The sequence below is a fragment of the Oncorhynchus kisutch genome, linkage group LG8 (assembly GCF_002021735.2).
Source record: "Oncorhynchus kisutch isolate 150728-3 linkage group LG8, Okis_V2, whole genome shotgun sequence".
Classification (NCBI taxonomy): Eukaryota; Metazoa; Chordata; class Actinopteri; order Salmoniformes; family Salmonidae; genus Oncorhynchus; species Oncorhynchus kisutch.
Genome location: NC_034181.2, coordinates 9,065,637 through 9,137,475, shown reverse-complemented (window position 1 = coordinate 9,137,475; position 71,839 = coordinate 9,065,637). Strand labels below are relative to the sequence as shown.

Sequence of the window (71,839 nt, the reverse complement as noted above, 5' to 3'; positions counted from 1 at the left end):
CTGTCCAGGAGGGGGTCAGGCCTTACGACAGACTAGAGTCCTGTCCAGGAGGGGGTCAGGCCTTACGACAGACTAGCGTCCTGTCCAGGAGGGGGTCAGGCCTTACGACAGACTAGAGTCCTGTCCAGGAGGGGGTCAGGCCTTACGACAGACTAGCGTCCTGTCCAGGAGGGGGTCAGGCCTTACGACAGACTAGCGTCCTGTCCAGGAGGGGGTCAGGCCTTACGACAGACTAGAGTCCTGTCCAGGAGGGGGTCAGGCCTTACGACAGACTAGAGTCCTGTCCAGGAGGGGGTCAGGCCTTACGACAGACTAGCGTCCTGTCCAGGAGGGGGTCGGGCCTTACGACAGACTAGAGTCCTGTCCAGGAGGGGGTCAGGCCTTACGACAGACTAGCGTCCTGTCCAGGAGGGGGTCAGGCCTTACGACAGACTAGCGTCCTGTCCAGGAGCTGTACGCCACAGAATCAGGAGATGGGCTCCTGCCCCTTCATTTCCTCGCATTGTACACATTTGTCATATGGCAGAGAGGAAAATGTGAATTTTTATAGTTTACGTCATGCTGTTCTAATCTACAAATCCTGCCATGAGGCTGATTCTTTATTTATTTTTTTTGCAGTTTTCTAGCCAATTTATTTATATTCTACACATTTTGCCACGTGACTAGCAGATGTTATTGTGGTTGTAGCTAAATGTTTGTGTTCCTAACTCAAATCCTGCCATGAGGCTGATTTTTTTTATCTAACAATACACAAATCTAAAAGAAAAAGAACGGAATGAAGAAGTAGTGAAACATTAGGATGAGCCATGTTGGTGTACGTGGTATATATACAGTATATATATATACACATCTCTGGAAAAAAATAAGAGACCACTGCAAAATGATCAGTTTCTCTGGTTTTACCATTTATAGGTATTTGTTTGGGTAAAATGAAAAAAATATATAATACTTCTCCCATATTCCAAATAAAAATATTATCATTTAGAACGTTTATTTGCAGAAAATGACAACTGGTCAAAATAACAAAACAGATGCAGTGTTGTCAGACCTCGAATAATGCAAAGAAAATAAGTTCATATCAATTTTTAAACAACAGAATACTAATGTTATAAAACTTCTTAGGGCTAGGCCCCCTTTTTTTCTCCACTTCCTGTCTGAATGACGCGCCCAAAGTAAACTGCCTGTTGCTCAGGCCCTGAAGCCAGGATATGCATATAATTGGTACCATTGGAAAGAAAACACTTTGAAGTTTGTAGAAATGTTAAAATAATGTCAGAGATTATAACACAAAATATATGGTAGGAGAAAATCCAAAGAAAAACCAACCTGAATTTTTGTTGTTGTTGAGAGAGACCATCTTCTTAGAATGGTAAGTATAAGGTCATGCTGAAAATTAGCTCCCTGGATGCGGTTCCTATGGCTTCCACAGGGTGTCAGAAGTCTATGTTCAAGGTTTCAGGATTGTAACTTCAAAAACAAATAAGAAATATCAGTTTTAGTACAGGGACACATTCTTGGAAATGTGTGTTTGCGCGCACAATGAAGACAGGATGCACCTTATAAAATTGGTTTCCTATTGAACATACTTCTTTCCGTATGAAATGTAATAAATATTATAGTTTGATTACATTTAAGGGTATCTGAGGAGTAAATAGAAATGTATTTAGACTTGTTGTAACAAAGTTTAGGGGTAGATTTTCAGATTCCTTTCCCTGCATGTTGAACGAGTGGATTACTCAAATCGATGGCGCCAACTAAACAGACTTTTGGGATATAAAGATGGATTTTATCTAATAAAACGACACTACATGTAATAGCTGGGACCCATTTGATGACAAATCAGAGGAAGATTTTCAAAAAGTCAGTGAATATTTAATCACTATTTGTGAATTTATGTGCCAGTGGACAAATATTTTGATGTGGGGCGCCGTCCTCAAACAATCACATGGCATGTTTTCGCTGTAATAGCTACTGTAAATCAAACAGTGCAGGTAGATTAACAAGAATTTAACCTTTCAGCCAATATAAAAGAAACTTATATGAACCTCAATGTTTAATATCCATAATGTTAATGATTATTCATTTGAATTGCGCGCCCTCCAGTTTCATCGGGAGTTGTCCCGCTAGCGGGACGCAGAGCCCCTTAATATTTGATGGAATAACCCTGATTTTCAATCACAGCTTTCATGCATCTTGGCATGCCCTCCACCAGTCTTTCACAGTGATATTGGGTGACTTTATGGCACTCCAGGTGCAAAAATTCAAGCAGCTCGGCTTTGTTTGATGGCTTGTGACCATCCATCTTCCTCTTGATCGCATTCCAGAGGTTTTCAATGGGGTTCAGGTCTGGAGATTGGGCTAGCCATGACAGGGTCTTGATCTGGAGGTTCTCCATCCACACCTTGATTGACCTGGCTGAGTGGCATGGAGCATTGTCCTGCTGGAAAATCCAATCCTCAGAGTTGGGGAACATTGTCAGAGCAGAAGGAAGCACGTTTTCTTCCAGGACAACCCTGTACGTGGCTCGATTCATGCGTCCTTCACAGCCTTCCAGCCTTGCTGAAGCACCCCAGATCATCACTGAACGTCCACCAAATTTCACAGTGGGTGTGAGGCCTGGAGAGGCCTACAAGCCACAGTGTCTCAAACCCCAAAATGTGTTAAACAAATCAAAATATATTTCAGATTTTAGATTCTTCCAAGTAGCCACCGTTTTCCTTGATTACAGCTTTGCACACTCTTGGCATTGTCTCAACCAGCTTCATGAGGAATGCTTTTCCTACAGTCTTGAAGGTGTTCCCACATATGCTGAGCACTTGTTGGCTGCTCTTCCTTCACTATGTGGTCCAACTCATCCAAAACCATCTCAATTGGGTTGAGGTCGGGTTATTGTGGAGGCCAGGTCATCTGATGCTGCACTCCATCACTCTCTTTCTTTGTCAAATAGCCCATACACCGCCTGGGTGTGTGTTTTGGGTCATTGTCCTGTTGAAAAACAGTCCCACTAAGTGCAAACCAGAGGGATGGTGTATTGTTGCAGAATGCTGTGGTAGCAATGCTGGTAAAGTGTGCCTCTAAATAAATCACAGATAGTGTCACCAGCAAACCACCATTCACACCTCCTCCTCCATGCTTCACTGTGGGAAACACACATGCGGAGATCATTCGTTCAACTACTCTGCATCTCACAACGACATGGCAGTTGGAACCAAAAATCTAAAATTTGGACTCATCAGACCGATTTCTACCGGTCTAATGTCAATTGCTTGTGTTTCTTGGCACAAGCAAGTCTCTTCTCTTATCGGAGTCCTTTAGTAATGGTTTCTTTGCAGCAATTCAACCATGAAGCCATGATTCACTCAGTCTCCTCTGAACAGTTTAGATGTTTCTGTTACTTGAACTCTGTGAAAAATAAGGAGAGCCACACACCCTAGGAGCTCAGATGATTTTTTTTTCATGTCCAACGTTTTGACAGACAGGCTGTCTTCATCAGGCTATAATGACAAACACTGCGGGATGACTTGGTTATATAGTGTCAAAAGACACACACAGGTGTCTTTAATCATGGCCCGTTGTGGCCTGATATCATTGGTTAATTGTCATATATTAAAATAGCATACAAAAAAACATAAATGGATAGCGTACGATCATAGATACAATTTGGCTACATGAGTCTACAAACATTTACACTAGCAAAATCACAATAATCACAAGATATGCTTCAGACCAAAGTCTACTTGAACTCTGTGAAGCATTTATTTGGGCTGCAATCAGAGGCTGGTAACTCTAATGAACTTATCCTCTGCAGCAGAGGTAACTCTGGGTCTTCCTTTCCTGTGGCGGTCCTCATGAGAACCAGTTAACTTAATGAACTTATCCTCTGCAGCAGAGGTAACTCTGGGTCTTCATTTCCTGTGGCAGTCCTCATGAGAACCAGTTAACTTAATGAACTCATCCTCTGCAGCAGAGGTAACTCTGGGTCTTCCTTTCCTGTGGCGGTCCTCATGAGAACCAGTTTCATCATAGCAGTTGATGGATTTTGCGACTGCACTTGAAGACATGTTCTAAGTTTGTCACAACACAACAGATTGGCTCAAACGCATTAAGAAGGAAAGAAATTCCACAAATGAATTTTTAACAATCTGCTAACATCTGCTAATTGAAATGCACTTCACTTGACTATCTCTTGAAGCTGGTTGAGAGAATTCCAAGAGTGTGAAAAGCTGTCATCAAGGCAAAGCATGGCTAAAACATATTTAGATTTGTTTAACACTTTTTTGGTTACTATGTGATTCCATTTGTGTTATTTCATAGTTTGATGTCTTCACTATTATTCTACATTGTAGAAAATTGTTTTTAAAAATAAAGAAAACCCTTGAATGAGTAGGTGTTCTACATTTTTTGACTGGTACTGTATATGATGTATATTATGTATGTGGCTGGCTGGAATATGTAGAATATCTGTAGTCAATGGCAGAATATCTGTAGTCAATATCTAGTATACCTGTAGTCTTTATGTAGTATATCTGTAGTCAATGACAGTATATCTGTAGTATTTATGTAGTATATCTGTAGTCAATATGTAGTATATCTGTAGTCTTTATGTAGTATATCTGTAGTCAATGGCAGTATATCTGTAGTCAATATGTAGTATATCTGTAGTCAATGGCAGTATATCTGTAGTCAATATGTAGTATATCTGTAGTCAATGGCAGTATATCTGTAGTCAAGATGTAGTATATCTGTAGTCAATGGCAATATATTTGTAGTCAATATGTAGTGTATCTGTAGTCAATATGTAGTATATCTGTAGTCAATTTGTAGTATATCTGAGGTCAGTGGTAGTATATCTGTAGTCAATATGTAGTATATCTGTAGTCAATGGCAGTATACCTGTAGTCAATATGTAGTATCTGTACTCAATATGTAGTATATTTGTAGTCAATGGCAATATATTTGTAGTCAATATGTAGTGTGTCTGTAGTCAATAGGTAGTATATCTGTAGTCAATATGTAGAATATCTGTAGTCAATATGTAGTATATCTGTAGTCAATGGCAGTATACCTGTAGTCAATATGTAGTATCTGTACTCAATATGTAGTATATCTGTGTCTACCAATTTTCTCTGTGGTGGAGCAAAATATCAAATAATGGTTTTGGGGATCAACAACAATCACAGAAAGAGTAAAAATACGTCTACATGTAAAAATTGTTGAACTTCCCCTTTAATGCTCAGTGCCAAGCAGCAGGGCATCAGGTCAAATCTTTCTGAGTCTCTGTTTGGTTTGACTCGACCAGGGATTGAACTCTTCCAATCTCAGGGAGGACATTCTACCACAGGGCCACTGACTTGCTGCTACTGTTATATTGACTGTAATAGTAGCAGTACTGATAGTGTAGAAGGCACAATGACGCTACTGTAGTCGGAGGAAAGGAAGCCGGGAAAGGGAGCTAGGGAAGGAGGAACGGAAAGGTAGTTAGGAAAGATTAGGAGGAAAGGGAGCTAGGAAAGTGAATGAGGAAAGGAGGACAAACATCAAGGGAAGGAAGCTAGGAGAAAAGGAAAGGATCCTAGGAAAGAGGAAGAGTAAAGAAAATTAAGAAAGAAAGCAAGGAAATTAGAATCTGGATAAGGTGAAGCGGAAATTAAGCTAGTATAGGAAAGGAGGGAAGGAAATTAGAAGAAGATAGGAGGAAGAGAGCTAGGAAAGCAAAGGAGTGGAAGAAAGGAAGGAAAGGGATCAAGGAAAGACCATGGACTGTGATTATCCAATGGGCTGTCACGTTATTAATGACCCCACTGTGATTATCCAATGGGCTGTCGTGTTATTAATGACCCCACTGTGATTATCCAATGGGCTATCACATTATTAATGACCCCACTGTGATTATCCAATGGGCTATCACATTATTAATGACCACATTGTGATTATCCACTTGGCTGTCACATTATTAATGACCACATTGTGATTATCCACTTGGCTGTCATGTTATTAATGACCACACTGTGATTATCCAATGGGCTGTCACGTTATTAATGACCGCACTGTGATTATCCAATGGGCTGTCACATTATTAATGACAATACTGTGATTATCCAATGGGTTGTCCTGTTGTTACTGATACCAATGCCAGTCAAACATAATCTTCTCACCATTGGCCAGACTCCATCACCTAATCAGTTTGAGATACTGTAGTAATTTGCCACCAATTTTTACCAATTCTCTATTGTCCGTCAATAAGTACCTTGATTGAATAAAGTCAAACATTTCATAGATGAAATACATTTTATAGATAAGTATATGAATAAGTAGCATGCTTTTCTCCTTCCAGAAAAAGTGCTAGAACCTGAAAGGATACTCTTGTGAATCCTCTGCTGAAGTAGGTCATCAAGGAGGAGAGCAGACTCCTCCTTTACCTACTAATAAATTAACACTCTACTCAACCTCTCAACCACTCATTAGTTTCCCCGTCACTGAGATACATTTTATTCACTGGGAGATTCTCATTTGGCCAGAAGTCTGTCCTCTCCTCGACTCCTCTGTCCTCCTCTGTAAGTCGTTCTGAATAAGAACGTCTGCTGAATGACTAAAATGTAAATGTAATGCTCTGCTCTCAGCTGTTTTCCTGTTCAAGAACATCCGTTAGATAGTTAACAGAAACCACCTGTTGTTGGAAAGCAGTCTCTCACCTCATATTCAAAACTCATCTCAAAGACAGATTAAGAGTGTTGGGCCAATATCCACAAATCATCTCTGAGTAAGAGTGCTGCGATCTACGACCTGTCCATACAATATTATTCATTATGATCATAAGAGTATAACTGATCCTAGATCAGCAACACTATTCTGGGGTGCTTTGTGGATACAGACCCTGATCTAGGCCATATTCATAAAGCATCTATGTCACGACTTCCGCTGAAGTTGGCTCCCCTGCCTGTTCGGGCGGTGCTCGGCGGTCATCGTCACCGTCCTACTAGCCGCTACCGAACCCTTTTTCGTTTGTCTGTTGATTTTGTCTTATTAGTTTCACCTGTGTGTATTTTGGTTTAATTAGCTTCCCTATATGTAGTAGTTTGACCCGCCCTTGTTTTGTGCGGGATGGTCTTTTGTTACGTGTATGCATGTGAGGTAGTGGTGGATTGTCTTTATGTTACGTGTGTACATATTAGGTTGTGGTGTATTTTATTTTCTATACTGGACACCCTGTGGTTTTGGGTTGTCTGGTATAGGGTCCTGCGCCCTGTATTGTATTGTGCTTATCAGTTTGGTGTGCAATAGTAAAGCACTTTACTCCGTTACTCTCTCTCTGCGTCTGATTCCTGCACATACACCTAGTCCCGCGTGACAATCTACATGAAAGCTGATCTAGGATCAGTTTAGCTTTTTAGATCATAATGAATCTAGGGGGTATATGTAAGAATATCGGTGGGCTCCCTGACAATGTTGTGGGTTCACTTGCTGATGGTGTTGCTGCAGCTTCCCAGTATGTCATCCCAGGTTGGATCATAAAGATAACATAACATTAGGACCTAATTATCATCATGGGGAAATGTTCCCCTTCATAAGGACCTTACCCAGGCACCCTGTCATTAACATACCAACCCCCTGTATAAATACTGTACCAACCCCTGTATAAATACTGTACCAACCCCCCGGTATAAATACTGTACCAACCCCTCTGTATAAATACTGTACCAACCCCTGTATAAATACTGTACCAACCCCTGTATAAATACTGTACCAACCCCCGTATAAATACTGTACTAACCCCCCGTATAAATACTGTACCAACCCCCTCTCAGTAATGTCTCTTAACCAAACTGTATAGGGTTCTCAGTAATGTCTCTTAACCAAACTGTATAGGGTTCTCAGTAATGTCTCTTAACCAAACTGTATAGGGTTCTCAGTAATGTCTCTTAACCAAACTGTATAGGGTTCTCAGTAATGTCTCTAAACCAAACTGTATAGGGTTCTCAGTAATGTCTCTTAACCAAACTGTATAGGGTTCTCAGTAATGTCTCTTAACCAAACTGTATAGGGTTCTCAGTAATGTCTCTTAACCAAACTGTATAGGGTTCTCAGTAATGTCTCTAAACCAAACTGTATAGGGTTCTCAGTAATGTCTCTTAAGCAAACTGTATAGGGTTCTCAGTAATGTCTCTAAACCAAACTGTATAGGGTTCTCAGTAATGTCTCTTAACCAAACTGTATAGGGTTCTCAGTAATGTCTCTTAACCAAACTGTATAGGGTTCTCAGTAATGTCTCTTAACCAAACTGTATAGGGTTCTCAGTAATGTCTCTTAACCAAACTGTATAGGATTCTCAGTAATGTCTCTAAACTGTAAAGGGTTTTGTGTCACATACGGTCAAAAGTTTTGATTATAAACGTAGTCCAAAATGTCAAATAGTAAAAATCTTTGAGATAATATCTAAAATTAGTAGAAATATTGATTTATCACTTTTAATATTCTATGGACCAATCTAAGACATTCTGAGAAATCATAAAATAATCTAGAAACATGATAAAGTCTGAGAACATCTTGCCATGAAGCATGTTTTTTTATTGATGCTATAAGGAAGATAATATATGGGTGACAGAGTGAGAGAACCAATCAGACACGAGGTCACAAAGGTCATAGGTTAGAATCTAATCATCATTCTATTGTTCCTGTTCCTTCTTGTAGCTGTAGGTGTAGTAGACGGTGCCTTTCTTCAGGTGGCAGGTCTCAGTGTGTGTTCCTGGGTAGACAGTGGTGGTGCAGGTTCCCAGGCGGTTATCTGGCCCGGCGTCCTGATCCCACACCTAATAATAATTACATTATTATAATAATAACAAAAACAATAGTAATAATTAATAATAATCATAACTATCAAATTCGTAATAATCATAATCATCATCATCCACCTCTTCCTCTTCCTCCTCCTCCATCTCTTTCTCTTCCTGTCCCTCTTCATCATTATCATCACAATAATAATAATTTATGGGATTTACATAGTGATTTTCCAGTGCTCAAAGTGCTTTGCATAGTAAGGTGGGAAACTCACCTCCAGCTTCAGGACAGACTTGCGGATGATGTCTAGGAAGTTGAACTCACCGGGCCAGGTAGGGTTGGCCTGGTTCGTTAAAATGCTGGTCATGCCACCGAAGGCTGGACCGCACCAAACCTAAAGAAGAGAATGTTGTCGTTTTTTAAATTGTTATTGTGCTTCTAATACTAAATGATCTTTAATGGTAAGGGTAGGTAACAACACATCCGCCACAGTGATCCTAAACACAGGGGCACCTCAGGAGTGTTCATCCCCTTCCTGTACTCCCTGTTGCCTGGCCGTGCAATCACTGTAGGCTACTTGATATATATGGATACTTGATATCCAAACAAACGACAGCTGACTGTCTACTGTTTACTGTTTGATTATTGCTGTCTCTGTCCTTCTGTGTTATGATGTCTGTCCTGTCTGTAACATCACTGTACTTCTGTTTTATCTCCCCACCTGACAGTTTGTTGTTGTAAATAACAATGTTTTGTTAACTGACTGTTCAGGTTAAATAAAGAAGAAATAAATGAATCAATTCACCTTGACGTAGGGGTCTGGCTGGGAGAGGAGGTCTCCTTTCAGATTGGAGGCACTAAGACCCCACACCCTGACATGGCTGTCATCCAGGTCACAGTGTACAAGAGCCAGGGTGCAAAGCACCAGCAGTCCCAGGGACAGAGAGAGAGAGGCCATGGTACACTGTCTGGGAGAGAGGGGAGAGACGAGGAGAAGAGGAGAGAGAAGAGGAGAGGAGGGGAAGATATATTCTTATGTCCATAAGAACTTAAAAATAACACTACAGACATTCAAATGTAGTTGAAAGATCAGGACATATTTTCAGAATTAAGAGATCAATGAAGGAAGAGGGAGAGAGAGAAAGAGAGAGAGAGAGTGAGAGGTAGTAGAACAGCACCAGAACAACAGATCATGTCTTACCTCTGGATATTCTTGAGCTGGACGTCTGTCTTCTCTAGTCACCCAACTGCTGATGGTCCTTACTGTGCCATCTAGCTGTTTATAAAGATCTCAGCCCCTCCCTCCCCCCACCCAGGTTTGTATGATGACCCACAGATGGTATGCAGAACTACTTAGTGATGACATAACCAATGAGAACACACCTTATATTACCAAGAGACATATGGAAGCCTATAAGGTGTAACGACAAATTCTGATACTATTTGAAATGCTGATTGAACAAATTGTATTCCAGATAATGTCAAAAGGCCAGCCCAGTGAATCAACAGTTAGGTGAGGGAGAGGACATTGCTAAGGGTGGACATGGTAAATAGTACTGCATAGAATCTGTAATTCATCAGTAATACCATTGATCACTATCTATAGGAAGACAACCGGAGCCACACAGCCCACTGCTTCAGTCAGAGTGGTATTATAAGGACCACTCCTACAGTGACCATGTTTGAGTCCCAAATGGCACCCTATTCCCTATATAGAGCACTACTGGTCAAAAGTAGTTCACTATAGAGTGAATAGGGTGTAATGTGGGACAAAGCCTTTGCACACTACAGTTATATCACTCACTCTGTGGCGCCACATACAAACACTGTCTCTGGCTTCAATAGAAGCTTTATCCCAGGACTCTATCAACCAGATGAGTTATAAAACCTCTTGGTTTTATCCTCAATCACTTTGAATGCAGTGAATCCACTTGTGGTTAATATTCCAAGATCTAATTAATAAACTTTTTGTATGAAAGAAGTACAGAAGACTACAGAGCTAATTAAGGTATTATAATATCAGCCACTCCCACAGTGACAATATACACTGACTACAGAACATACCCCGGACTCCTCTCTCTCTGGCGCTGTCTGTCTGTCTGTCTGTTCTACAGGATCTTAGATCTTGGGGGTTGAGGCTGTGGTGGGGGTTGAGGCTGTGGTGGGAGTTGAGGCTGTGGTGGGAGTTGAGGCTGTGGTGGGGGTTGAGGCTGTGGTGGGGGTTTAGGTTATTGGTGGGGGTTGAGGCTGTGGCTGGGGTTGAGGCTGTGGTGGGGGTTGAGGGTATGGTTGGGGTCGAGGCTGTGGTGGGGGTCGAGGGTATGGTGGGGGTTGAGGCTGTGGTGGGGGTTGAGGCTGTGGTGGGAGTTGAGGGTATGGTGGGGGTTGAGGCTGTGGTTTTGGGTTGAGGCTGTGGTGGGGGTTGTGGCTGTGTAGGGGGAGCTGAGGAAGGGGTCAGTTTATCTGCTCCTTGTGGTTTTTTCCTAGCTTGATTTAATAATTGACGAAGTTGATGATTAACGTGGCGATGATATTTGTCTGAGACGTTGTTTCCCAGACCCTTTAAACAGACATAATGTGCTTTAACCTTACCTTTATCAAATGATCCTCAAAGGGACCACTAAACAGTTGATATGAATACTTTTAACTCCTCTTACGTATGTTTACGTGTGGGTGAGTAAGTTGTATTTTTCCCCGCTGGATCAGCATCTTCTAAATGAACCCATAATACACACATACAATTCAGTCTATTTACCCAACTTACGTTTCCCAACCGACACAAGTCTACTCAACCACTGGTCTGTCACTTCACCTCTATAGTCAACCCGTCCTATTACCAACCACAGTCAGGAACAGTCTGGAATTACCTTCAACTGTCTCCTCTCATGTAGGCAAACCAATTCCTACTCCCTTTTAGTCAAAACTATGTATAATCAATTGTAGGCAAACCAATTCCTACCAATATATATATATAACAACTATATTTCCATTATTTTAGGCTATCCAATTCCTGCTAATGTAACAGTATAACTTTAAACCGTCCCCTCGCCCATACCTGGGCGCAAACCAGGGACCCTCTGCACACATCAACAACAGTCACCCACGAAGCATCGTTACCCATCGCTCCACAAAAGCCACGGCCCTTGCAGAGCAAGGGGAACTACTACTTCAGGGTCTCAGAGCAAGTGACTTCACCAATTGAAATGCTATTTAGCGCGCACCGCTAACTAAGCTAGCCGTTTCACATCCGTTACACTCACCCCCCTTTTGACCTCCTCCTTTTCCGCAGCAACCAGTAATCCGGGTCACGGCACCAATGTAACAGTATAACTTTAGACCGTCCCCTCGCCCATACCTGGGCGCGAACCAGGGACCCTCTGCACACATCAACAACAGTCACCCACGAAGCATCGTTACCCATCGCTGCACAAGGTCTCAGAGCAAGTGATGTCACCGATTGAAACGCTATTTAGCGCGCACCGCTAACTAAGCTAGCCGTTTCACATTCGTTACACTAATATACAAATATAAAGTAAAAACTGTATATTTTACCAACTTGTAACATACATTACAGTAATAAAGGAACAAATGCACTTTTATCATAGACAAATATTAGGAGGAAACCTTAACACTTCATGGTGATAAAGGAAAGAACCAAATTGAGAGCATTATACTGAAATACAGTTGTTTTATTGATGTCTAAACTGTGACCATTATGCTGAAATACAGTTGTTTTATTGATGTCTAAACTGTGACCATTATGCTGAAATACAGTTGTTTTATTGATGTCTAAACTGTGACCATTATGCTGAAATGGCGCGGCAGGGTAGCCTAGTGGTTAGAGCGTTGGACTAGTAACCAGAAGGTTGTGAGTTCAAACCCCCGAGCTGACAAGGTACAAATCTGTCGTTCTGCCCCTGAACAGGCAGTTAACCCACTGTTCCCAGGCAGTCATTGAAAATAAGAATTTGTTATTAACTGACTTGCCTAGTTAAATAAAGGTAAAAAAAATAAAAATACAGTTGTTTTATTGATGTCTAAACTGAGACCATTATACTGAAATACAGTTGTTTTATTGATGTCTAAACTGAGACCATTATGCTGAAATACGGTTGTTTTATTGATGTCTAAACTGAGACCATTATACTGAAATACAGCTGTTTTATTGATGTCTAAACTGAGACCATTATACTGAAATACAGTTGTTTTATTGATGTCTAAACTGAGACCATTATACTGAAATACAGTTGTTTTATTGATGTCTAAAGAGAGACCATTATACTGAAATACAGTTGTTTTATTGATGTCTAAAGAGAGACCATTATACTGAAATACAGTTGTTTTATTGATGTCTAAAGAGAGACCATTATACTGAAATACAGTTGTTTTATTGATGTCTAAACTGAGACCATTATACTGAAATACAGTTGTTTTATTAATGTCTAAAGAGAGACCATTATACTGAAATACAGTTGTTTTATTGATGTCTAAACTGAGACCATTATACTGAAATACAGTTGTTTTATTGATGTCTAAACTGAGACCATTATACTGAAATACAGTTGTTTTATTAATGTCTAAAGAGAGACCATTATACTGAAATACAGCTGTTTTATTGATGTCTAAACTGAGACCATTATACTGAAATACAGTTGTTTTATTAATGTCTAAAGAGAGACCATTATACTGAAATACAGTTGTTTTATTAATGTCTAAACTGAGACCATTATACTGAAATACAGTTGTTTTATTGATGTCTAAACTGAGACCATTATACTGAAATACAGTTGTTTTATTAATGTCTAAAGAGAGACCATTATACTGAAATACAGCTGTTTTATTGATGTCTAAACTGAGACCATTATACTGAAATACAGCTGTTTTATTGATGTCTAAACTGAGACCATTATACTGAAATACAGTTGTTTTATTGATGTCTAAACTGAGACCATTATGCTGAAATACGGTTGTTTTATTGATGTCTAAACTGAGACCATTATACTGAAATACAGCTGTTTTATTGATGTCTAAACTGAGACCATTATACTGAAATACAGTTGTTTTATTGATGTCTAAACTGAGACCATTATGCTGAAATACGGTTGTTTTATTGATGTCTAAACTGAGACCATTATACTGAAATACAGTTGTTTTATTGATGTCTAAACTGAGACCATTATGCTGAAATACGGTTGTTTTATTGATGTCTAAAGGGAGGACCATGAGAGCAGAGTGAGGACTATGCATATTCATGAGGCTAGCATCTCACTCTCCATTGAGAGACCATGGCCTATGGTCTATGGTACTATGGTTGACGCCAACGCCCCTCATCAAATATTCAAAAAAGTATTCAAATAATGAAAGAAAGGAATAGGCGGGAGCTTGACAGGCCACCATTCCGCTCTGTGGACAACGGAGTGTGTAGGAGTAGTACAGGGTCTACTGTAGAGTCTCAAGGGTGTAGGAGTAGTACAGGGTCTACTGTAGAGGCTCTAGGGTGTAGGAGTAGTACAGGGTCTACTGTAGAGGCTATAGGGTGTAGGAGTAGTACAGGGTCTACTGTAGAGGCTATAGGGTGTAGGAGTAGTACAGGGTCTACTGTAGAGGCTCAAGGGTGTAGGAGTAGTACAGGGTCTACTGTAGAGGCTCTAGGGTGTAGGAGTAGTACAGGGTCTACTGTAGAGGCTATAGGGTGTAGGAGTAGTACAGGGTCTACTGTAGAGGCTATAGGGTGTAGGAGTAGTACAGGGTCTACTGTAGAGGCTCAAGGGTGTAGGAGTAGTACAGGGTCTACTGTAGAGGCTATAGGGTGTAGGAGTAGTACAGGGTCTACTGTAGAGGCTATAGGGTGTAGGAGTAGTACAGGGTCTACTGTAGAGGCTCAAGGGTGTAGGAGTAGTACAGGGTCTACTGTAGAGGCTATAGGGTGTAGGAGTAGTACAGGGTCTACTGTAGAGTCTCTAGGGTGTAGGAGTAGTACAGGGTCTACTGTAGAGGCTCTAGGGTGTAGGAGTAGGACAGGGTCTACTGTAGAGGCTCTAGGGTGTAGGAGTAGTACAGGGTCTACTGTAGAGTCTCTAGGGTGTAGGAGTAGTACAGGGTCTACTGTAGAGGCTCAAGGGTGTAGGAGTAGTACAGGGTCTACTGTAGAGGCTCTAGGGTGTAGGAGTAGTACAGGGTCTACTGTAGAGTCTCAAGGGTGTAGGAGTAGTACAGGGTCTACTGTAGAGGCTCTAGGGTGTAGGAGTAGTACAGGGTCTACTGTAGAGGCTATAGGGTGTAGGAGTAGTACAGGGTCTACTGTAGAGGCTATAGGGTGTAGGAGTAGTACAGGGTCTACTGTAGAGGCTATAGGGTGTAGGAGTAGTACAGGGTCTACTGTAGAGGCTCTAGGGTGTAGGAGTAGTACAGGGTCTACTGTAGAGGCTATAGGGTGTAGGAGTAGTACAGGGTCTACTGAGGGTCTCTAGGGTGTAGGAGTAGTACAGGGTCTACTGTAGGGACTCTAGGGTGTAGGAGTAGTATAGGGTCTACTGTAGAGTATCTAGGGTGTAGGAGTAGTACAGGGTCTACTGTAGAGGATCTATAGTGTAGGAGTAGTACAGGGTCAACTGTAGGGGCTCTAGGGTGTAGAAGTAGTATAGGGTCTACTGTAGAGGATCTAAGATGTAGGAGTAGTACAGTGTCCCGCCCTTCTTCAGGAAGCATGCTGCCAAGTTCCGTTCTTGATGGAGCAATCATAGGTCCCCAGCAGGTCGTAGAGTTGCTGTCGTACACCTCCAACTTCACAGGGTTGTTCTCATAGGCGTTGAAAAAGCTGAAGTCCTCCATCCACCAGGGGTCAGATCGGTCATTCTTCACCACTGTCCTCCCCGCAAAGCTGCACCTACACCTTAAAGGGATAGTTCACCAAAATCACAAAATGACTTAGAGAACCATAGATTCTTTTATCATTTGGACTGGCCTTTAGCTGAGCTACAACCACCAGTCGAAGGTTCAGGAGAATCAGGGAGCTAAGTCCTGCTTTAAAAAAAAAGTTGGAGACTTACCGATTGCTGCATCTGTACACAGCCCATCGGTAAATAGCCCATCCAACCTACCTCATCCCCACATTGTTTTTATATCCTTTTTTTTGCTCTTTTGCACACCAGTATTTCTAATTGCATCATCTTCTGCACATCTATCACTCCAGTGTTAATATGCTAAATTGTAATTACTTCGCTACTACGGCCTATTTATTGCCTTACCTCCTTATGCCATTTGCACACACAGTATATAGACTTTTCCATTGTGTTATTAACTGTACGTTTGTTTATTCCATGTGTAACTATGTGTGTTGTTTGTGTCCCACTGCTTTGCTTTATCTTGGCCAGGCTGTTGTAAATGAGAACTTGTTCTCAACTGGCCTACCTATTCATGGTGACCCCTAACCTCAGAGGGTCACCCAGAGACCACATAATATATTTAATGGTCAACAACCATTTTTATCTTGACTGTTTCCTTGCCCTGTAAGCAGTCTATTGACAAGGTAAGCCAGCAATCAATGCATTTGGGGGAACTATCCCTTTAATAACTAAAATAAAATAATGATAGATTTATATAAAGTTCAGCCAGAACACATACCACCAGCAGGCACCACAGAAGAGAGGAGGAGAACATGCCTCTCAGTCAGATAGGGCTTGATCTGTGGAGGGAAGATAACTAGGAGAGAGAAGGGGGGGGGGCAGAGAGAGAGTGTGAGAGAGAAACCGGGAGGGGTAGAAAGAGAGAAGAGAGGCAGAGAGAAAAAGAGGGAGGGGGAGAAAGAGAGAAGAGAGGCAGAGAGAGAGAGGGGAAGAAAGAGATGAGAGGCAGAGAGAGAGAGGGGAAGAAAGAGAGAAGAGAGGCAGAGAGAGAGAGGGGAAGAAAGAGAGACGAGAGGCAGAAAGAGAAAGGGGAAGAAAGAGAGAAGAGAGGCAGAGAGAGAGAGGGGAGAAAGAGAGAAGAGAGGCAGAGAGAGAGAGAGAGAGAGAGGGGAGAAAGAGATAAGAGAGGCAGAGAGAGAGAGGGGAAGAAAGAGAGAAGAGAGGCAGAGAGAGAGAGGGGAGAAAGAGAGAAGAGAGGCAGAGAGAGAGAGAGAGAGAGAGGGGAGAAAGAGATAAGAGAGGCAGAGAGAGAGAGGGGAAGAAAGAGAGAAGAGAGGCAGAGAGAGAGAGAGAGAGGGGGAGATGAAAGAAAGTAGAAAATATAAACCTGAAAACACTAACCATCTTCACAGAGAAGAGGAACAAATGAAAAGATAGAAAAAGTCAGAAGAAGAAAGGAAAGACTTGATATATCAGGACATGACGTGGAAACAACGTTGATTCAACCAGGACATGACGTGGAAATAACGTTGATTCAACCAGGACATGACGTGGAAACAACGTTGATTCAACCAGTTTTTGCCCAGTGAGTTCTTTACATTATGTTCATTTTCAAATATAATACATTATAAAATAAACTCTCGTTACATGACTCCTAAATGGTCATAATATCTGTGCTCTGTAGAGTCTGGAGACGAGCGTCTGTCTGTCTCGTAACCAACCACTGATGGTTGTTCCTATCTCACTGTTTGTAAACACCTCACCCGTGTATCCACAATACACCCTCAACATACACCCCCTCTCCCCCCGCACAGAAATGCAATGACACTCCACAGGTGGCTTGTTCTCAGTAATGCCTCAACCAATGAGATAACAGTCTGCGTTGCCAAATAACAGCAACACCTACAAATAGTATAAACCTCTAATGGTGATGAAATGAAGGCCAGGCTTTTGAATAAAATCTTTGGCTAGATTCACAGCCTTCAAAGAGCGAGGAAAACTTTGCCAGCTGTCAAATCATTGCTTCCCTGTTTTTTTATCAATTCCTCTCAAAGCTCATTGGAGGATGACAACCAAGGGAGGGACCTTGGATCCACTCATCTCCTCCGAAGCGATTTGAGATGGATTGAGGAAACAAGGAGGGAGGAAGCAAGGATTTTGACAGCCAGTAATGTTTTCATACACAGCCAGTCCAATGTGTCCATAAAGGGGAGGTTACTAGTTCTTTACAAGGCCTTCATCCCAAATGGCACCCTATTCCCTATATAGTGCACTACTTTTGACCAGGGCCCATAGAGTGGGTAGTGCCCTACATAGGGAATAGGGTGCCATTTGGAACACAAACAGGGACTAATAGCTGAGTGACGTATCATGTGTCATCATGACGTATTCCCACGGCAACACGTTGTTCCACACCTGTGATTGTTCAAGCTGGCCTGAAATGTGTTTGGTACGCCTCGTTCCAACGTTGTTTCGTTTATTTAAAACATGTTTCCTCACAGCACAAGAAGAGTCTGGTATCTGTACATTTGGTCTGGTTCCTTAATTAAATACCTAAATTAGCTCTACACTGTTACTGTTTTCTTACTTTGTCCTAACCCCTAATAAACATTCTTTGCAGGGGACATGCTATTTATTTTCTTTGTTTTCAAACTTTTCAACTGCCCTAAAATAGAACCAATAGTGAATCAGGAAGACCCGGGTATTTGTGTCCTAACTGTAAAAACACACATGTATAGCTTTAAATCACTTCCTTTTATTTGTGTTACTCTCTAAGAATTGTGTTCCTTTTCTAACAGACCTTCATGTAAGTGAGCCTCATTTCAACACAACTAAAAAAAATATGAGAGAGACTGAAAGCCATGTGCAGTGAATCTACTTTTTATTAATTGATGCCATGGTAGAGTGAGCACGGAAGTGACAGTTGGACAGAGCCAATCAGACACAGAGCTAGAAGGAGCATAACAGTACAATCAATGCATGGACAGTCTTACATCTGGTGCATGGACAGTCTTAAATCTGGTGCATGGACAGTCTTAAATCTGGTGCATGGACAGTCTTAAATCTGGTGCATGGACAGTCTTAAATCTGGTGCATGGACAGTCTTACATCTGGTGCATGGACAGTCTTAAATCTGGTGCATGGACAGTCTTAAATCTGGTGCATGGACAGTCTTAAATCTGGTGCATGGACAGTCTTAAATCTGGTGCATGGACAGTCTTAAATCTGGTGCATGGACAGTCTTAAATCTGGTGCATGGACAGTCTTAAATCTGGTGCATGGACAGTCTTAAATCTGGTGCATGGACAGTCTTAAATCTGGTGCACTGTTTGTCATGCATGGTCCCTGATCCCCCTGAGATCCGATTTATACCCAAATCAGTTAAATACACAAAGTGGGAGACTGAGAGAGAGACATCAGTGTAGACATTAATTACAATACACTAACTGTAGGGTGGAGGTGGAGTTTTGTACTGCTCAATGTTCTAGAATCTATTCTCTTATGATGAGCCTGAGGATGAGGTCAGGGGGAGGACGGTTTTTCAGCTCAGTTTGAGGAGAATTAAAAATCCATGTGACAGATGAGGGGTCCGAAATGGGACGTTGTTGTAAATATAGATAAGAGGAGAGAGACCATGTGACCAGATGTTGCTGTAGATAACAAGAGGCCTCTACTGGATATAGGACTATCAGTAGTACATTTTGTTTTAACTATGTGGAAGGGGTCTAATGAGCTCTAGGGTGTACTGTAGGCTTTTAGGGTGTAGGGGTAGTACACGGTCTACTGGGCTCTATGGTCTAGGGTGTAGGAGTAGTACAGGGTTTACTGTAGAGGCTCTAGAATGTAGGAGTAGTATGGAGTCAACTGTAGAGGCTCTAGGGTGTAGGAGTAGTACAGGGTTTACTAAAGAGGGTGTAAGAGTAGTACAGGGTCTACTGAAGAGGCTCTAAGGTGTAGGAGTAGTACAGGGTCTACTGTAGGGACTCTAGGGTGTAGGAGTAGTACAGGGTCTACTGTAGGGGCTCTTGGGTATAGGAGTAGTACAGGGTCTACTGTAGGGGCTCTAGGGTGTAGGAGTAGTACAGGGTCTACTGTAGGGGCTCTTGAGTATAGGAGTAGTACAGGGTTTACTGTAGGGGCTCTAGGGTATAGGAGTAGTACAGTGTCTACTGTAGGGGCTCTAGGGTGTAGGAGTAGTACAGGCTCCCTCCCTTCTTCAGGAAACATTGATGTTGCCAAGTTCCAATCTTGATGGAGCGCTCGCAGGTCCCCAGCAGGTCGTCGAAGAGCAGGTCGGAGTCGTACACCTCCAGCCTCATGGGGTCGTTCTCAATGGCGTTGAAGAAGTTGAAGTCCTCCTTCCACCAGGGGTCATGGTTGTTGTTCTTTACCTCTGTCTTCCCGCCGTAGCCGGAGCCCATAAACACCTAAATCACAATGATACTTGTGATGATAATGACAATAATGATGATGATGATGATGATGATGAGAATAATGATACTGATAATAATGATAATAATAATATTTAACACCATAGTACCCTACAAACTCGTCATTAAGCTGGAGACCCTGGGTCTCGACCCCGCTCTGTGCAACTGGGTCCTGGACTTTCTGACAGGCCGCCCCAAGGTGGTGAGGGTAGGAAACAACATATCCACCCTGCTGATCCTCAACACTGGGGCCCCACAAGGGTGCGTTCTGAGCCCTCTCCTGTACTCTCTGTTCACCCACGACTGTGTGGCCATACACGCCTCCAACTCAATCATCAAGTTTGCAGACGACACTACAGTGGTAGGCTTGATTACCAACAACGACGAGACGGCCTACAGGGAGGAGGTGAGGGCCCTCGGAGTGTGGTGTCAGGAAAATAACCTCACACTCAACATCCACAAAACCAAGGAGATGATCGTGGACTTCAGGAAACAGCAGAGGGAGCACCCCCCTATCCACATCGAAGGGACAGCAGTGAAGAAGGTGGAAAGTTTTAAGTTCCTCGGCGTACACATCACGGACAAACTGAAATGTTTCACCCACACAGACAGCGTGGTGAAGAAGCCGCAACAGTGCCTCTTCAACCTCAGGAGGGTGAAGAAATTTGGCTTGTCACCGAAAACACTCACAAACTTTTACAGATGCACAATCGAGAGCATCCTGTCGGGCTGTTTCACCGCCTGGTACGGCAACTGCTCCGCCCACAACCGTAAGACTCTCCAGAGGGTAGTGAGGTCTGCACAACGCATCACCGGGAGCAAACTACCTGCCCTCCAGGACACCTACACCACCCGATGTCACAGGAAGGCCAAAAATATCATCAAGGACAACCACACGAGCCACTGCCTGTTCACCCCGCTTTCATCCAGAAGGGATGTACAGGTGCATCAAAGCTGGGACCGAGAGACTGAAAAACAGCTTCTATCTCAAGGCCATCAGACTGTTAAACAGCCACCACTAACATTGAGTGGCTGCTTCCAACATACTGACTCATCTCCAGCCACTTTAATAATTAATAATTGGATGTAATAAATATATCACTAGCCACTTTAAACAATGCCACTTTATATAATGTTTACATACCCTACATTACTCATCACATGTATATTCTGTACTCTATACCTTCTACTGCATCTTGCCTATACTGCACGACCATCGCTCATCCATATATTTATATGTACATATTCTTATGAATTCCCTTACACTTGTGTTTGTATAAGGCAGTTGTGAAATTGTTTGATTACTTGTTAGTTATTACTGCACGGTCGGAAACTAGAAGCACAAGCATTTCGCTACACTCGCATTAAAATCTGCTAACCATGTGTATGTGACCAATAAAATTTGAATTGATTTGATTTATCATCATTCTTATCATTATCATCATCATTATTACAATGATTTTCATTATCATCATTAGATTAGATGTATAAGCCCCCCCCCCCCCCCCCCCCACAGATGTTCATAGTATAAAGGGAGAAGGATATTTCACCTCTTCTAATCTACTAATTTATCGCACTAGCACCTGGCTATTTTGCACTACATCAGCTATCATGGTGGACAGGTGACTCAGGTGAGGAGAGATTTACCTTGACGTAGGCATCAGGGGTCTGGAACAAGCCGCTGTTCAGGTCGCTGGCTCTGAGGTTGAACACCTTGAGGACCTTACGTTCCTCTGCTGCATAGATCTGGGCCACAGCCAGAACACACACCACCAGCAGGCACCACAGAAGAGAGGAGGAGGACATGGCTATCAGTCAGATAGGGCTTGATCTGTGGAGGGAAGACAACTAGGAGAGGGGGGGGAGCAGAGAGGGAGGGAGGGAGAAAGAGAGAAGAGAAGCAGAGTGAGAGAGATAGAGAGGGAGGGAGGAAGAAAGAGAGAGAGAGAGAGGGAGAAATAGAGAGAGAGGGAGAAAGAGAGAGAGAGAGAGAGGGAGAAATAGAGAGAGAGAGACAGGGAGAGAGAGAGAGAGAGAGAGAGAGAGAGAGAGAGAGAGAGAGAGAGAGAGATACAACAGGATTGGACCCTTTTTTTCCCATTTTGCCTAAAATGACATACCCAAATCTAACTGCCTGTAGCTCTGGACCTGAAGCAAGGATATGCATATTCTTGATACCATTTGAAAGGAAACATTTTGAAGTTTGTGGAAGTGTGAAATTAATTTAGGAGAAAATAACACATTAGATCTGGTAAAAGATAATACATCCAAAAAAACTTGCATTTTCAAACTGTAGAACCCAGTTCCTACATTTGAATATAAAAATAGATTTTATCAAACAAAACCATGCTACATTTTATCTCTGGGACCCTCAGGATGACAAATCAGAGCCAGATTACTGAATGTAAGTACATGATTTACCTTCAGAGATTAATGTATTAAACCAGTTGCCGTGCTTAGAAGTTTCCTGTTCTTGTGGACTCAAACAATAGCATGGTATTCTTTCACTGTAATAGCTACTGTAAATTGGAGAGTGCAGTTAGATTAACAATGATTTAAGCTTTCTGAAATGATGTCTATGACATGTCTATGTCCTGGAAAGGTCCTCATGCTAATCACATTAGAGCACGTTAGCTCAACCGTCCCGCGCGCGGGGGGGGGGGGGTCCGTAGAGGTTAAAGAGAGTGTATGAGCTTGTCACAGAGCAGAAACTGTCTTTAAGCCGTAAACATACACACATAACAATGTAATAACAATGTACATCCATTTCAAGGTCTCGTTCAGTTTAGGGATATCAACTAGGAGAGAGAAGAAGAAAATACACATGCCACATACAGAGAGAACGAGAGAGGGGGAAAGCCAAGATACTTCTGAGAAAAACAAACCCAGTATAGATGAAGAAAACTACAGAGAGAAAGAGAAGCCAAGATACTTCTGAGAAAAACAAACCCAGTAGAGACAAAGAAAACTACAGAGAGAAAGAGAAGCCAAGATACTTCTGAGAAAAACAAACCCAGTAGAGACAAAGAAAACTACAGAGAGAAAGAGAAGCCAAGATACTTCTGAGAAAAACAAACCCAGTAGAGACAAAGAAAACTACAGTGAGAAAGAGAAGCCAAGATACTTCTGAGAAAAACAAACCCAGTAGAGACAAAGAAATGACTACAGAGAGAGTGTGAGATAGAAATATGGATTGGCTGTCCTTTACCTCAGCCTTGTAGCCTCTGAATGTTGTGCATTCTAACCAGTAAATATAACATACTGTACAGTCCCTTCAGCCCCCTCCACTCTAAAGGTGATAGCAACATACATATGGTCAGTTCTCAAGCATCGTCTCAGCCAATGAGTCTCCACGGTGCTGGCTATGAGACGGCACTCCCTATACTACGTGGCAAACAGGGATTTGAACTGAAATCCTATGTTGCGTCCCAGAAAGGACCCTATTCTCTATACAGCACTATGGGCCCTGGTCAAAAATAGAGCACTATATAGGGAATATGGTGAAATTTGGGATGAAGCACGGGTTAACAGAGATGGTCTCATTACATAATGACTGTGAGAAAAGGGCTTTCCTCCAACAGGTGGGTGACAACAGGGGCCAACGTTCTTGTCATGGTTAACAGAGGTAGAAATGGTTTCATTACATAATGAAAGGTAGGTTACGGTATGCCTGAGAGAAAAGGGCTTTCCTCCAACAGCTGGGTGACAACAGGGGCCAACGTTGTTGTCATGGTTAACAGAGGTAGAAATGGTTTCATTACATAATGAAAGGTAGGTTACGGTATGCCTGAGAGAAAAGGCTTTCCTCCAACAGGTGGGTGACAACAGGGGCCAACGTTCTTGTCATGGTTAACAGAGGTAGAAATGGTTTCATTACATAATGAAAGGTAGGTTACGGTATGCCTGAGAGAAAAGGCTTTCCTCCAACAGGTGGGTGACAACAGGGGCCAACGTTGTTGTCATGGTTAACAGAGGTAGAAATGGTTTCATTACATAATGAAAGGTAGGTTACGGTATGCCTGAGAGAAAAGGGCTTTCCTCCAACAGCTGGGTGACAACAGGGGCCAACGTTGTTGTCATGGTTAACAGAGGTAGAAATGGTTTCATTACATAATGAAAGGTAGGTTACGGTATGCCTGAGAGAAAAGGGCTTTCCTCCAACAGCTGGGTGACAACAGGGGCCAACGTTGTTGTCATGGTTAACAGAGGTAGAAATGGTTTCATTACATAATGAAAGGTAGGTTACGGTATGCCTGAGAGAAAAGGCTTTCCTCCAACAGCTGGGTGACAACAGGGGCCAACGTTGTTGTCATGGTTAACAGAGGTAGAAATGGTTTCATTACATAATGAAAGGTAGGTTACGGTATGCCTGAGAGAAAAGGCTTTCCTCCAACAGGTGGGTTAATTTGACCAAAAACTATAAACCTGTAGCTAATATCGACCAAGTCTTCACAACCTAATTACACTATCTAACTAAGATATCTTTAGCTATCGAGCTAGCTTGTCTGCTGGAGGAAATGCTTTTCCTTAGGGTGCTTTATAGTCATTCAGTTTTTGTTCTTTTTTTATTTTTAACCCTCTTATGTTTGTGGTAAATATTTCAGATTTTATTTTCATTGTTGTTGTTTTTTCCTGTGAATCACAATGCGTTGCATTCCGTGTCTGTAAAGTGGTGTATAAATAAAGCTTGATTTGATTTGAATGCACAGAGACACCGTGATGAGATAGATCCTGTGGCCCATTGTCGTGCCATTCATCCGCCGCCATCACCTCATGTTTCAGAATGATAATGCACCATGTCCTGCATAAGACCAGCCCTTAAGCCGTTGTATATTGGCCATATACCATACCCCTTCGTGCCTTATTGCTTAAGTATACAATTCCTGGAAGCTGAAAATGTCCCAGTTCTTCCACGGCCTGCTTACTCACCAGACATGTCACCCATTGAGCATGTTTGGGATGCTCTGCATCGACGTGTACAACAGAGTGTTCCAGTTCCCGCCAATATCCAGCAACTTTGAACAGCCATTGAAGAGGAGTGGGTCAACATTCCACAGGCCACAATCAACAGCCTGATCAACTCTATGTGAAGGAGATGTGTCATGCTGCATGAGACAAATGGTCACACCAGATACTGACTGGTTTTCTGATCCACTCCCCTAACTTTTTAAAAGTATCTGTGACCAACAGATGCATATCTGTATTCCCAGTCATGTGAAATCCATAGATTGATGAATTTATTTCAATTGACTGATTTTCATTATATGAAATGTAACTCAGTAAAATCTTTGAAATTGTTCCGAGTTGTGTTTATATTTTTGTTCAGTGTATCACTCAAATATCAAATAAATGGTGGCCAATATTGAGAGGTATCGTGAGGCTACCTTCACATATCTGAAATGATATGATCAATCGATGTTTACAGAACATGAAAGGCATCCAGTGACTCGCTGTACAACTCTGATGACCTAAATGTTTTGCATGGAATAATCTGAAATGTGTTGTTCTGACTATTCTCTTCAAGAGGTGATGATATTACAACCAAATAGTTCATATTTAACAATCCATTGAAAAACGCCACTCAGTTGTCAAAGATTTTAGCGGAGCTGGGGGGTCTCCTTGCCCCCCGGGCAGGAAAATCAAACGCTCTGCACCTTACCTTGTGACGTTTTCTTGATAACAACCTATTACAGTGTCACAAACATTTGTACTTACTATCTATCAGAACCTTTGTCACCCAATATACTTTGTGGCTGAGAGACTGGGGTGATGGGTACGGCAGTTTAACCACAGTGGAGGCTGCTGAAGGGAGATCGGACGGAACGGAGCGAATGGAATGGCATCAAACACCTGGAAACAATGTGTTGGATGTATTTGTGTCATACCCTGACTAGGGTGGGCAATCTATGTTTTCTATTTCTTTGTTGGCCGGGTATGGTTCCCAATCAGACGCAGCTGTCTATCGTTGTCTCTGATTGGGGATCATACTTAGGCAGCCTTTTCCCCACCTGTAGTTTGTGGGATCTTCGTTTTCTTCTGTATTGTTTTTGTTGAGTTTCATATTTATTAAACATGTGGAACTCTAAGTACGCTGCGTCTTGGTCCATTCATTCAGACGATCATGACAATTTGATACCATTCCACTGATTCAGCTCCAGTCATTACCACAAACCAGTCTTCCCCAATTAAGGTGCCTGTGTTTAACCCTCTGCACTCCTGCTGTTTTATTTCACAACAGTCACACCTACATGTATAAATTACCTCAACTAACCTGTACCCCTGCACACTGACTCGGTACAGTCTGTATATAGCCTTGTTATTCTTATTCTTATTGCGTTACTTTTTATTTGTACTTTTTATTTTAGTCTACTTGGTAAATATTTTCTCAACTCTTCTTGAACTGCACTGTTGGTTTAAGGGCTTGTAAAGTCAACATTTCACGGTAAGGTCTACACCTGTTCCATTCGGCGCATGTGACAAATACATTTTGATTTGATTGGTACTGTGGTGAAGCTGTGATTGGTTCCTGTGGTGAAGCTGTGATTGGTTCCTGTGGTGAAGCTGTGATTGGTTCCTGTGGTGAAGCTGTGATTGGTACTGTGGTGAAGCTGTGATTGGTTCCTGTGGTGAAGCTGTGATTAGTACTGTGATGAAGCTGTGACTGGTACTGTGGTGAAGCTGTGATTGGTTCCTGTGGTGAAGCTGTGATTGGTACTGTGGTGAAGCTGTGACTGGTACTGTGGTGAAGCTGTGATTGGTTCCTGTGGTGAAGCTGTGATTGGTTCCTGTGGTGAAGCTGTGATTGCTACTGTGGTGAAGCTGTGATTGGTACTGTGGTGAAGCTGTGATTGGTTCCTGTGGTGAAGCTGTGATTGGTACTGTGGTGAAGCTGTGATTGGTACTGTGGTGAAGCTGTGATTGGTTCCTGTGGTGAAGCTGTGATTAGTACTGTGGTGAAGCTGTGACTGGTACTGTGGTGAAGCTGTGATTGGTTCCTGTGGTGAAGCTGTGATTAGTTCCTGTGGTGAAGCTGTGATTGGTTCCTGTGGTGAAGCTGTGATTGGTTCCTGTGGTGAAGCTGTGATTGGTTCCTGTGGTGAAGCTGTGATTAGTACTGTGGTGAAACTGTGACTGGTACTGTGGTGAAGCTGTGACTGGTTCCTGTGGTGAAGCTGTGATTGGTACTGTGGTGAAGCTGTGACTGGTTCCTGCGGTGAAGCTGTGACTGGTACTGTGGTGAAGCTGTGATTGGTACTGTGGTGAAGCTGTGATTGGTTCCTGTGGTGAAGCTGTGATTGGTTCCTGTGGTGAAGCTGTGGTTGGTTCCTGTGGTGAAGCTGTGATTGGTTCCTGTGGTGAAGCTGTGATTGGTACTGTGGTGACGCTGTGATTGGTTCCTGTGGTGAAGCTGTGATTGGTTCCTGTGGTGAAGCTGTGACTGGTACTGTGGTGAAGCTGTGATTGGTTCCTGTGGTGAAGCTGTGATTGGTACTGTGGTGAAGCTGTGACTGGTACTGTGGTGAAGCTGTGATTGGTTCCTGTGGTGAAGCTGTGATTGGTACTGTGGTGAAGCTGTGATTGGTTCCTGTGGTGAAGCTGTGATTGGTACTGTGGTAAAGCTGTGATTGGTACTGTGGTGAAGCTGTGATTGGTACTGTGGTGAAGCTGTGATTGGTTCCTGTGGTGAAGCTGTGATTGGTACTGTGGTGAAGCTGTGATTGGTACTGTGGTGAAGCTGTGATTGGTACTGTGGTGAAGCTGTAATTGGTACTGTGGTGAAGCTGTGATTGGTTCCTGTGGTGAAGCTGTGATTGGTACTGTGGTGAAGCTGTGATTGGTTCCTGTGGTGAAGCTGTGATTGGTTCCTGTGGTGAAGCTGTGATTGGTTCCTGTGGTGAAGCTGTGATTGGTACTGTGATGAAGCTGTGATTGGTTCCTGTGGTGAAGCTGTGACTGGTACTGTGGTGAAGCTGTGATTGGTTCCTGTGATGAAGCTGTGACTGGTACTGTGGTGAAGCTGTGATTGGTTCCTGTGATGAAGCTGTGATTGGTTCCTGTGGTGAAGCTGTGATTGGAGCTTGTAGGTGAAATCTTGTTACTTATACTGACCCCACGGGGAAATGTTGTTGCAGTGTCATGTACACATTTAAAGTGGCCTTTAAATAAATAAGAAATAAAAAATAAAACAATTTAAAGACTAGCCTGCTGGCCTTACGGAGTCGATAGGAACATTAGCCCAAGCTATTTAGGAGAGATATCACACCTGGCACAAATGATTGTCTCGTTCTGTTTTTCCTGCTGAGGGGTGCCCTATACCTGCGCCCAGAGGGGAGTAGTTACGGAGCCTTACGGAGGGCCCTGACCTTAAAGACCTCATCCAGGCCTGTCTGTTTGACTCCAAGTACCTTGTGGAGGGCCCTGACCTTAAAGATCTCCTCCAGGCCTGTCTGCTTGACTCCAAGTACCTTGTGGAGGGCCCTGACCTTAAAGATCTCATCCAGGCCTGTCTGTTTGACTCCAAGTACCTTGTGGAGGGCCCTGACCTTAAAGATCTCATCCATTTATATTCCTCTACAATTTCTATATTCTGGCCTCTGATAGATGTTGCAGAGGTCGGTGTTGTACGCTTCCTGAAGTCTTTGCACATCTCTTTGGTCTTGTTGGTATAGAGGACCAAGTGTGATTCCTCACACCACTCTACAAAGTCATCTAGGACCGGGCCATGATGTTCCTCGTCATCATGCAACAGGCTGATCAAGGCAGTGTCTAATCATGAACTAATTGCTCACACCTGTGGCTACTTGGCAACTCTGCGCAAGACTGGAAATTCCTTTATAGGGCAGAGCCGGGAGAGCCGAGAGAGCCGATGAATGATGAGCTCCGTAGCCCTTGCAAGTATCACTTACATTCCCGGGGGAGGTTGTCGGTCGCTGCTGGGTACTGCAGTTGGCAACGAAGACAGGTAGTGAGGGGGAATTTGTTGCACCAGATAAGATAGTGGGTTTTCTAGGAGTGCTACCCTTCCCTCCTGATTGCATAAACAGAGTACACTGCACGTTACATTTGTTCTTTGACATGCAAATTAATTAGCTTGACGCTATATCAGTTTTTGTAGTGTGTGACTGTATTTGACATGATTAATCAGGCTAAACGCAGTTATAGGTTGTGGCATTTGTCTTCCCTATAGTGTATAGCCTAGCTGTTGTCCTTGTCCAGTTTATTGTAGCTTATTCAGTAGATGGGTATCTACTGCAAGTCTGCAATTAACCCGCAAGTCCAACAATGGTACACACACACACCCAGACCCCATTAGCGGGTCCCATCAGCAGGACGACCATGGCATATGGTTTACATAATTGTCATGCTCAGCAAACCATTCAGTGACCGCTTGTGCGCTGTGGATGAGGGCATTGTCACCCTATGGGGGGCATAGCCATTATAGCCAAAATAATGGCCTGCTCAGCATTTTTATGCATGACCCTAAGCATAATAGGATGTTAATTGCTCCACACTCGTGTAAACCCTCTGAATCATGTCTTTGGAGAGCAGACGGGATCAGATCTGACTGACATTTACTAAATCCCTGCAGAACTCCCAGTGTGCAGATTGACTCCATCCAAGCAGACAGCAGATTACTGGACAGGAAACCCGCAACAGCCACAAACTGAACACTCCGATGACACGTGCAGGTCGCTGTCAGAACTCTAACATCCCATTCTTCACTACACTGATCATGCATACACTATATAGCCCAGAGCAAATGTCTTCCTAAGAACTCTAAAGATGTGTTTTCTGAAAAGTACCAGGGTAGCCTAGGGGTTAGAGCGTTGGACTAGTAACCGGAAGGTTGCAAGTTCAAATCCCCGAGCTGACAAGGTACAAATCTGTCGTTCCACTGTTCTTAGGCCCTCATTGGAAATAAGAATTTGTTCTTAACTTACTTTAAATAAAGGTTAAATAAAGCTGCCACCATTAAACTTGTTGTTTTGTTTACATATATTGCATATTTTAACATTGTATTATATTAACTGTTTTGCTAGTTTAGGATCTGATAATTATATTTGATTGATGTTATGACTGTAAATTGGTGTACATTTCAGTCTATGACTGTGAGAAACCAATTAAACCTACTACTACTACCATCCCCATTTAGTTAAATGTTTCCATTATCTTGGCAGTTACCTGTATGTGTCTATATTAGAATAAATCTGCCAGAGAATATAGTGTACTGTCCAAGACAAGTACACACTGCAGGTAATATATTGTACTTGCTTTGAACACCATACTGTATGGTGGTTCTTTAGAGTTCATAAGGGGTTTTAATTGAGATACAACTTAACGATGAAATGCACAGTAAACTTGCTGTGTCAAATAAAATATGTATTAAAGCATTTACAAGTATCATGCATAACTATTGAAGCATAACTATTGAAGCATAACTATTGAAGCATAACTATTGAAGCATAACTATTGAAGCATAACTATTGAAGCATAACTATTGAAGCATAACTATTGAAGAATCAAGTTAATGACAGTATCATTCAGGTTTTAAGTATCCAGGTAAGGTGACTCTTTCGGTTAAAAGCATTCGATTTTGCTATCGCACACATAATGTGGGATTTGTGTGCCCCATGAAAACTATTTTCACCCCCCAGACATAAGGAGAAACAAAATGACATGTTCGTAGTTACACTGCATTCCTGAGATCTATTTCCTTTGTTTTGTATTTATTTAGTATGGTCAGGGCATGAGTTGGGTGGGCAGTCTATGTTTGATTTTCTATGATTTGGGATTTCTATGTTTCGGCCTAGTATGGTTCTCAATCAGAGGCAGGTGTCATTAGTTGTCTCTGATTGAGAATCATACTTAGGTAGCCTGGGTTGCACTGTTTGTTTGTGGGTGATTGTATATGTTGATGGCTTGTTTCAGCGCAGCTCGCATTAGCTTCACGGTTGTTATTTGGTTTACTGTTTTTGTATAGTGTTCAGTGTTTTCTTTATTAAAATTCGTGATGAACACATATCACGCCGCATTTTGGTCCTCCGATCCTTCTCACCTCTCCTCTTCAGATGAAGAGACCGTGACACAGAGTTCCAGGTCAATGTCTAATTTAACTGATTCATTCTTAATATATGATATAACGACAACAACACACTGCAATAAACGCAAGGAGAAAAAAAAAACTGTTTTATGTTTTATGTCATACAATTTTGAACAAATTCAGTCAAGACACCAACCATGATAAAGGACTAAATAAACACTTAAATCAACACATCAGTTTGATTGAATATAACTATGATCCCCTGTTATATCTTATGTAATGTAATGACATGTATTGACATGAAACAGCCGTAACAAGTTGTTGAGTGTAGGAAATTGTCACTGGTACCCTAGTTTATAGAAAGACAAATAAGTGACGCATCTGACTGTGGAGGAATTTAGGTGGACAGCCTTCACAGCGGACCAGTGGCAGGTCTGGGATAGTGGTAGCTCAGCAGGTCGGTGGAATAGCATGTCTCACTGAACGGATACCCCATCCACAGGCCCAGCTGGTACAAGGCATTTGCGTACCAGTGCATACCTTCCTGGTCTTCCTGCCCCTGCCTCGGGGGAGCCAGAAGCCGGTCCCCAAGGAGAGAGAGGGAAGAGCGCAGGATGTGGAGGAGCCTGTAGGGGATGAAGGTGAGGTGAGCAAGCTGCTGCCGGCACTGCAGGGTGTAGCAGGAAACTAGGCGTCCGTCCACCACCAGGTTCCCCTCCACAGTCAGGGGAGCGTAGGCCCCTAGGCTCTCTGCCTCGCTCACTTCGGTCACACGTTTGGCCTCCAGTGATCCGGTGCTGGGGTCATGCAGGTAGATTAGGTGGCCCGGGAGGACATCCTTGGCGAACACCGGGACTCTGCGTGCGTCGCTGGCCAAGTCAATGGTTGTTGCGTTGTCGGGGGCGATGAAGAGAACATGGTCAGGTGTGATGTACAGGGGCTCCTCTGACCCCTCCGTGTCCAGCAGGAGGTAACGCTCCCTTGAGCCGCTCCGCCGGTCAAGCCACAGGAGGACCTCGCTGAAGGTGGGCCGGCCAGCAGCGTCGACCGCCAGCACCCTGTCCCCCACGCTCAGCTCTGCCATGGTTCTCCTGCATCCGTCACTGGTGAGCACCGTGGCATGGGCGGGGAAGCACTCCTCATCTTCCTCGCACACTGTGTTTATAGTGAATGCGTTTTTACTGGGGAATTCGGCCATGTTTCTCCTCACCTCACTCACAGTCATTGTGTTCCAGTATCTTACAAATTTCGGGTTCCTTGTAGGAGAACCTTCGGTCTGGAGGCTACAACCTGCCTCGACCCAAAGCTTGCTCAAGCACTTCATGAAATGGGGTCCACTCTCGTTGTCATAGCCACAATCCCCACTCTCTGGGGGCAGAAGAGAGAAAGAATGCAGGTTAGTCAAATAAATATTTACCTTTCAAATAGATTAATAGAAATGGATTTCCCTGAGTGGCTCAGTGGAATATTCTGAATGTGGCAGCTGGGAGAAACACTGATGATAGCAATATTTGCACTTTAGGCAGGAGTTAGTCACTAATGCAACTTTATTTAACCATGTCAAGTGGTTTTTCTTTTGTGTGTGCTGTTTCCATGTGTTGCCACAACTGTTTAAATAAGGTGTGTGTTTTGTATTTATTCTTGAATTGTTTTGACATCCTGTCCACACTATTAAATTGCAATCTCTACACAGTGCTCGGTTTCCAAGATGGCTTTCCTAATGTACTCTTTCAGATAAAGAACTTTAGAACTACACTTCCCATCAACCCCTCCATCATAGACTACACTTCCCATCAACCCCTCCATCATAGACACATGAGCAAAACAATCTGATGGAAAAGGTTCTCAGGTTCTTCTTAAGGGTATATGTGAAGTCATCTTGGACATTGTGTACACTGAAATGTGCTTCTACACCTGCATTGCTTGCTGTTTGGGGTTTTAGGCTGGGTTTCTGTACAGCACTTTGAGATATCAGCTGATGTACGAAGGGCTATATAAATAAATTTGATTTGAATAGCGTAAAACACATGTTCAGAATGTACACACCTTACTTAACAGTTGCAGCAACATATGAGAACATATAAAACACGCACAAAAAAAACATTTGAGTTCCCCTTTTTAAGCCCAGAATGACTGCCATTGTTCCGTGTATTTTTTTCAAGCGCTGCGGTAATCATTTTCAACATAGTCAAATGATACTTCTGCACAGCCAGCTAGATACAGGAGGAGTCTCGTGTGACCCGGAAGTAGAAACCGCATGCGTCCACAAAACAGCCTGGTTTCAGAAGGGACATATTTAGAGCACAAATTGTGGTTGCAGTGCAATTTCACTACTATAGTGTGAGAGCTATTTGAAAAGACCGCCTGACATTTCAGCCTGTTTTGGTGCATAGAGTTTTGGCCAGTGGATTAGTTAATAGACCAATACAATAAGAAAGATAGTTCCAAACCTTTCTACAAATCACAGCTAGTTTTCATTTTCCCCTCCCCACTCAGACTACTCCCAGACAGACCTAGCAAAATTCTTGCTTGAGAAATTGTTCTTTGCTAAGAAGCATTTAAAAAATTAAAAAATACATATTAATTGAAAAACAATCACACTATGGTACTTCAATGTTACCCATAAATTATTTGAAATTGAGATTTTTCTTTTAAAACAAGTTGATTTGACCTTTAACATGCACATTTCATCAAATAATACAGTTATCACAGACTGTTCAGGTTTTTATCATGTTTTTTGAACCAGTAAGTTGACTGAGAACACATTCTCATTTTCGCAACAACCTGGGTAATGGTTACAGGGAAGAGGGATGAATCAGCCAATTGGGAGCAGGGGATGATTAGATGGCCATGGATGTTTAGATTGGGAAATTTAACCAGGACACCAGGGTTAACACCCCTACTATTACAATAAGTGCTATGGGATCTTTAGTGACCACAGACAGTCAGGTCTGTAACGGCGTTCGTCTGTTGAAGGAGAGTCGGACCGAAATGCAGCGTGGTGGTTACTCATGTCTTTTAATGAAGAAAAGCGATACATGAAATAACTATATATATATATAGAAACAAAACAACAAACGGAACGCGAAAACCTATTACAGCCTATCTGGTGAAACTACACAGAGACAGGAACAATCACCCACAAAATACACAGTGAAACCCCGGCTACCTAAATATGGTTCCCAATCAGAGACAACGAGAATCACCTGACTCTGATTGAGAACCGCCTCAGGCAGCCAAACCTATGCTTGACACACCCCTAATCAGCCACAATCCCAATGCCTACAAAAAACCCAATACGACAACACACTAAGCCCATGTCACACCCTGGCCTGAACAAATAATTAAAGTAAACACAAAATACTAAGACCAAGGCGTGACAGAACCCCCAAACCCCCAAACGGAACGCGAAAACCTATTACAGCCTATCTGGTGAAACTACACAGAGACAGGAACAATCACCCACAAAATACACAGTGAAACCCCGGCTACCTAAATATGGTTCCCAATCAGAGACAACGAGAATCACCTGACTCTGATTGAGAACCGCCTCAGGCAGCCAAACCTATGCTTGACACACCCCTAATCAGCCACAATCCCAATGCCTACAAAAAAAAACAATACGACAACACACTAAGCCCATGTCACACCCTGGCCTGAACAAATAATTAAAGTAAACACAAAATACTAAGACCAAGGCGTGACAGAACCCCCCCCCCCCCCCCCATAAAGCAGATCTGGCTGCTCCATGCAAACTGGCAGCTCTGGCTGCTCCATGCAGACTGGCAGCTCTATGCAGACTGACATCTCTGGCTGCTCCATGCAAACTGACAGCTCAGGCTGCTCCATGCAGACTGACAGCTCAGGCTGCTCCATGCAGTCTGGCAGCTCTATGCAGATTGACAGCTCAGGCTGCTCCATGCAGACTGACAGCTCTGGCTGCTCCATGCAGGCTGACAGCTCTGGCTGCTCCATGCAGGCTGACAGCTCTGGCTGCTCCATGCAGGCTGACAGCTCTGGCTGCTCCATGCAGGCTGACAGCTCTGGCTGCTCCATGCAGGCTGACAGCTCTGGCTGCGCTGAACAGGCAGGAGGCTCCGGCAGCGCAGGAGAGGAGAAATGCTCTGGCTGCGCTAAACAGGCGGGAGACTCCAGCAGCGCTGTAGAGGAGGAAGGCTCTGGCTGCGCTAAACAGGCGGGAGGCTCCGGCAGCGCAGGAGAGGAGAAAGGCTCTGGCTGCGCTAAACAGGCGGGAGACTCCAGCAGCGCAGGAGAGGAGGAAAGCGCTGGCTGCGCTGAACAGGCGAGGCGCACTGAAGGCCTGGTGCGTGGTGCTGGAACTGGTGGTACTGAACCGAGGACACGCACAGGAAGCCTGGTGCGGGGAGCTGCTACCGGAGGACTGGTGTATGGAGGTGGCACTGGATAGACCGGACCGTGCAGGCGCACTGGAGCTCTTGAGCACAGAGCCTGCCCAACCTTACTTGGCTCGATGCCCACTCTAGCCCGGCTAATACGAAGAGCTGGTATGTACCGTACCGGGCTATACACCCGCACTGGAGACACCGTGCGCTCACTAGCATAACACGGTGCCTGCCCGGTCTCTTTAGCCCCCCGGTAAGCACAGGGAGTTTGCGCAGGTCTCCTACCTGGCATAGCCATACTCCCTGTAAGCCCCCCCCCCCAATACATTTTTGGGGCCGACTCTCAGGCTTCCTTCCGCGTCGCCGTGCTGCCTCTTCATACCAGCGCCTCTCCGCTTTAGCCGCCTCCAGTTCTTCTTTGGGGCGTCGATATTCACCAGGCTGTGCCCAGGGTCCTTTTCCGTCCAATATCTCCTCCCAAGTCCAGAAGTCCTTTGATCGCTGCTCCTCATGATTAACAGGGAGAGTTGGCTCAGGTCTGACTCCTGACTCTGCCACTCTCTCCCTGAGCCCCCTCCCAATACATTTTTGGGGCTGCTTTTCGGGTTTCCTTACCAACCGTGTTCCCTCATATCGTCGGCTCTTATCTCCGGCTGCCTCTGCTCTCCTAAGTGCCTCCACCTGTTCCCATGGGAGGCGATCTCTTCCGGCCAGTATCTCCTCCCAAGTGTAACAACCTTTGCCATCCAATACGTCTTCCCATGTCCATTCCTCCTTTCGCTTTTCCTGCTGGCCCTGCCTGTTACCACGACGCTCGGTCCGTGTGTGGTGGGTGATTCTGTAACGGCGTTCGTCTGTTGAAGCACATGTCTTTTAATGAAGAAAAGCGATACATGAAATAACTATATATATATATAGAAACAAAACAACAAACAGAACGCGAAAACCTATTACAGCCTATCTGGTGAAACTACACAGAGACAGGAACAATCACCCACAAAATACACAGTGAAACCCCGGCTACCTAAATATGGTTCCCAATCAGAGACAACGAGAATCACCTGACTCTGATTGAGAACCGCCTCAGGCAGCCAAACCTATGCTTGACACACCCCTAATCAGCCACAATCCCAATGCCTACAAAAAAAACAATACGACAACACAATAACCCATGTCACACCCTGGCCTGAACAAATAATTAAAGAAAACACAAAATACTAAGACCAAGGCGTGACAAGGTCACCCGTTTAACATCCCATCCAAAAGACAGCACCCTACACAGGGCAATGTCCCCAATCACTGCCCTGGAGTATTGGAACACTTTTTAGACCAGAGGAAAGAGTGACTCCTACTGGCCCTCCAACACCATCTGGTCTCCCATTCAGGGACCAACCAGGACCAACCGTGCCTAGTTTCAGACGTGAGACAGCAGTGGGATGCAGGGTGGTATGCATCTGGTCTCCCATTCAGGGACCAACCAGGACCAACCCTGCCTAGTTTCAGACGTGAGACAGCAGTGGGATGCAGGGTGGTATGCATCTGGTCTCCCATTCAGGGACCAACCAGGACCAACCCTGCCTAGTTTCAGACGTGAGACAGCAGTGGGATGCAGGGTGGTATGCTTCTGTTTTTTTTTAAGGATCATTCAAAACATTGCATTGCCCCCAGTTAAGCACAAGTATTTTACTGGAGTAAGTTCAATTCAACCATTTTTAGTCGCAGAAATTTTAAGGTCATGTTTTATTTAGTAAAACAATTCAGCGGGTATATTTTGGATCACATTTCTATTTACATACAATTATTTAAAACACTGTAATACGGCTGTATTTTCAGATTGTATTGTATGGTCAATTGCATACGACTTTGGAAAAATACATTTTAAAACCTTTCTGGTGTATCAACGGTGTTATTATGCAACCTGTTGCCCCTTCTGAAAAATCAGGCTGAAAATGTCGGAAGATGTTTATAAATGTAGTGTAGGCTACCCTTGTCTTATGCTGACCTGTGTTTTACTATGAAATCTGTTGTTGTTGTTGTTGTTGTGATTATTACACTTAGACATCCCATGTACTGGTCGCATAATTTACTGCTCTCAATTTTTTTAAATAAATATATCAATATCTGACTATTCCAAATTGGGGAGAAAATGGAAGTAAGATAATTGGCATTCTTTGTATAGAATGGATTGTATTTCGTAGCCTTTGTTGGTAGCCAAATAAAAAAAGAACAATAACCATGTTGTCGTCCACTCACCGATGCAGTAGGGAAAGCTTGACCATCCAGAACTGGTACACTGGATCTGAGAGGAGACTTCAAGATTATAGAGTCGGTTACACGTTATATCGCATTTTTCTCCTTCAAAATTGGAGGCACAAAGTGCTTGGCCATTGGGAACTTCATAGGGATCACAGCGCTGTCTGCATTGGATCTGTTTGCTGCAGGTCAATGTTTCTGGTATGAACCTACATCCCATGACATCGCAGATGTGTGTCTGTTGAGAAACAAACCTTCCACTGTTGATCACTGATGCTGTCCATTCTGTATACACAACAGCAACAAAATACAAGAGCACATGAAAACAGCAATGTAACACATCTGTCATGGAAACAGAAATATAAACACAATATCTGTCATGGAAACAGAAATATAAACACAATATCTGTCATGGAAACAGAAATATAAAGACAATGAACCTGATGGTCATTCTGACAGAGCTCTAGACTTCCTCTGTGGAGATGGGAGAACCTTCCAGAAGGACAACCATCTCTGCAGCACTCCACCTATTTGGCATTTATATTAGAGTGGCCAGATGGAAGCCACTCCTCAGTAAAAGACACATGACAGCGCGCTTGGAGTTTGCCGAAATGCACCTAAAGACAAGATTCTCTGGTCTGATGAAACCAAGATTGAACTCTTTGGCCTGAATGCCAAGCATCACTTCTGGAGGAAACCTGGCACCATCCCTACAGGGAAGCATGGTGGTGGCAGCATCATGCTGTAGGGATGTTTTTCAGCAATAGGGACTAGTCCAGATTGAGGGAAAGATGAACGGAGCAAAGTACAGAGAGATACTTGATGAAAACCTGCTCCAGAGCGCTCAGGACCTCAGACTGGGGCGAAGGTTCACCTTCCAACAGGACAATGGCCCTAAGCACACAGCCAAGACAACACAGGAGTGGCTTTGGGACTAGTCTCGGAATGTCCCTGAGTGGCCCAGCCAGAGCCCGGACCAGACCCGATCTAACATCTCTGGAGAGAACAGAAAATAGCTATGCAGCAACTCTACCCATCCAACCTGACAGACCTTGAGAGGATCTGCAGAGAAGAATGGGAGAAACTCCCCAAATACAGATGTGCCAAGCTTGCGGCATCATACCCAGAAGACTCAAGGCTGTAATAATCACTGCTAAAGAAAGATGCTTCAACAAAGTACTGAGTAAAGGGTCTGAATACTTATGTAAATGTCATATTTCAGTTTAAATTTTTTTATAAATTAGCAAACATTTCTAAAATCTTGTTTTTGCTTTGTCATTAAGGGGGTTTGTGTGTAAATTGATATATATATTTAATCCATTTTAGAATAAGCCCCAACAAAATGTGGAAAAAGTCAAGGGGTCTGAATACTTTCCGAAGGCACTGTCTATGTGTGTGTCTGTATGTCTGTCTGTCTATAAGTGTCTGTCTGTCTGTCTGTCTGTCTCTGTGTGTGTGTGTGTGTGTGTGTGTGTGTGTGTGTGTGTGTGTGTGTGTGTGTGTGTGTGTGTGTGTGTGTGTGTGTGTGTGTGTGTGTGTGTGTGTGTGTGTGTGTGTGTATGAGTGTGTGTGTCTGTGTGTCAATATGAGTCTGTGTCTGCCTATCTGAACAACAAACCTATCTGAACAACTGCATTAGTATAAAATTGTATAATTTCAAAAATAATTGGAGCATACAGTATACTGAAGCTCAGTATTGGTATTATTCATTTCATACAGTCATATTTATGAAGGGTGTCAATCATGTTGGACCACCAACTGTACATAAGTGCTGACTCACCATGACCAGGAAACAGGTGTCCACAGACAGCTTTAGCTGCAGCTGAGTCTTCAACACAGATTTTGCTCCAACCAGCCCCGTCCACGTTCCCCTCAACGATCCCTGTGTAATCCGAGCCACTTGTCTGCAGCTTTATTTTTCTACATTTCACCTGTGGACTCCTGAGAGTCCCTGTCAGTGTTACAAACTCCAACTGTCTATCTGCACAGGCAAACCTGGCGTAGGGATCAATATTATGGAAGGAAACTCTCCATGCCACGATATCGCCAACTAAGTCATAAAGGCCATCTTGAATGTTGACAAGATGGAAGTCAGGCTCACAGAGTGAGGTTATCCATCCCCAGTCGCCACCATGGCAGGTGATGGTGCTGTCCTCAGAGGAAATGTGGTGGAAATGATCACATCTCAAGTACAGAGAGTCGCCTTCTTTGAAATTCGTTGTGCTACCTGAAGGTGAATAGAATTTACCATGAGGAACCTGGGGAGGGGCAAGGCAGGGGCTTGGTTTGCATTGCAGTATTCCAGCTCTAGGGGGTGGGAACCACTCTCCTGATTCTACCTGGCATGTAAAGCTGGACACCCCAAAAAGATCGTACCCTGAGTCACAGCTGTAGACGATTGTAATGGAGTTTGAGTGTTGCAAGGATTGGTGAAACCCGTTGTTGATCTCCGGTGGGGTACTGCAGCAAAACGGAGGGGTGGGTCGAAAAGTACCGTAGTGACATCTGCTTTTGAAGTCGACACCAAGACAGATAACAGAGATAATTCTGCCATGAGGAACATAATTGTGCCAATGGATGCAGCCTCTGGGGACACAGGGCCTATTCAAGGGTAGTAATAGGTCTGTTGGTGTGCATTGAATTTCAGAGCTAGAGGTCAGCTGGTAGCCCTCCAGGCACTCAATCACCGCCACCGGTCCATCCGCTGTCATTTTCTCCTCAACGATAGTGCTTCCACTGGGGGCGATGAAGCCAAAGCATATGCTTAGAGTTTCTATTGGTGGGAAGACAGCCTTCTGACTTTCCATCTCTTCTATTACCGATGACACAAAGACCCTGAATGAACATTTGGGTTTTAAGTCGCGGATTTCCGCTCTAGCGTCGCTGGTGTTGAAGTGCGAGACCAGGTCACCAGTGTCTTCTTCCACAAGCACCACGTAAGTGTACCTCTCGCTGTCGGGGTCAGACCCCACAGGGGGTGCCGCCCAGTTTATCATCACGCTGCTGTGGGTGACGTGCAGCACTTTCAGAGACGCTGGCGGATTGGGTTTCGTTCTCTGTGCTGCCTCCCATAAATCCAACACTGGAACTTCACATCTCGTCAGGTAGAGCTGAAAGGTGTAAAGGACTCCAGAAAGGAGGCCAGTGATTTCCAATGAGGGGCTGTTACCCCAAGGTAAAGTGTCGGTGTGGAAAATCTGGTCTGACACTTTTAAATGATAGCGGAACATTGACTCTGCCACACTTCCTACTCTCCCCAGAGCCATGTCTTCGACTTCAATGGCCGTCTCATTCGCACGTGTCACGCTGAAGGGTGGAAGGGATGAGTTAAAAGCCTTGAGGGAGGGGCTAATCTCAACAGCTGAGTTGAAGTAGGATGAGTCGGTCAGGGTGTTGTTTGCAAAGGCAAAGCTGATGTGTTGGTAAAGCGAGCGGTTGCTGCTCCAGTTGTCAAGAATCACAGTGAGCGAGTTTCTGCCAATCAGGTTTAGAAGAGGGTCTCGGTAGTGCAGAGAAACAACAAGGTTTCCTTCTAAAGTAAAGAAGCAGGCGTCCTGGGGGGCGAAGTTACGAATTAGAACGCTATCTTCGATCCCATCTGAGGCGAAGTTGTCGATGTGTTTTACTCCGCTGCTGTCGTCCAGAATGTAAAGGTCTCTTCCTGGCCCCCCACACAGCAGGTCTGACCCGTGTTCCGGCACCAGACTGTCATTTCCGAATTTCCCAATCAGCTGGTTATCCTCGTTGTCGCCAATCAGCAGGTCGTTGAACTCTGTCCCAATCACCCTCTCCACACCAGTGAAGGTGTCATTTTCCGCGTCTGCTCCCCACCCCCTGCCTGAGTGTAGGTCCACCGTGACCCCACTGCCTGTCCGCACGTCTCCACTGAAGAATACTGTATCTATCCCAGGACCCCCGTCAATCCTGTCGGCCCCACCTCCCCCGTAGATTAAGTCGTCTCCCTCGCCACCCTGGATTTCATCCTCCCCTTCTCCCCCCTCCAGGACGTCATTCCCGCCATCTCCGATGATGATGTCATTTCCTCCAAAGCCCTCGATCATCTCGCTTCCCTGGTTGCCATGGATATAGTCATTCATGTTGCCCCCGGTAATAAGGAAACTGCCGTTGCTCCCCGTGATGTAGTTACTGAAGGCAGTGGCGCCACGTATTCTAGAAACATTGCTGAATTCACTTCCTGATGAGGCACAGCTGATGTTGCAGCTCTTGGTGGAGGATGCCATGTCAATGCTGAGAACGGACTTGTAGGGGTAAGAATCACCATTGATTTTGAACAGAAATCCATCCAAGGAACGAACCAGGAGGTGCTGAAACTTCGGCCCCTTCAAGTACTTCAGCAAGCGTACACGGACCGAGTCGTTCTTAGAGCGGGAGAACATGATAATGTGGGGTCCCTCCAGGAGAACTTCTACGTCTTCATAGAGGACCTGGAGAAAGAGGTTGTCCATTTTCATGTCTCCTGCCTCGTTGTCAATTTCGTTCTCATAGCCGTATGCATGGCCAAGGACATAGGTGTCTGACCCATTGCCTCCCCGCAGGTACTGGTACTTGTAAATGTTTCCAATGCCAGGGTCAATGAAGTTGTCCAACGAGTTTCCAATCACAGTGTATGAACACTTGCTAGATTTGGCTTGGAACCTTTCCACTTTCCTCCAGGGCTCTTTGCTCAAGTCAAATATTTGTTTCTGGTCTATACACTCCTCCTTGCTGAGGTTAATTTCCATGGGACTCATGACGTCCTGGTCGGACTCATTGAGCGGCAAGGTGGAGATGATGCCGTCAGAAGTCTGCACAACCAGGTGTTGGAAGTTCTCACCCTGGAACCACTTCCACAGGACGACTTCAATGTTAACAACTGCCACCTTCAAAACAAGGTGTGGCAATCGAAGCTCTGTTTTGATTTCCCCCCAGGCATACTGGATAAACAAAACGTCGCTAGTTTTGTCTTCTGCGAGATTGTTGATATGAGCTCCTCTGCAGCCAGACTTGATGACGTATTTATCACTGCCACCTCCTCCCTGCAGGTGGTCCCTGCCCCCGCTGCAGCTGAGGAAATTGCCCAGCACATTCCCGACAACGATGTCATCATAGGGGGAGTCGAAGACAGTCACCACAGTGTGGAAGTGTTGGTCAGTTTTGTTGAGGTTGACGGTGCTGCCATGTTGCTCTGTGCTGAGGTCGACAATCAGTGGCGTCTTTACCAGCCCACTGTCTTCACTTTTTGAGATGTAAAAAGTCACATGATCAGAAGACAGAAACGCCAAGTGTTGATATTGTCTGTCAGTGTTCCACTTTTGCAAATGGAAGCACGTTGACTTCGGCTCTTTTTCGTCTGTCACCTGAATACCATCATCCAGCAGTTCTGCACGAATCCTCTGGAAGGGCACGTGAAACACCACCAAGTCTACTTTCTGGTCTGTGGCGTAGTTGTTGATGATATCACAGCCTTCTGCTGGAAAGATCTCATAGGTGTCGGCTCCCTCTCCTCCTTCAAGTACATCTGCTCCCGGACCACCATTGAGAACGTTGTCCCTCTTGTTGCCTAAAATGCTGTCACTAAAATTGCTGCCCAAAACCCTGATTACACTTTGGTAAAGCCCCTCCAGTCTGAGAGATATCGGACTTTGGGATTTGGTGTTGTCCAGAGTTTCCGGGACACAGTTAGTATGGAACTTGTGCCCCATAAGTCCTCTGTCTGCTATTTTAAACATGACGCCATCAGAAGACTGAAATGTCATGTGCTGATAGTAGTCAACGTTACTGTGGGTAAACCAGTTCCTAATGGTGATCTGGTGCTTCTTCTGTTGTCCGTAAACGAGGAGAAGATCGTTTTGATTCCGGATACAATCAATGCGGCTGAAAGGTGCTTTTATCAACAGGTGATCCTCAAACAAATCGTGGGAGAAATTGTCAATCTCGGAAATGCTTCCGTCTGTGGGAAAGACGTAAAGGTCCCTCCCTTCTCCGCCAGAGAGCACCGAAGCCTGCGACCCGAGAAAGAAAATGTCATCCCCCCCATGACCGTGGATGGTGTAGCGGTAGTTCCGGATCACGTAGTCCAAATCCAGGCCTCCATAAGCGCAAGGGTCTGAGGGAGCTGGTGGAGGCTGCTCTGCTGACGGTTGATGGAGGGCAAAGAATGAGTTGTCCTTGTCATTCCCATAATAGGTGCCGAACAGGGAGGAGCGGAGCAGGAGTTCTCCACAGATTACCTTTTTGGAGTGCACTGGGATGACCCACCACAGGTTTGCAGTCTTCTGGGTGTACAGGAACTGGCGAGACTCCCCCACCCCAAGAATGATGCTCTGAATGGCGGGGTTGTGGAATGTTTTCACAATGGTTTTGACCCCGCCTCGCCCATCATCAATGCCTCCAACATGAATGGTAACATTGCCGTGGTTCGACAGTCGGACCGTTATCAAACCCCCGTACTGTGAGAGCTCCCCTTCCGTCAGGTCGATGGTGCTTACGTTACCGTCATTGGCCACTATTCTGTAATAGGCACCGGGGGAAGACAATTTCCGCAGAAGCTCTTGGTTTTTTCTGTATTCTTCATCCACCTCTTTCATCTGTCTCAGCAGCCCTCCAGTCCCAAAATCCAAAGCACCTTCCCCTAACCCTTTTAAAACAGCAGTCAGTTTCTGTATGTCATTAGCCCCCTTGGGCAGCCGGTCCAGCTCACTCACAACATCGCAGTAAAAATCACTGAGAGACATCCTAACTATGGTCAGGCCAATGATTATGGGCTCCAGAATGAGTGCGGCCGGAGGGAAGGCCACTTCAGCGATGGACAACACAGTGGTTGACACGTCCAAGACTAAGTTTGAAACTTTTAAGCCATAATATTTATTCTGTTCTGGGTCAGAGTTGTTGCTTGTCTGAATCGCTACAGAATCTTCAGCTATGAAATAGAATTGGAAACCCAAGCCAACGAAGGGAATGTCCTTCAGAAACTGTCCAGCGGCACTCTCCTGAACTCTTTCCAGTGAGCCGCTTACTCTCTCCAATGTCTTCTCTAGACCCAATCTCTCTGCCCCTTTACGGATGGTGCTTTTTAATATTTTCTGGGACATTTTGGAGAGCTGTTGATTCACGCCAGTCAGCCCCCCAAGCCCGTGTAGAGACTGGGTGAGAGTGAAGGCACCTCTGGCTGTATCATTCTCTGCAAAAAACTTCCCCGCCCCAATGAAGCCAGCCACAATGCCATACACCGCCATGCCTCTGTTGATCTTGTCCAAGGCACCCCCACCTGCCGCTTTCATCCGACTGCCCTGATGCATGGCATTCTCTTCGATCTGCCGGGTGTAGAAGGTTCTGGACTCATCTAGAGGGAAGGAGACCAGGTGGGTGTCCTCTGGATTCCTCCTGCTTGCCACTTCCACCTCCACTTGACCGTCTTTAATGCGCAGTGACTTGTCCTTCACCACATACTCTTCTGAATTGCACACATTTCTGCGTCGTCGCCTCTTCTTATAACAACCATGTAAGTTCATATCTAGCTGCTCCCCAAAGCTGTTTTGGTCATTAAGCTGGTTTATGTTTGTTTCCAAATCGACCTCCATTTGGTTATTATTATTAGTAATTTTTCGCAAGGGGCTGCGAAACACATTTCCATTTTCATAAGTAAACAAACATCTTCTTTGATCTTTTATGATCATTTCATACCTCATTTGCCCATGGTTCAAGACAGAAGGAAAAGGTTCCATACCCGTTTGCTCATAAATCCAGAATAGGTTTTCAGGAACATCGCCCATTTGGGTTTGGTAAACATTAAATGTGTCGGTTGTTGACAGGAAGGTGTCGTACGCCACAATCTTATGGAGTTGGAACCCTAGATGATTATTATTCACCTCCTTCATGAATCCAGTCATGTAATTGCTTGCGGCATCCGTTCCAGCATTGCACACAATGAATCGCATTTCAACTTGGGGTTTTTTCATATTGCTGACCAATACCTTCACCACATTAGCCAGTTCATGGTAATTCATGTTGTTGATGTTGTAGTCCACGCCAAAATGTTTCTGACCATAGTTTGTTAACTCTACAAGTTTTCTGTAACCATGAGAAATCAAGGTAATCTTGACTCTATCAGCGTTCTCAATAAGTGCATTGCTCATCCCATCTGGCATGCTAAGCACATTAAATGTTGTTTGACCGTTTTGGTCTATGTTTGCTTTCATAACACACACCTTAGCTGCTTTCCCTTTGATGTAAGAAGATGCGTAACTAATATAAGCTTGGTCATTGATGAAGACATCGGATGGCCCAAGCACTAAGTGAATTTCCACTTCATTTGGCCGATCAATGTTAACCTGTTGCCACTCCGGTCTGGAGTAAGGCCACATGGAGCCGCACCCCAGGACACAGGCTGAGAGGATGGCAATGAAAATGGAAAGACCAGCGGGCCTCATGGTGGCTATTCAACATTCACAAAAACTGCTTTCTCCTGAGAAAAGATCAAACACAGTAAGGAAAGATATTAAGGATTAAAGAAATTAAGAATAGATTCATGATATTACTGATTAATGATATTAATGATATTTTAATGTCTGCTTCCAACTCATGCTCTCAAACACATAGATCCCCTGAACGCAGCCCACTTTCCAGCTCAGACTCTCAAAAACATAGATCCCTTGAAGGCAGCTCACTCTCCAGATCCCAATCACCTGAATTCTGATCACCTGTTCACACACCTGTATGTCATTAACACACACTATTTCATTCAGTTCTTTGCATCCCATCTTTGTGAGGTATTGTTTGTATTGATACGTTTTTCCTGTTAATCCTCCTGTGTTTCATAGTTTTGGCCATTCTCACTAACAATGCCTTTAACAATTCCCTGCCTGTACTTTAGCCTATCAGATTCCCTGTCATCAACCTCTTGCCTGATCTTCCGGACTACTTTACTAGCCTTTTCACTGCCTGTACTGTTGCCTTTTTGACCCCCTGTGTATGACCTACTGCCTGCCCCTGGACCCAGCTACCTGACTCCTCCTGTGGTCCTTTACAAATAAACACCTGCTGCACCCTGCGCTTGAAACCAGCTCTCTGTCTCCCATTGTATTCATTACAGATATATTAATGATATTAAAGATAGATTAATGATATTAAGGATAGATTAATGATATTAAGGATAGATTAATGATATTAAGGATAGATTAATGATATTACAGATATATTAATGATATTAAAGATAGATTAATGATATTACAGATATATTAATGATATTACAGATAGATTAATGATATTAAGGATAGATTAATGATATTACAGATATATTAATGATATTACAGATAGATTAATGATATTAAGGATAGATTAATGATATTAAGGATAGATTAATGATATTAAGGATAGATTAATGATATTAAGGATAGATTAATGATATTAAGGATAGATTAATGATATTAAGGATAGATTAATGATATTAAGGATAGATTAATGATATTAAGGATAGATTAATGATATTAAGGATAGATTAATGATATTAAGGATAGATTAATGATATTAAGGATAGATTAATGATATTAAGGATAGATTAATGATATTAAAGATAGATTAATTAATTTAAGGATAGATTAATGATATTTATTTCACCTTTATTTTATCAGTGAGTCATACTGAGACCAGGATCTCTTTCTATAAAAGGGATTTATAAATGAAAACATTGCAATGTATCAACCTACGTGACATCAAAGAGGGCCAACCAACTTTCTGGTAGAGAATGCAGTAATGACATCACAGAGGGCCAACCAACTTTCTGGTAGAGAATGCAGTAATGACATCACAGAGAGCCAACCAACTTTCTGGTAGAGAATGCAGTAATGACATCACAGAGGGCCAACCAACTTTCTGGTAGAGAATGCAGTAATGAATACTAAAATTGTTAGCCGTAATAAAGAGCAGTGTGCTATGATAAACTGCATCCAATGGCTTTAATGAAATGCTAGCTGCATTCATATACAGTACAAACGTTTGGACACACCTCCTCATTCAAGGCTTTTTTTTTCTTTCTTTTTACTATTTTCTACTTTGTAGAATAATTTAAAGACATCAAAACTATCTAAATAACACATATGGAATCGTGTAGTAACCAAAAAAATCTAAATCCCTTTCCCTACATGCTACCTGGTCTAGGCCAATTTAAGAAAGCCTCAAAATTAGCCGTGAGTGATCAACAGTATGGAAAGCCTTTGACAGGTCAATGAAGAGGGCAGCACAATGCCCTTTTAGGAATTTGTATACCTCAGTGCATTTACTGTTTTCCAAAACTTAGAAGGATCACCAGCAGAGTCAGAGATAGAGCTCAACAAGTAGCTTGGTTTTTATTTTTTAGCAGCTTTCTTTTCTCAATCGTCTTAAAGATTGCCAGTCCTCCACAGAGTCAGTTTTCCTTGCTTTGGTTTCTCATCTGAATGAGCTCAGATAGCTCAGAAGAAAATCAAGGGTTAGATCTATCTTTGACTCTGAATTGTTTAAAAGGGGTGTGTTTATCTGCCATAGGAATAAATATGGAGGAGAAATGTTCTAGAACCTTTGAGGGTTTTTACTGAGTTGCGCAGAGGTCTAAGGCACTGGTGTCACTAAGTCCCATAGGGCGATGTCCCATAGGGCGATGCACAATTGGCCCAGTGTCGTCCGAATTAGGGGAGGGTTTGGCCGGGGTAGGCCGTCATTGTAAACATGAATTTGTTTTTAACTAAATTGCCTAGTTAAATTTAAAAAAGAGGACTAGTATTTTGCTGTTTCTTATCTCTGATACATACTATGGGACAGTGATCACTGAGAGCATATGCAAATACTACACTAGACAAATATTTATGGGGGTTATTAGTAAGAATGAAATCAATCAATAAGGGTTTTGAGATCAATGGAATCAGATTAAAATCAATGCATATACTCTTAAATTGATCTGATGCCAGGAATATCCCCTAAAATGACCAACTCAGAGGACAAAAAAAAGGTGTTAAATACTCGGATATAGCACCAAAAGCATCCACCATGGCAGCAGAGGGTCGGTAAATCCCGGCAACAAATACACGTGTGTTCTGGTTTATCTACAACCAGGAGATTTTAAAGATTGGGACGCCATGAAACTAGATTTGACATATATGGCCCCTCCTCCCCCTTTCTGTATTCGGTCACATCTAAATACATTATAATAATTTACTTCAATGTCTTTATCAGAGACAGAACCATTTAACCATGTTTCCGAGGTAACCAGAATGTCAGGACACGGATCCTGTAACCTGTAACCATTGCCTCCATTTTTAAATCATACTTCGCACATTTAGGTGCATTATCCGAAGCCCCTTGGGAGATTTAAAGTCAGAGGGGGTATTCAGCTCTTGTCCCATAGGAGCTAACAAGCATAGGGTCATCTGCAGCTATTTGTTGATTTAGCTGAGATTTTGCCAAGGTCCCTGGCCAAACACATGACAGCAGAGCAGACTGAGCATTTGACAGACCTCCCTCAAGTCGCTGGATGCAGGGACTGGGGGGTAACTGGGAGAGCAGTGTTGGCAGAGCTCAGTCCACCCTGATGAAGCTACCGCCAAAGGAGTGGAGATGCTGCAGGGGATCGGAGTGGCTGCCAATGCTCCATTCTAGGTGTGCAAAGGAGGCTTTGGTGTGGCTTCTGTTGCATAGTTGGGGCTGCCACGGGGGGCAGGAGTGTCCCAGGCCTGGTAGCAGAATTGAGGAGGGTGGTGTGGAGGGCAAAGCTCTAGACTCTCATCATTTTTTAAAACATTTATTTAACTACGCAAGTCAGTTAAGAACACATTCTTATTTACAATGACAGCCTAGGAACAGTGGGTTAACTTCCTTGTTCAGAGGCAGAATGACAGATGTTTACCTTGTCAGCTTGGGGATTTTAATGATGTGAATGATACCTGGTGTGGACTGCATCATGTTGTCCACTACCCTCAACAGTGTTCTGCCAGACCCTAGGGTAGTGGTCGCTGCTGTGTGGAAGGTTGAGGTGGGCCTGGTCTGGTAGAGCTGTGCTGTGATGGGCCGGGTTTGGTTGTGCTGTGCTGTGACGGGCTGGGTCTGGTAGAGCTGTGCTGAGGCGGGCTGGGTCTGGTTGAGCTGTGCTGTGACGGGCTGGGTCTGGTAGAGCTGTGCTGAGGCGGGCTGGGTCTGGTAGAGCTGTGCTGTGATGGGCCGGGTTTGGTTGTGCTGTGCTGTGACGGGCTGGGTCTGGTAGAGCTGTGCTGAGGCGGGCTGGGTCTGGTAGAACTGTGCTGAGGTCTGGTAGCATGGGAGGGAGGTAAGGTCGGGCACTGATGTTGGGTGATTAGGCCTGGCTCGTAATCGGCGTTCCACTTCATCCCTAAGGTGTTCGATGGAGTAGAGGTCAGGGCTCTCTGCAGGCCAGTCAAGTTCTTCCACACCGATCTCGACAAACGATTTCTGTATTCGCTTTGCGAATGGGAGCATTGTCATGCTGAAACAGAAAAGACCTTCCCCAAACTAGCCCGAACCATGAAAAACAGCCCCAGACCATTATTCCTCCTCCAACAAACTTTACATTTTACACTATGCATTCAGGCAGGTAGCACTCTCCTGGCATTCGACAAACCCAGATTAGTCCGTCGGAATGCCAGATGGTTTCCACTGCTCCAAAATCCAATGCCGAGAAAATTTACACCACTCCAGGCAACACATGGCATTGCACATGGTTATCTTAGGCTTGTGAGCAGCTGCTCAGCCATGGAAATCCGACGAACAGTTGGCAGTTTGGAACTCAGTAGTGAGTGTTGTAACTGAGGACTGACAATTTTCACGAGCTACACGCTTCAGCACTCAGGACAGAGGTTTGTCAAACTCACTTGTTGGAAAGGTGGCCTCCTATGACGGTGCCACGTTGAAAGTCACTGAGCTCTTCAGTAAGGTCATTCTGCTGCCAATGTTTGTCTATGGAGATTGCATGGCTGTGTACTCGATTTTATACACCTGTCAATACGGGTGTGGCTGAAATAGACAAATTCACTCATTTGAAGGGGTGTGCACATACTTTTGTATATATAGTGTGTCACACCCTGATCTGTTTCACCTGTAACCGAAAGGTTGCAAAATCAAATCCCCGAGCTGACAAGGTAAAAATATGTTGTTCTGCCCCTGAACAAGGCAGTTAACCCACTTCCTAGGCTGTCATTGAAAATAAGAATTTGTTTATAACTGACTTGCCTAGTAAAATTTTAATTGTCTCCACGCCACTCCAGGTGTCGCCTATTATCCCCTGTGTATTTATACCTGTGTTCTCTGTTTGTCTGTTGCCAATTCATCTTGTTTGTCAAGTCAACCAGCGTTTTTGTGTCTCAGCTCCTGCTTTTCCCAGTCTCTCTTTTTCTCGCCCTCCTGATTTTGACTCTTGCCTGTCCTGACTCTGAGCCCGCCTGCCTGACCACTCTGCCTGCCCCTGACGCTGAGCCTGCATACCGACCTGTACCTTTGCCCCACCTCTGGTTTACTGACCCCTGCATGTCTTGACCTGGATTACTAAACCAATGTTAATTCGACGATGTCTGCATCTTGGTCATACCTTCAAACCTGATATAGTGTATTAAATGTGTTTTTCAATTAAACAACACATTCTACATAAATTAAGTTACTCTCTCAATGAACTATCCTCCAGAAAAACTTCCTCTTCCTATCAAGGCCTGAGCTATCCTCAAAAACACTTCCTCTCCCTATCAAGGCCTGAACTACCTCCAGAAATCCTTCCTCTCCCTATCAAGGCCTGAGCTATACCGTTAGGTGAATTCGGCGCATGTGACAAATACAATTTGATTTAGTATGATTTAAAGTGCTGCTGCTCATGGAATTGGTTGCTTGGACATGTTAATATTATTATAGATATTAATCATAGATTACTTATATTAAGGATAGATTAATGACATTAAGGATTAAGGATAATAAAGATATATTAATGATATTAAGGATAGATTAACTTAATGATGTTGGAGTCGTGCCTGGCCATGCAGTCGTGGGTGAACAGGGAGTACAGGAGGGGACTGAGCACGCACCCCTGGGGAGCTCCAGTGTTGAGGATCAGTGTGGCAGATGTGTTGCTACCTACCCTTACCACCTGGGGGCATCCCATCAGGAAGTCCAGGATCCAGTTGCAGAGGGAGATGTTTAGTCCCAGGTTCCTTAGCTTAGTGATGAGCTTTGAGGGTACTATGTTGAATGCTGAGCTGTAGTCAATGAATAGCTTTCTCACATAGGTGTTCCTTTTGTCCAGGTGGGAAAGGGCAGTGTGGAGTGCAATAGAGATTGCATCATCTGTGGATATGTTTGGGCGGTATGCAAATTGGAGTGGGTCTAGGGTTTCTGGGATAATGGTGCTGATGTGAGCCATTACCAGCCTTTCAAAGCACTTCATCGCTATGGCCGTGAGTGCTAAGGGTCTGTAGTCATTTAGGCAGGTTGCTTTTGTGTTCTTGGGCACAGGGACTATGGTGGTCTGCTTGAAGCATGTTGGTATTACAGACTCAATCAGGAACATGTTGAAAATGTCAGTGAAGACTCCTGCCAGTTGGGCAGCACCTGCCCGGAACATTCGTCCAGGTAATCCGTTTGGCTCCGCAGCCTTGTGTATGTTGACCTGTTTAAAGGTCTTACGTCGGCTATGGAGAGCGTGATCACACAGTCGTCCGGAACAGCTGGTGCTCTCATGCATGCATCAGTGTTGCTTGCCTCGAAGAGCGTAAAAAAATGATTTAGCTCTTCTGGTAGGCTTGTGTCACTGGGCAGCTCTTGGCTGTGCTTCCCTTTGTAGTCTGTAATAGTTTGCAAGCCCTGCCACATCCGACGAGCGTCAGAGCCAGTGTAGTATGATTCAATCTTAGCCCTGTATTGACGCTTTGCCTGTTTGATGGTTTGTCACAGGGCATAGCGGGATTCTTGTAAGTTTCCGGGTTAGAGTTCCGCACCTTAAAAGCGGCAGCTCTACCATTTAGCTCAGTGCGAATGTTGCCTGTAATCCATTGCTTCTGGTTGGGGTATGTACGTACAGTCACTATGGAGATGACTTCCTCAATGCACTTATTGATAAAGCCAGTGACTGATGTGGTGTATTCCTCAATGTCATCGGAAGAATCCCGAAACATGTTCCAGTCTGTGATAGCAAAACAGTCCTGTAGTTTAGCATCTGCTTCATCTGACCATTTTTTTATAGACCGAGTCACTGGTGCTTCCTGCTTTAATTTTTGCTTGTAAGCAGGAATCAGGAGGATAGAGTTGTTGTCGGATTTACCAAATGGAGGGCGAGGGAGAGCTTTGTATGCGTCTCTGTGTGTGGAGTAAAGGTGATCTTTAATTTTTTTCCCTCTGGTTGCACATTTCACATGTTGATAGAGATTTGGTAGAACTGATTTAAGTTTCCCTGCATTAAAGTCTCCGGCCACTAGGAGCGCCGCCTCTGGGTGAGTGGTTTCCTGTTTGCTTATTTCCTTATACAGCTGATTGAGTGCGGTCTTAGTGCCAGCCTCTGTCTGTGGAGGTAAATAAACAGCCATGAAAAGTATTGCTGAGAATTCTCTAGGCAAGTAATGTGGCCTGAAATTTATCACAATAACCTCTACTTCAGGCGAGCAAAATCTAGAGACTTCCTTAGATTTCGTGCAAAAGCTGTTGTTAACAAATATGCACAGACTCCCCCCGTCTTACCGGAGTGTGCTGTTCTATCCTGCCGGTGTAGCGTGTATCCCGCTAGCTGAATATCCATGTCATCATTCAGCCACGATTCCATGAAACATAGATATTATAGTTTTTGATGTCCCGTTGGTAGGATATTCGTGATCGTATCTCATCTAGTTTATTGTCCAATGATTGCACGTTGGCGAGTAATATTGACTGTAACGGCAGCTTTCCTACTCGCCTTCTGCTAGTCCTGGCGAGGATTCCAGCCCTTCGTCCTCCGTGTCGTTTCCTTTTGCGAATAATTGGGATGTCAGCCTTTTGGGATGTTTGGAGAGTATCGTGTGTGCCCTGCATGTTGTTGCTGTTGTTGTTGTTGAAGAAATCTTAATCGTTGAAGAAATCTTTGCCTAATCCGAGGTGAGTGATCACTGTCCTGGTATCCAGAAGCTCCTTTCTGCCGTAAGATACGGTTGCAGAAACATTATGTACAAAATAATTTACAAATAACGCGAAGATAAACACATAAGAAAACACATAATAGTTAGGTTAGGAGACCGTAAAACGGTCTATATTAAAGATAGATGAATGATATTATGGATTAATTATATTAAAGATTGATGAATGATATTAAAGATTGATGAATGATATTAAAGATATATTAATGATATTAAGGGTTAATGATATTAGATATATATCAATGATATTAAGGGTTACATAATTTACATAAGTTTTCACACGCCTGAGTCAATACATGAATCACCTTTTGCAGCAATTACAGCTGTCCCTCTGAAAAGCGAAAAGGTGAATTTGTCTCCAAGTGTCTGTTGGAAAGCAGCCTGAACCAGGATTTTGGATTTTGCCTGATCTAAAATATCTTCTGGGTTTTTTTATCCTAAAAAACTCCCTAGTCCTTGCCAATGACAAACATATACATAACATGATGCAGCCACCACCATGCTTGAAAATATGAAGTGGTACTCAGTTATGTGTTGGATTTGCCATAAAGCTTTGTATTTAGGACATAAAGTTAATTTCTTTGCCACATGTTTTGTAGTTTTACTTTAGTGCCTTCTTGCAAACAGGATGCATGTTTTGGAATATTTGTATTCTGTACAGGCTTCCTCCTTTTCACTCTGTCATTTAGGTTAGTTTTGTGGAATAACTACAATGTTGTTGATCCATCCTCAGTTTTCTCCTATCACAGCCATTAAACTGTGTAACTGTGTAACTGTTTTAAAGTCACCATTGGCCTCATTGTGTAATCCCTGAGCTGTTTCCTTCCTCTCCGTCAAACTGAGTTAGGAAGGACGGCTGTATCTTTGTAGTGACTGGATATATTGCTACACCATCCAAAGTGTAATTGTTTTAAGTCGGTAATTTAGGATAATTTAGCTATTTGATTTTTAATGTTTTACTCCTCTCGAATGGGCACACAACCAATAAAATGAGGTTGCATTTTTTGAGCCAAGAACCAAATACTGGTGCAGGGATTTTCAAGGCAATAGATGTTTTTAGATGAAATCTAACAGAAATTAAGCTACTCTTACCTTTATGAAGGTAAACAAGTTGATATGTGTTCCTGTATTGAAGGTTCTGCACTGTGTTCTCTCTCTCTCTCTCGCTCTGAGTGTGTCAGTTTGCAGGAGTTAATGATAAAGTGTTTCGAATCACATTGGTTTTTATATGAAGCTTGCTGTTTGGCTGTGTGTTGGTCTAAAACCCTCTGGAGTCAAAACGGGGGTGGAAGATTGAAAAACATGTTTTTTCAAGGGGGAGGGGTTGAGGGGAGAAGATCTTTGACTTGCCAGGAGAACAAATTGAGCCCCCCCCCCCCCCCCCCCGTTTCAGTGGACCAAAGGTATTGGGACAAATTCACTTACGTGTGTTTTAGTAGTGAAAAGTAATTCGTCCAAAAGTAATTAGTCCAACAATGACTACATCAAGCTTGTGGCTCTACAAATTTGTTCCATGCATTTGCTGTTGGTTTTGGTTGTGTTTCAGATTATTTAAATTAATGGTAATGGTAAATAATGTAGTGTGTCACTTTTATTGTAAATAAGAATAGAATATATTTCAAAACACTTCTACATTAAAGTGGATGCTAGTATGATTATGGATAGCCCTGAATGAATTGTGAATAATGATGAGTGAGAAGGTTAGATGTATAAAGACCATAGCCCCAAGACATGCTAACTTCTCACCGATACAATAACATTTTTTTTGGGGGGGGTGATTTTTGTGCGCCTAACTTTCTCACTCATCATTATTCACGATTCATTCAGGATGATCTGTAATCGTGGTTAGAAACATTCTTCACTGTCCCAATAATTGAACATACCAGCTGCTTAGCTAGCTACCCATCCAGCTCAGGCTAGAAAGCTGTGTTTAGCTAGCTAACTATAAAGGTCTGCTAACTTAGCTGCAGTTAGGCCTATATTAGTTGACAGTGTCTGTACAAGGTAATTTACATAATACATACATATCAGCTGTTGTTTACATATATGCATAGTTCCACCCCAGCCAGCTGTATGTTGATAATGTCGTCATTCAGCCATGACTCTGTGAAGCATAAGATATTACCGTTTTTAATGTCCCATTGGGGTAGTTTAATCTTCTTCGTAGGTCGTCGATTTTATTTTCCAATGATTGCACGTTAGCTAGTAGGACGGAAGGCAGTGGGGGTTTATTAGATCACCTACGAATTCTCAGAAGGCAGCCCAACCTCCGTCCTCTTTTTCTCCGTCGTCTCTTCACGCAAATAACGTGGATTTGGGCCTGTTCCCGGGAAAGCAGTATGTCATTCACATCAGGCTTGTCGGATTCGTTAATGGAAAAAAAAGCTTCTGCCAGTTCGTGGTGAGTAATCGTTGTTCTGATGTCCAGAAGTTTTTTTCAGTCATAAGAGACGGTAGCAACAACATTATGTACAAAATAAGTTTAAAAAATAAGTTACAAACGATGCAAAAAAACAAACATAAAAGCACAATCGGTTAGGAGCACGTAAAACGTCAGCCATCTTCTCCATCACCGTCTTCTCAAATTGAATGCAGGGACAGTGCACACAGGCTGTGCAACTTTTGTTTTAGAAGTGGGATAAACACTCCAAACAGCAGCGTCCGCAAGGAGGCATCCACATGGTCCTAAAGCACACCGCTGCCTCGTTTTGTATCACATTCCAATTATAATCATAAACATTTTTTATATCAGAATGTGGGGGGGTCATATGAAAGTTGTGCCCCTTTCAAATATTCATAGTCTAATATAGTTTATATAGTTTCAACTTAAAGAAATGCTAATTATTTTTAAACAAAAATTTATTTATTTGATGGCGGCCAAATATTTGATCAAAAACTACAACAGTTAGTTGAATTAGTCTAAATATATGATCATTAGCACATGGTCTGGAGGGCTCTCAGATGTGAATCTTAAGTAGAATATATAGCCTAGAATGAAACACATGAGGGACATGGAATCACATCAACATTAGAGTAGACCACTTTTGCAGCTTCAAAATGACTCACAAATATATGTTCATAATGAGTGAAACACAAGATAATACAGTAACACAGTAACACATCATGTTCTTATATATGTGTTGTTGCGTAGTACTTTGTAAATTGCTTCATAATTACATAAAAATGGAGTTATTACATGGAATAAGTAACAGTCACTATTCCTCGTGTCCCGTCTCGGCTCGGCTCATTGCTATGCGATTAAAATGCGTTAAAAATGCGATTAAAATGCAATTACCAAAGTATTATGTCACAACATGCTAATTGAATTTAGTTTTAATACACAGGCACAAGGGCAGTTTAATGTTAAGTGCTAACAATAACAAAATACAGCTATTAAGTGGAAACTAAATATCCAAAACTGCCTTCTTGAATCAACTACAGCCAAGGTACAGTAGGTAAAAAATTACGTTAGTTTGTATTCTGAATAAACTATCAATTTAAATGTGGTAGAGTGTGTTTGAAACAAGAACACTTCCCCCTCAGATGGACAAGAAGGTCCGAAGTAGTTTTTGCTAAGCATCCAACTTGCTGTTTGCAAATGGCTTTGAATCAAAAAACTGTATTGCAGCTTTCAACATTTTCAGTGGTATGTTGAAAGAGTCATACAGTATTTGAGCATCACAACTTATTTATACTTCTCTGTACAGACTATCATTGGTTAGTTGGTTTGACTTGATTATGTACACCTGGGGCAATGGACAGTCAGGAGAATGGACATTTACAGAATGTTCAGATAGACTGATTTTCAACATGAAGTTCCAGATATAACCCTGCTGATCTATTTTTTTTAAAATCTGATTCTACTGCTTGCATTAATTACTTGATGTGGAATAGAGTTCCATGTAGTCGTGGCTCTATGTCATACTGTGTGTTTCCCATAGTCTGTTCTGGACTTGGGGACAGTGGAGAGACCTCTGGTGGCATGTCTTCTGGGGGGGTATGCATTTATTTATTTTATTTTATTTTACCTTTATTTAACCAGGTAGGCAAGTTGAGAACAAGTTCTCATTTACAATTGCGACCTGGCCAAGATAAAGCAAAGCAGTTCGACAGATAAAACGACACAGAGTTACACATGGAGTAAAAACAAACATACAGTCAATAATGCAGTATAAACAAGTCTATATACAATGTGAGCAAATGAGGTGAGAAGGGAGGTAAAGGCAAAAAAGGCCATGATGGCAAAGTAAATACAATATAGCAAGTAAAATACTGGAATGGTAGTTTTGCAATGGAAGAATGTGCAAAGTAGAAATAAAAAAATAATGGGGTGCAAAGGAGCAAAATAAATAAATAAATAAAAATTAAATACAGTTGGGAAAGAGGTAGTTGTTTGGGCTAAATTTTAGGTGGGCTATGTACAGGTGCAGTAATCTGTGAGCTGCTCTGACAGTTGGTGCTTAAAGCTAGTGAGGGAGATAAGTGTTTCCAGTTTCAGAGATTTTTGTAGTTCGTTCCAGTCATTGGCAGCAGAGAACTGGAAGGAGAGGCGGCCAAAGAAAGAATTGGTCTTGGGGGTGACTAGAGAGATATACCTGCTGGAGCGTGTGCTACAGGTGGGAGATGCTATGGTGACCAGCGAGCTGAGATAAGGGGGGACTTTACCTAGCAGGGTCTTGTAGATGACATGGAGCCAGTGGGTTTGGCGACGAGTATGAAGCGAGGGCCAGCCAACGAGAGCGTACAGGTCGCAATGGTGGGTAGTATATGGGGCTTTGGTGATAAAACGGATTGCACTGTGATAGACTGCATCCAATTTGTTGAGTAGGGTATTGGAGGCTATTTTGTAAATGACATCGCCAAAGTCGAGGATTGGTAGGATGGTCAGTTTTACAAGGGTATGTTTGGCAGCATGAGTGAAGGATGCTTTGTTGCGAAATAGGAAGCCAATTCTAGATTTAACTTTGGATTGGAGATGTTTGATATGGGTCTGGAAGGAGAGTTTACATTCTAACCAGACACCTAAGTATTTGTAGTTGTCCACGTATTCTAAGTCAGAGCCGTCCAGAGTAGTGATGTTGGACAGGCGGGTAGGTGCAGGTAGCGATCGGTTGAAGAGCATGCATTTAGTTTTACTTGTATTTAAGAGCAATTGGAGGCCACGGAAGGAGAGTTGTATGGCATTGAAGCTTGCCTGGAGGGTTGTTAACACAGTGTCCAAAGAAGGGCCGGAAGTATACAGAATGGTGTCGTCTGCGTAGAGGTGGATCAGGGACTCACCAGCAGCAAGAGCGACCTCATTGATGTATACAGAGAAGAGAGTCGGTCCAAGAATTGAACCCTGTGGCACCCCCATAGAGACTGCCAGAGGTCCGGACAGCAGACCCTCCGACTTGACACACTGAACTCTATCAGAGAAGTAGTTGGTGAACCAGGCGAGGCAATCATTTGAGAAACCAAGGCTGTCGAGTCTGCCGATGAGGATATGGTGATTGACAGAGTCGAAAGCCTTGGCCAGATCAATGAATACGGCTGCACAGTAATGTTTCTTATCGATGGCGGTTAAGATATCGTTTAGGACCTTGAGCGTGGCTGAGGTGCACCCATGACCAGCTCTGAAACCAGATTGCATAGCAGAGAAGGTATGGTGAGATTCGAAATGGTCGGTAATCTGTTTGTTGACTTGGCTTTCGAAGACCTTAGAAAGGCACGGTAGGATAGATATAGGTCTGTAGCAGTTTGGGTCAAGAGTGTCCCCCCCTTTGAAGAGGGGGATGACCGCAGCTGCTTTCCAATCTTTGGGAATCTCAGACGACACGAAAGAGAGGTTGAACAGGCTAGTAATAGGGGTGGCAACAATTTCGGCAGATAATTTTAGAAAGAAAGGGTCCAGATTGTCTAGCCCGGCTGATTTGTAGGGGTCCAGATTTTGCAGCTCTTTCAGAACATCAGCTGAATGGATTTGGGAGAAGGAGAAATGGGGAAGGCTTGGGCGAGTTGCTGTTGGGGGTGCAGTGCTGTTGTCCGGGGTAGGAGTAGCCAGGTGGAAAGCATGGCCAGCCGTAGAAAAATGCTTATTGAAATTCTCAATTATGGTGGATTTATCAGTGGTGACAGTGTTTCCTATCTTCAGTGCAGTGGGCAGCTGGGAGGAGGTGTTCTTATTCTCCATGGACTTTACAGTGTCCCAGAACTTTTTTGAGTTAGTGTTGCAGGAAGCAAATTTCTGCTTGAAAAAGCTAGCCTTGGCTTTTCTAACTGCCTGTGTATAATGATTTCTAGCTTCCCTGAACAGCTGCATATCACGGGGGCTGCTCGATGCTAATGCAGAACGCCATAGGATGTTTTTGTGTTGGTTAAGGGCAGTCAGGTCTGGGGAGAACCAAGGGCTATATCTGTTCCTGGTTCTAAATTTCTTGAATGGGGCATGTTTATTTAAGATGGTTAGGAAGGCATTTTTAAAAAATATCCAGGCATCCTCTACTGACGGGATGAGATCAATATCCTTCCAGGATACCCCGGCCAGGTCGATTAGAAAGGCCTGCTCGCAGAAGTGTTTCAGGGAGCGTTTTACAGTGATGAGTGGAGGTCGTTTGACCGCTGACCCATTACGGATGCAGGCAATGAGGCAGTGATCGCTGAGATCTTGGTTGAAGACAGCAGAGGTGTATTTAGAGGGGAAGTTGGTTAGGATGATATCTATGAGGGTGCCCGTGTTTAAGGTTTTGGGGAGGTACCTGGTAGGTTCATTGATTATTTGTGTGAGATTGAGGGCATCAAGTTTAGATTGTAGGATGGCTGGGGTGTTAAGCATGTTCCAGTTTAGGTCGCCTAGCAGCACGAACTCTGAAGATAGATGGGGGGCAATCAGTTCACATATGGTGTCCAGAGCACAGCTGGGGGCAGAGGGTGGTCTATAGCAGGCGGCAACGGTGAGAGACTTGTTTTTAGAGAGGTGGATTTTTAAAAGTAGAAGTTCAAATTGTTTGGGTACAGACCTGGATAGTAGGACAGAACTCTGCAGGCTATCTTTGCAGTAGATTGCAACACCGCCCCCTTTGGCAGTTCTATCTTGTCTGAAAATGTTGTAGTTTGGAATTAAAACTTCAGAATTTTTGGTGGTCTTCCTAAGCCAGGATTCAGACACAGCTAGAACATCCGGGTTGGCAGAGTGTGCTAAAGCAGTGAATAGAACAAACTTAGGGAGGAGGCTTCTAATGTTAACATGCATGAAACCAAGGCTATTACAGTTACAGAAGTCGTCAAAAGAGAGCGCCTGGGGAATAGGAGTGGAGCTAGGCACTGCAGGGCCTGGATTCACCTCTACATCGCCAGAGGAACATAGGAGGAGTAGAATAAGGGTACGGCTAAAAGCTATGAGAATTGGTCGTCTAGAACGTCTGGAACATAGAGTAAAAGGAGGTTTCTGGGGGCGATAAAATAGCATCAAGGTATAATGTACAGACAAATGTATGGCAGGATGTGAATACAGTGGAGGTAAACCTAGGTATTGAGTGATGAAGAGAGAGATATTGTCTCTAGAAACATCGTTGAAACCAGGAGATGTCATTGCATGTGTGGGTGGTGGAACTAATAGGTTGGATAAGGTATAGTGAGCAGGACTAGAGGCTCTACAGTGAAATAAGCCAATAAACACTAACCAGAACAGAAATGGACAAGACATATTGACATTAAGGATAGGCATGCTTAGTCGAGTGATCAAAAGGGTCCGGTGAGTGGAGAGGTTGGTTGGTGATTTAGACAGCTAGCCAGGGCATCGGTAGCAAGCTAGCATAGGATGGAGGTCTGTTAGCCACCCCTTACGTTCCGTCAGTAGATTAGTGGGGTTCCGTGTGGTAGAGGGGATTAATCCAAATCACACAACAACAACAAAAATAAAAACAATAGATATAGTTATAGAGGCCCAAGAAGAAAATATAATAATAATAATTTAAAAAATAATTTAAAAAAAATAATAATTTAAAAAATTGTCCGATTGTCTATTCAGATAGCAGCCGGTAAGACAGCTAACGGTTAGCAGGCCGCAGATGGGCGTTCAGGTAACGTCGCGACGGAGGAGCCGGCCGAATAACTCCTTCGGGTAGATAACGTCGGCAGTCCAGTTGTGAAGGCCCGGTGGGGCTCCGCGAAGGCAGTAAAACGGGTCCGGATAGGTGACTGCAGCCCAGGTGTGATTGATGGAACTCAGGAGTGATTGACGGAGCTTGCTAGCTCCGATGGTCACACGGATAGCAGCTAGCTAGCTGTGAGATCCGGGTATGAATGTCCAGGGACATGGAGAGAAAAATTGGTCCGGTATGTTCCGTTCCGAGCCGCGCTGCGCCGTACAGAACTGGCGATAGATTTTCGAGCTAAAGGATAGCTGATGACCACAAACCGTGGTTAGCTGAATATTAACGATTTGCCAGTAAAGGAGCTAACTAGCTTCTGAACTAGCTTCTGGATTAGCTTCTGGCTAGTTTCAGGCTAGCTTCTTGGAGTTTCTGGCTAGCTTCTTGGAGGATTACAGATCTGAGGTAAATAATACTTTTTTATAAATATACATTGGTGAGGCGGGTTGCAGGAGAGTGTTTTGAAGATGAGTTGATGGAAAATAAAAATAAAATGTATGTGAAAAAGTTGTAAATATATATATATACAGGACACGACAAGACGAGGACAAAAGACGTCTGAACTGCTATGCCACCTTGGAGACACCTTGGGTGTCTTCGCTGTGTGCTAGTCATTTATACAGACAGCTCGATGCATCAACGTGTCAATACTTCTCACAAATACAAGTACTGATTAGGTTAATCTCTCCTCTACTTGTCCATCTGATCCAGGAAAGATTGGCATGCATATTATTATTGTTAGCTCTCTGTGTACATTTAAGGGCCAGCTGTGCTGTTCTGTTATGGGCTGTAATTTGCCTATGTCCATCTTTGTGGCACTTGACAAGGGGCAACAAAATTAGGGCCTGTGCACTCTTAGAAAAAAGTGTTCCAAATGGGTTCTTGGCTGTCCCCTTAGGTCAACCCTTTTTGGTTAGAGGTTTAACTCTTTTGGGTTCCATTTAGAACCCTCAGTGGAAAGGGTTCTACACCGAACCCAAAATGGTTAAATCTGGAACCGAAAGAGTTCCTCCTGAAACCAAAAAGGGTTTTTCAAAGGCTTCTCCTATGAGGGACAGCCGAAGAACCCTTTCAGGTTCTAGATAACGCAGTTTTTTCTAAGAGTGTAGGACTTGCTTTTTTGATAGCCATGTCAAGAAAGCAGAGCAGCACTTTATTACGGACAGACAGCCCCTTATATCATGCAATAAAATGCAAATGAATTACTTAAAAATCATACAATGTGATTTTCTGGATTTTTGTTTTAGATTCCGTCTCTCACAGTTGAAGTGTGCCTATGATAAAAATTACAGACCTCTACATGCTTTGTAAGTAGGAGAACCTGCAAAATCGGCAGTGTATCAAATACTTGTTCTCCTCACTGTAGGTATATTATTTCAACAGCATTTGACATGAGATCCTCTCTAAGCTTTACAGGAATATGACTCTGCATACAAACAGCAACTCCACCCCCATCATTTTTTCTGATGATGTGGTAACCAAAGCATTGCTGCCATTTCCCAGAAAGTTATCAATTTCATGAACCTTGTTTCCAGGCTAATTATGTTAATGATTGTTTTTATTGATTTACTGTGAGGCTTATCAGAGGAAGACATGGCAGTGATATTTATTTTGGAGCAGATAATGGACTTCCTACCAGAGCAAACCGCCTCAGTGCTGACAGTAGAACTCAGGTTCATGGGCTCGTGATTACTGCTTACAATATCTGTTCGATTGACAGAGGCATTTCGGGAAGTTAGAGGAAAACACATTTGGTTACTTACATTATAACTTCCATCACTCCTGGGATAATGTACATTTGCAGCAGCACTAAGGCAATTCAGCAGCACAATGGTAGGGATTATCTGAGCAGGGCTTGATATCACAAAAATAATCATTACAATAATGACACATTTCTATACACAAACTTCCTATAGGAGAAATTAAGTCATTGTAAAGACAAATGCAATTCCCAATTTCAAAATTATAATGTAATTACCATATTAGTCATGGGGTGATGATGATAAAACAACACTAAAACAGACCTTCATCCTTCATTTAGTAGGATAAAACAGACCTTTTGAAAACAGACCTTCTGAAATGTAGGGGGCAAGTATGTCCTCAACTCCAGAGCAAGGAAAATATCTGGAAGACAATTGATTTATTATTATTTATTATTATTATTTTATTATTATTTATTATTATTATTTTATTATTATTGGACTCACAAGAGAAATAAAAACACCCCTCTCTCAGCCTCTGTCTATCAGCAAGATGTTTGTGGTTGTGCCTTCACTTTCACTGTTGTTGTTTTCTGTGCCTATTATAGGCTTATTGTATTCCATAGAATGCTCTAGTAAGGGACCCAATGGTAGAAATGCATATGCTAAATCTGTTGCAACACAAAAAAATATTATACAATATATTTTTAAAGAAACAAGATTCGGGATAGGGGCACTATAGGACATGTCAACAATATTCTATGATAGGCACTGTATATGAACACAGGCTACTGCAGTGTGTAGCATAGTGAACTTCAGAATGTACCACACGTCGCCAGGGTACTGGGATGATTACCAGAAAATTACAGATACCGACACTGCTGTGATCTTACCAACACTGCCCTGCTCTTACCGACACTGCTGTGATCTTACCGACACTGCCCTGCTCTTACCGACATTGCCCTGCTCTTACCGACACTGCCCTGCTCTTACCGACACTGCCCTGCTCCTACCGACACTGCCCTGCTCCTACCGACACTGCCCTGCTCTTACCGACACTGCCCTGCTCCTACCGACACTGCCCTGCTCCTACCGACACTGCCCTGCTCTTACCGACACTGCCCTGCTCTTACCGACACTGCTGTGATCTTACCGACACTGCCCTGCTCTTACCGACACTGCCCTGCTCTTACCAACACTGCTGTGATCTTACCGACACTGCTGTGATCTTACCAACACTGCCCTGCTCTTACCGACACTGCTGTGATCTTACTGACACTGCCCTGCTCTTACCGACACTGCCCTGCTCTTACCGACACTGCTGTGATCTTACCGACACTGCCCTGCTCTTACCGACACTGCCATGATCTTACCGACACTGCTGTGATCTTACAGACACTACTGTGATCTTACCGACACTGCTGTGATCTTACAGACACTGCTGTGATCTTACCAACACTGCTGTGATCTTACCGACACTGCCCTGCTCTTACCAACACTGCCCTGGACTTACCGACACTGCTGTGATCTTACCGACACTGCCCTGCTCTTACCGACACTGCTGTGATCTTACCGACACTGCCCTGCTCTTACCGAGACTGCCCTGCTCTTACCGACACTGCTGTGATCTTACCGACACTGCTGTGATCTTACCGACACTGCCCTGCTCTTACCGACACTGCTGTGATCTTACCGACACTGCCCTGCATCTGACATTATATAGGTTTATCAAAACCGCTGCAGGAATTTGTCTTACCTTGCAGGAATAAATTCATCCTACAGGAATATTTTTTTTAAACATGCAGGATCTGTAGGATTTTAGAAATTCCTGCAGGACAATACAAACAGGAGTCCTACAGAGGGGTAGGCAAAACATCTGACAGTTATCAACATTAGTCCTGCACAATTCCTTCACAGAGGCACAAATTCCTGCAGGAGTCACAGACAAATATTAGGATAAAACCTAAACACTTCATGGTGATAAAAGAAAGAACCAAATTGAGAGCATTATACTGGAAAAACTGTTGTTTTATTGATGTCTAAAGTGAGGACCATGAGATCAGAGTGAGGAGGAGGGGGGAAACTAGGTACATGTGTCTGTTGTGATTCAGAACACATTTTAAAGCTGTGTCTAGGGGACTCAAAGAGGAGCACGTTTTGGGTTATTCCCTAGCACTCCGCTAACACACTTGATTCAACTAATCAAGTCATCATCAAGCCTTTAGTTGAAACAGGTGTGTTAGTGCCCAGGACCGGGATTGGGAAACGCTGGTGTTGAGGGTGTTTGGAATCAGAGTGAGGTCAGAGTTTTGACAGATTGTTGTGGATGAGAAGTGGGACATTACTCTAGGCTTGGGGTGTAGGAGTAGTACAGGGTCTACTGTAGAGGCTCTAGGGTGTAGGAGTAGTACAGGGTCTACTGTAGGGGCTCTAGGGTGTAGGACTAGTACAGGGTCTACTGTAGGGGCTCTAGGGTGTAGGAGTAGTACAGGGTCTACTGTGGGGGCTCTAGGGTGTAGGAGTAGTACAGGGTCTACTGTAAGGTCTCTAGGGTGTAGGAGTAGTACAGGGTCTACTGTAGGGTCTCTAGGGTGTAGGAGTAGTACAGGGTCTACTGTAGGGTCTCTAGGGTGTAGGAGTAGTACAGGGTCTACTGTAGGGTCTCTAGGGTGTAGGAGTAGTACAGGGTCTACTGTAGGGACTCTAGGGTGTAGGAGTAGTACAGGGTCTTCTGTAGAGGCTCTAGGGTGTAGGAGTAGTGCAGGGTCTACTGTAGAGGCTCTAGGGTGTAGGAGTAGTGCAGGGTCTACTGTGGAGGATCTAGGGTGTAGGAGTAGTACAGGGTCTACTGTAGAGGCTCTAGGGTGTAGGAGTAATACAGCGTCCCTCCCCTCTTGATGGAGCAGCTATGTTGCCAAGTTCCATTCTTGATGGAGCGCTCGCAGGTCCCCAGCAGGTCGTCGAAGAGCACGTCGGAGTCGTACACCTCCAGCCTCAGCGGGTCGTTCTCACGGACGTTGAAGAAGTTGAAGTCCTCCTTCCACCAGGGGTCATGGTCGTCGGTCTTTACCTCTGTCTTCCCACCGTAGCCGGCGCCACTGAACACCTGAATTATAATAATGACAATGATTATGACGATAATGATAATAATGATGATAATAATGATAGTGATAATCATCATCATAAACATCATCGTCATCATAAATATCATCATCGTCATGACAATCATCATAAACATAATAACAATCATAATAATAGATTAGATTTATATAAAGCTTTTGCCCAGAAGCTCAAAGAGCTTCATATAGCTTCCACCACGAATGTGTATCACCCACACATTTGGCACCAGACAGATCACAACACATGGTGGACAGGTGACTCAGGTGAGGAGAGATTTACCTTGACGTAGCCATCAGGCGTCTGGAACAAGCCGCTGTTCAGGTCGCTGGCTCTGAGGTTGAACACCTTGAGGACCTTACGTTCCTCTGCTGCATAGATCTGGACCACAGCCAGAACACACACCACCAGCAGGCACCACAGAAGAGAGGAGGAGGACATGCCTCTCAGTCAGATAGGGCTTGATCTGTGGAGGGAAGAGAGAGAGAGAGAGAGAGAGAGAGACGGGGGTGAGAGTGAGAGAGAAAGAGAGAGAGACGGGGGAGAGGCAGAGATGGGGTGTGGGAGGCAGAGAGAGAGTGCGGGGGTGAGAGTGAGAGAGAGAGAGAGAGAGAGAGAGAGAGAGACGGGGGAGAGGCAGAGATGGGGGGTGGGAGGCAGAGAGAGAGTGCGGGGGTGAGAGTGAGAGAGAGAGTGAGAGAGAGAGGGGGAGAGAGGGGAGGAGAGAGGGGGAGAGAGTGAGAGAGAGAGAGACAGGGGAGAGAGGGGGAGAGAGAGAGACAAGGGAGAGGGGGGGAGAGAGAGAGAGGGGGAGAGAGGGGGGGGAAGAGGAACAAATGAAAAGATAGAAAAAGTCAGAAGAAGAAAGGAAAGACTTGATATATCAGGACATGACGTGGAAACAACGTTGATTCAACCAGGACATGACGTGGAAACAACGTTGATTCAACCAGGACATGACGTGGAAACAACGTTGATTCAACCAGGACATGACGTGGAAACAACGTTGATTCAACCAGTTTTTGCCCAGTGAGTTCTTTACATTATGTTCATTTTCAAATATAATACATTATAAAATAAACTCTCGGTCATAATACCTGTGTTCTGTAGAGTCTGGGGACGAGCGTCTGTCTCTGTGTCTGTCTGTTTGTCTCAGGGGAACCACTGACTGTTTTCCTATGCCCTCTCACTGTTTATAAATGGCACTCCACAGGTGGCTTGTTCTCAGTGATGCCTCAACCAATGAGATGACAGTCTGCGTTGCCAAATAACAGCAACACCTACAGGTATTATTATCCTCTGACGCTGATAAAATGAAGGCCAGACTTTTGAATTAACACTTTGAGGGCTAGTTTCCCTGCCCAATGAGTGAGGAAAACGTTGCTAACTGTCGAGTGGCACAGCGGTCTAAGGCACTGCATCTCAATGCTAGAGGCATCACTACAGACCCTGGTTTGATCCCGACTGTATCACAACCGGCCGTGATCAGGAGTCTCATAGGGCGACACAATTGGCCCAGCATTGTCCGGGTTAGGGGAGGGTTTGGCCGGGGTAAGACATCATTGTAAAATAAGAATTTGTTCTTAAAACCTCTTTGGGCTAGATGTGCCACTAGCGACCCACCTCGACAACATCCGGTGAAATTGCAGAGCGCGAAATTCAAATTACAGAAATAGTAATATATAACATTCATGAAATACAAGTGCCATACATCAGTTGAAAGCTTAACTTCTTGTTAATCCAGCCGCTGTGTCAGATTTCAAAAAGGTTTTACCGCGATTATCTGAGGACAGCGCCCAGCACACAAAAGCATTAAAAACATTTTCCAAACCAGGCAGATGCCAGATGCCAGAAATAGCGATAAAATAATTGCCTTACCTTTGAAGATCTTCTTCTGTTGGCACTCCAAAAGGTCCCAGCTACATCACAAATGGTTCTTTTGTTCAATAAAGTCCTTCTTTATATCCCAAAAATTCAGTTTCCCTCCTTCAAAATGCATATAAAATCAATCACAAACGTTACCAATAAACTTCTCCTCAGGTACCCTAATACGTAAATAAACAATAGAATTTAAGACGGAGGATTGTTATTTTCTATACCGGAGATAAACAACAAAGTACGCGCATTCACCAGTCCGCACAACTAACACTACAGCCAAAATGGGAGCCACTTAGAAAAACTACAGATTCTAGCTCATTTTTCCAAAAACAAGCCTGAACCTCTTTCTAAATACTGTTGACATCTAGTGGAAGCCCTAGGAACTGCAATCTGGGAGATTTTCCCTTCATATTCAAAATGACAGCCATAGGAATCAATGGTGGGCTGAATTTATGTTTTTCTGGATGGTTTGTCCTCTGAGTTTTGCCTGCCATATCAGTTATGTTATACTCACAGACATTATTTTAACAGTTTTAGAACCTTTAGAGTGTTTTCTATCCAAATCAACCAATTATATGCATATCCTAGCTTCTGGGCCTGAGTAACAGGCAGTTTACTTTGGGCACGCTTGTCATCCAGATGTCAAAATACTGCCCCCTAACCCAAAGAGGTTTTAACTGACTTGCCTAGTTAAATTTTAAAAATTAAAAAATCCTTGCTTCTTTATCTTCCCAATTCCTCTCAAAACTCTGAAGCTGGAGTCTTATATCTCCCTCTCTAACTTTAAGCATCAGCTGTCTGAGCAGCTTACCGATCACTGTACCTGTACACAGCCAATCTGTAAATAGCCCACCCACCCAACTACCTCATCCCCATATTATTACTTACCCTCTTGCTCTTCTGCACCCCAGTATCTCTACTTGCACATCATCATCTGCACATCTATCACTCCAGTATTATTACTAAATTGTAATTATTTTCACCTCTAGGGCCTATTTATTGCCTACCTCCCTACTACATTTGCACACACTGTACATAGATTTTTTATATTTTTCTGTTCTTTTATGTTATTGACTGTGCGTTTGTTTATGTATAACTGTGTTGTTTTTGTCGCACTGCTTTGCTTTATCTTGTTCAGGTCGCAGTTGTAAATGAGAACTTGTTCTCAACTGGCCTACCTGGTTAAATAAAGGTGATCTGGCCTACCTGGTTAAATAAAGGTGATCTGGCCTACCTGGTTAAATAAAGGTGATCTGGCCTACCTGGTTAAATAAAGGTGATCTGGCCTACCTGGTTAAATAAAGGTGATCTGGCCTACCTGGTTAAATAAAGGTGATATAAAATGTAAAGAAATAAAAAAGCTAATTGGAGGAAGAGAACCATGGGACCTTGGACCCTCTACTCTCTGCCAGTACACTTTGAGGGGAACTGAGGAAACAACGGCATAGGAAGCAAGGATTTTGACAGCTAGTGCTGTTTTCAGACACAGCCCAATAAGAGGTCCTGTCCATATTTTTCTGCTATTGGCCTGTAGCGATGGGACTTAGGAACTGGGTGACACATTCCGTATTACCTTGTTTTACAATGGGTGGGTCAGTTCCTCAATTCTGATTGGTTAAAAGCGCATTCCAGCCAGTGTCTATTCCAGAAGTTACCACCGGCTAAATCTATGATGTTGAAAGGCCTATTTACTCTGTTCCATCTGACTGTTCAATCCACTGTCTCATCAGCCCAGCCAGGCAATTTATAAACTTGATCTCCACTATAAAAAGCATCTAGACATTGTCTCACATTTCTTTGAGGCTAACATTTCATTTTCAACATCAGAGATTTGTATAAACCTTTCTGTCCGTCTCTGACATTTGCAACATTGCTCTGAACAACAGTGTCCTGACGAGAAAACACATTTCCCTAGAAAACAGCTTAAGCAAATGCAAATGCAGCTTAAACCGCATCAGATTACCTGATGTTGAGTTTATTGTTTGCTTATGTAGGATTAAACATCAGATTGGCTTTTTAGCTTGTTTTTAAAATCTCTTGGCAGGAGAGGGTGTGACTGCTTCCCAAATGGCATCCTATTCTCTTTGTACACTACTTTTGACCATAGTAGTGCACTATATAAGGAAAAGGGTGCCATTTGGGATGCACCTTGTGTTCATATTGGTGCTAGATACCACTGGGAACAAACCACATGTGGTTTAATATGAGCGTATTCTGCATGCCGCGGGGGCTTTATAAAGTGGTACGAGGCCTTCGGATAACTTGGGTGCCATGAGACAGGCACATCAGGTTAATGTTAACTAGCTGGCTCGAGCAAGCGTTTTAGACAGGAGCCTAGGACAACAAAATATTAAAGTGTGAACAGGTCAACATTCGCAAAGCTGCTGGGCCAGATGGATTATCAGGATGTGTACTCAAAGCATGCGCAGACCAACTGGCAAGTGTCTTCCCTGACATTTTCAACCTCTCCCTGACCGAATATGTAATACCTACATGTTTCAAGCAGACCACCATAATCCCTCTGCCCAAGGAAGTGAAGGTAACCTCCCTAAATGATTACCGCCCCATGGCACTCACGTCGGTAGCCATGAAGTGCTTTGAAAGGCTGGTCATGGCTCACATCAGCAGCATCCTCCCGGACACCCTAGACACACTCCAATTCGCATACCGCCCCAACAGATCCACAGATGACATAATCTCAATCTCACGCCACACTGCCCTTTCTCACCTGGACAAAAGGAACACCTATGTGAGAATGCTGTTCATAGACTACAGCTCAGCGTTCAACACCATAGTGCCCGCGAAGCTCATCACTAAGCTAAGGACTCTGGGACTAAACACCTGCCTCTGCAACTTGATCCTGGACTTCCTGACGGGCCACCCCCAGGTGGTAAGAGTAGGCAACAACACATCTGCCACGCTGATCCTTAACACAGGGGCCCCTCAGAGGTGTGTACTTAGTCCCCTCCTCTGTTCACCCACGACTGCATGGCCAAACACGACTCCAACACCATCATTAAGTTTGCTGATGACACAACAGTGGTAGGCCTGATCACCGACAACGATGAGACGGCCTATAGGGATGAGGTCAGAGAACTGTCAGTGTGGTGCCAGGATAACAACCTCTCCCTTAATGTGAGCAAGACAAAGGAGCTGATCGTGGACTACAGGAAAAGGCGG

General features: G+C 43.7%; 3 protein-coding genes across 4 annotated transcripts; all 3 read right to left on the bottom strand.

Moving 5' to 3' along the window:
- Positions 1-8,527: 8,527 nt before the first annotated feature.
- Positions 8,528-10,040, bottom strand: LOC109896218 (perforin-1). The gene is made up of 4 exons (XM_020490520.2): positions 9,977-10,040; positions 9,581-9,739; positions 9,050-9,169; positions 8,528-8,807 (listed from the first exon to the last, which is right to left on the bottom strand). The coding sequence occupies exons 2-4, from the start codon at positions 9,731-9,733 to the stop codon at positions 8,664-8,666; spliced, it is 417 nt and encodes a 138-aa protein (XP_020346109.2). The 5' UTR covers positions 9,734-9,739; positions 9,977-10,040; the 3' UTR covers positions 8,528-8,663.
- Positions 10,041-18,479: 8,439 nt separating this feature from the next.
- Positions 18,480-23,402, bottom strand: LOC116374806 (perforin-1-like). Of its 2 annotated transcripts, none has more exons than XM_031829639.1 (3): positions 23,259-23,402; positions 21,698-21,898; positions 18,480-20,047 (listed from the first exon to the last, which is right to left on the bottom strand). In XM_031829639.1, exons 2-3 carry the CDS (start codon positions 21,854-21,856, stop codon positions 19,787-19,789), a joined length of 420 nt encoding a protein of 139 aa, XP_031685499.1. In that variant the 5' UTR covers positions 21,857-21,898; positions 23,259-23,402; the 3' UTR covers positions 18,480-19,786. The 2 variants fall into 2 exon arrangements, with proteins under 2 accessions (XP_031685499.1, XP_031685500.1); XM_031829640.1 differs by having other exon boundaries at positions 22,472-23,267.
- A 7,829-nt stretch (positions 23,403-31,231) lies between these two features.
- Positions 31,232-55,077, bottom strand: LOC109896219 (uncharacterized). Its single transcript, XM_020490521.2, has 4 exons — positions 54,925-55,077; positions 39,489-46,172; positions 37,709-37,993; positions 31,232-32,459 (listed from the first exon to the last, which is right to left on the bottom strand). The coding sequence occupies exons 2-4, from the start codon at positions 46,135-46,137 to the stop codon at positions 31,504-31,506; spliced, it is 7,890 nt and encodes a 2,629-aa protein (XP_020346110.1). The 5' UTR covers positions 46,138-46,172; positions 54,925-55,077; the 3' UTR covers positions 31,232-31,503.
- Positions 55,078-71,839: the final 16,762 nt, after the last annotated feature.

Bases quoted from the DNA above. Each gene is read 5' to 3' on its own strand.
- LOC109896218 (XM_020490520.2), bottom strand. From the start codon at position 9,733: ATGGCCTCTCTCTCTCTGTCCCTGGGACTGCTGGTGCTTTGCACCCTG. The intron at 9,170-9,580 runs GTGAATTGATTC...TCTCTTCTTTAG, and splicing joins AGCCAGACCCCTACGTCAAG to GTTTGGTGCGGTCCAGCCTT. The intron at 8,808-9,049 runs GTGAGTTTCCCA...AATTATTATTAG, and splicing joins AGTCTGTCCTGAAGCTGGAG to GTGTGGGATCAGGACGCCGG.
- LOC116374806 (XM_031829639.1), bottom strand. From the start codon at position 21,856: ATGTCCTCCTCCTCTCTTCTGTGGTGCCTGCTGGTGGTGTGTGTTCTG. The intron at 20,048-21,697 runs GTAAATCTCTCC...ATTGTGATTTAG, and splicing joins CCCCTGATGCCTACGTCAAG to GTGTTTATGGGCTCCGGCTA.
- LOC109896219 (XM_020490521.2), bottom strand. From the start codon at position 46,137: ATGAGGCCCGCTGGTCTTTCCATTTTCATTGCCATCCTCTCAGCCTGT. The intron at 37,994-39,488 runs GTGAGTCAGCAC...TTGTGTATACAG, and splicing joins ACACCTGTTTCCTGGTCATG to AATGGACAGCATCAGTGATC. The intron at 32,460-37,708 runs GTGAGTGGACGA...TTCTGCCCCCAG, and splicing joins AAGCTTTCCCTACTGCATCG to AGAGTGGGGATTGTGGCTAT.